The sequence below is a fragment of the Mytilus trossulus genome, chromosome 4, assembly GCF_036588685.1.
Source record: "Mytilus trossulus isolate FHL-02 chromosome 4, PNRI_Mtr1.1.1.hap1, whole genome shotgun sequence".
Lineage (NCBI taxonomy): Eukaryota > Metazoa > Mollusca > Bivalvia > Mytilida > Mytilidae > Mytilus > Mytilus trossulus.
In genome coordinates this window covers 47,454,666-47,522,539 of record NC_086376.1, presented here as the reverse complement: position 1 = coordinate 47,522,539, position 67,874 = coordinate 47,454,666, and the positions used below count along the sequence as shown (strand labels likewise).

Genomic DNA, 67,874 nt, shown 5'->3' with positions numbered 1-67,874 from the left:
CTCTATTTAAGTCAAACAATATCCCGCCTCTCATTGACAATGAATACAAAAAGAAATTGAACTGTGACCACTAAATAGTATACATATATTTGACAACATTGTAACAGTGATTAACCATCTCGTGTATACATGCATCCACAATTATCACTGTAATAAGCTCAAGCCACTGAGTCTAGCATCTTTTATTTTCTATTAATTACTGATGAGTTTTCTTCCTTTCTTTGTTTGTTTGAATCTTCAAGGGCCTACCACACAGAACATTTAAGAATAAAGGAATATGTTTTCGAAAGGAAGCTGAAAACATACATTTTGTTTACTTTTAAAAATGTAACTATTAAAAAAAAATTGAAATAAAACTTGTCCTTGATAAAGTTGAGAAAGGAAATGTGATATCTGTCAAAAAGACAACAACCTGGCCAAAGAACCGAATTTTAGGTTTATTATAGTTTTGTGTCATATTTGCCGAGTTAATTCCAACCTCTTTCCACTTAAGAGATGAGTAAACGGGGCCTCTATATGTGATTTAAGTAGGAGATTTCAGTAAACTTTAAAAGCGTGTAAAAACAAGAGCTACTGCTTACTGATGATACCCCCGTTGATTTTTTTTCGTTAAACAAGAAGTTGTTGAGTGATGAATCTAAAAACGCATCCCCGTGTATAACTAACTTATATAAACCCTGAAACCAAATTTCAGAAATTCTTGTAATTTAGTTCCTGAGAGATATGCGAACTAACTGACGGACTGACGGATGGATTGACTGACGGCAAGACAGAGGTAAAACAGTATACCCCCACTCTTTTTAAGTTGAGTGATATAATTATGAACTGATACTTGTTTCATACTTACAGTTTTGAACGCATCGCAAACTTTTTGATATAATTTCTGATAACATACTCGTAGAATGTTTTCATTTGAACAAATGGACTTCATTTTTTTCCCAGACATATAAACAAGGCATTTGGTGAACAATTTATTTTTGAATAGGCAGTTCATGGTGGAATGTAACTGGGAATCCTCAAGTGTACATCAATTACAACTCAAACAACAAAAACACCCATTCCTACATACACACAGTGTATTAAAATCAACATGAATCTAAATAAAGAGTATATTAAAATGTTTTTCTGGGCTGTCTTTTATCAAAGCACCGATTATTCATTTACTGTTGGACACTGTTTTTTTTAATGAATCATGTGATTGTAAATTTGGACATAATTTGTTTTAAAATGGAATTGAAAGAGAAATATGTAACGAGATCTGAATGATATAATTTTATTTCGTCCAAACGGGTACAAACTAACAGTGTTGACATCCCAAAATGCCAAGTCTTTGTTAACTTTCCCCTCATTCCTACGTTGCTGTCAAGTGTAAACTGTGCTTATACGTTTACAGTGTTGGCAAGTTATTTTTTTAAATTGTGTTCTGGGTATTTTCCATAAGAGAGGCAAATATCATTTATTTTTAGTAAACACGGTAACAAAGAGGTTTGACAATATTTTAGCATACTGTTAGAGATGTTATCCAACCCTACTGCTTTATTAACCTTTAAAGATGACAAAGCAGTCGATATTTCGGTTTCAGAGATCAAACTATCAATTTCATTAAAGCAAGTTTTTTCAAGAATGTTTAGCTGTCCCTCTAAAAATTGCAGTCGCTCTTAAAACTCATCTTTTGTTTCGGTCAAATTTTTAAAATGATTCAACCAATTAAATGGTGCAACCAATGCTGAATGCACTGACGTTACGCACAATATTGTGTCCCAATTGGTAACGTCAAAATTTGACGTTTTACGTCGGTAATCGAGTATACTTTGTTCGTTTTGATTGTAATCATTTTTGATCGATATGGATACTTCAAAGTCTTGAATATGTATGAAATATTTGCTACTGGTAGATACGCAAGCAAATGAACTTTTCGGACTTCTGATTTGGCTTGTGTTGTATTTTTCTTTATATTTATTGTAACTTTTATTTTTTTGCTCTTTTCTTTTTAGTTTCTTTATCTCTTTACAATATTTAATTCCCTCTGTCTCGGATATGAAATTCTTTTGTTCTGTAATTAATATTTTACCTATTTATTGACAAATTACCATATGTTTTTTATTTCATTTTAGATAATTATTCATTTTCTATTTGATTATAACTAATTTTATATATTGCAGTTCTTATCGTGGTTTCTATGATTCTATCTATTATCGAAATTTGTAATTTGGTTATTTTGTTTTGTCCTCTGATCTAAAAACATAAAATCGAACCGTATTTGTTATTTAAAAACAATGAAATATTGTTCATATATCATATGATAATACGAACTGCTTTCGAATTCGATGGCCTAGGGGGATGATTGGCCTAATGAGCTTATATAAAGTGATAAAAAGCATGGTAATTTTAAGATACGCTCGTGGCGAGATTTGTTCGACTCCGATCCTAATCGACAGTTATTGCAACTATTTTAACTTAGGTCGCCTGATATCCGGCTTCTCCTACCTTTGATGACAGGTCAATAAAATACAACAAATGTCGCTTATACATGATGTGGTGTTTAATACCAAAACAAAGAACAAACTTTTAGAAATAATTTGAAAACACATATATGTATAGCGTCCCGAATCGAAAACGTTCAAAACGTAGGAAAATTGCTCAGTGGACAAACTTGCAAGACATTTGATTTGTTAAAAAACGAAGTCATTTCGACTTAACAGCTTATCAAAAAGTATGTTATCGTATTGTGGGGTGAAAGCACAATTACGAAAAAGCACTGTTTTATATGCTACAAATTGAATACTTAATAAAATTACGTTGAAACTGACAGTGTTTTTGTAAAAAGCGGCGAAATTCGATATTGGACAATCTTGCAAGACATTTTCCCGAGGCCAATGCGTTTTTATTTGTGGTGCGAGTGCTGTAAATATCCGGATTTGAAATGGTCTATCTAAGCACATTTGTAGGAATAATTTATAAAACCAAAATTTTATATCATCTGATATTTTAAAAAGCGATAAAGTTTGATAATTTACCATTTTTAGAAACCTGACCATGGCGAGGAATATTCGTTTTTGAAAAAAATATTTTTTTATATTTTTGGCGTCATAAATTATATTAGACGTTTATCATTCATGCGAATTTTCGCGGATTTTAAACTTTTTATTAGACCACAAAAATTCCCGCAAAAGTTATTTTGCGAATAATTTGTTACGTCTGACACGCATATTTTTGACGTTTTGGTAATATTTTTATCATTATTTGAAACTATTATGAAAAGTTAAAGAATATTTTTGATATTTTTGGAAACAGTAATACCTGCCTAATCTATGGATATAAATTTCATAAAGCTGAACTAGTTAGTTTTCATAGAAGAGCTATTTATCAAATTGCTCTGTCGCATTTCACGGCATTGACGCAATAACGTGCTTAACGTCACTCTTATCATCCTTTTCCTTACCCTGCAGTTCGTCAATCAATTGCCAGCACTGCTTAGGATTTTCCTCATGCAGTGTTTCTATTTGCTTCAACAATGACTGCTTGTACTCCCTGTATTTGTTTTTCCGTGCCTTAGTATATACACGCTATAGTTTATAATAGTGACCTTTTATAACAGCAGGATCACTGGGAAATCGAGAATAAATTTTCCCATAACTAAATATGTTTTTTTCGCAAATATGTACAGTCAAACCACTTTTGGTGTTTAACCCCCTTACCCGTTTGGGCTTTACGCCTTTTAAGAGAATGATTAGCATCAGTTATAATAACATCTGTCAATTCTAGAGATGAGTTATCAATTGCATGTTGTGAATCTATGGGCTCTAGTTTAAGGAATTTGTCAAGTCGCAGCTGAATTTCTGCAGTAAAAGAGCATCTTGAAAAAGAGCTGGTGAATCATCTGATCATATGAAACCTGATAACATTTCATGTTTTAACACTATGACAATCAGTTTTTAAGCAATATTTAGCAGACAATGACCATTCCAACAAACAATGGCAGTCTGATAGTGTTGGTATAAAAAAATACTTATCCTTATGTACAGAATTTGAATCAGGATACTCTCCGACACTAAAACATAATCAACTGTACTAGCCCCATTAGGTGAATAACATGTTAGCCCACCAAAGGTATCACCAAGAACTCAACCATTTAGAATCCTTATTTGGCTACTAATACACAAGTTAAGCAGGTTTGAGTCAAGTTTATCGCCTTTGCTCCTTCTTTCAAGAATTTGTTTATCGCTGAAATTGGATATAACGGAGAAAGATTATTGATCATTATTACTGTCATCTATGATAAAATCTGTATCAGAAGCCACTCTGGCATTAAAGTCCCCACACAATAATATATTACCCTGTTTTTGGTAGGAAGCAATATCCTTTTCTAAAAATTTAAGAATATCATGGTCAAGTCCTTTAGAGTATGATTACCCTTCTGGTGGGTTATACACAACAAATATAAAAATATCTTTGTCAAATCCCACAATTATTTTCTAATTCCACCTACTGAAATTCTCAAATGTTGCTTTAGTGAGGGCTTGCGTAGTATTGCTGCCATGTCCTCCAACAAGCCTGTTGTTATATTTAGCTACATGTCTGCAAATAAGATGACAATGGAACGACCCTATATTATTTATATTAGAATCTTACCCCGAGTGGGTTTCAGCGAGGAACGCTAGATCTAGATTTTCTATATATAAGTACGTCTGAGTCAGTGACAACTCTACAACAGATTAATCCATCGGATCACCATCATTGATGGTGATACATGGCTGTGTACATTATGTATATATACAACTCGTCTTAACATCAATCCAACACTGTTAGATCTTTAAATTTGCTTTCGCAAATGTTTGTTCTTCCGGCATCGCCGGGATTCGAACCCATGCTACTGATATATCGTGACACCAAATCGCCTGAACTGCAGCCGTCCCGCTAGACCACACGACCACCTGCAAAAGCAAATTTACAGATCTAACATTGTTGGGTTGATGTTTAGACGAGTTGTATATATATATATGTTTCAAAAAAGGGAGTCTTGAATCTTGTTGTTTTGTCTTTTGTTTTAGACCATCCACGTTCCAGAAGCCCATTTTGATGGAAGATAAATCATCACAAGTCATTTTATAAAAAAAAGAATGTCTCTAATTCTTTCTTATAAATTTTTGAATAGTACATTGTTGAACAACTTTTTTTAATGATTTCAGATATCAATAAAAGAAATTGAATATATGAGATACTGGCTATCCTAACTAATATGATCATAATCTTTATACTACACAATTTTAGGGTTTTAGCTACATGTGATTGTGATATGAGAGTAATAATACTGTAAATATTTTCACAACTGATAGAACAATGAATGTTTCATCATAAACACAGATATTTATAAAATACAAGTTACATATTGAAAGCGAGACAACTCCAAAATATATTCAAAAGTCGAACACACCTAGGTGCGATCGATATTTTTACATTGGAATGTGATCTGTTGTTCTAAACTCCAATCAAATTGAAGTAACTGTCTAGACAAACAAAACTATGTTCTCATTTTGAATAAGATCAGATGGGGTATTTTTATTCCAAAATAAAATGCAAACATAGTATAATGTATACGCAAGTGACAAGAAACATAATACATGATAAATGTTTTTAAAATATAATCATGACATTTTTTAGATGTTAAACCACAGCCAGATCAGAGCTTTACAAGTTTACAACCATGTAACTGTGTAAATAGTTTTTTTTTTAAAACACGTTAAAACACTTTAAATTGGGTAAACAAACACATTTAAAATTATTCATTTAATCTTTTTCAGACAAGAAAACAGGAATTTAACCTGATATCAGCTGTTGGGATTTCTTTAGCAAAGAACGTCTGCCTAAGTACCTATCTAATAAAGTATTATTGTGTAAAACAAAATTGTGGAATGATTGTCTTTGTTGTATGTGAAGCCGTTTTGCTATTTATTCCAACTTCAAGATATCTTATAAACTTTATAAGATATCTTATATACATGTAGTTTACAAGTGTGGCCACAGATGAGTGTGGATAGCATGTTTGAATGTTTGACAGTGTCTTATGACAAAAGGAGTTATTTTTCCTATATGGTGTTATTAACTGTGTTGCACGACGACAACCAATCTGAGCATTAGGAGTGTTATTTATTTAACATTTTTTTTTATGAGCAAGACGGGCATGGAGAAGACAGTAATTGCGTTAGTTACCAAATGATTATGATAGAATATGTTCTACTTCTTCGATTTTTATAAATAAGGTCGTTAGTTTTCTCGTTTGAATTGAGAATTAGTGATGTGTAGGGATTTATTTTTCATAAATTATTCCTCTTAAGGCAATAAGCCGTCATATACAGTGTATTTATGTCAAAACAAGCATTTGAAAAGTTTTAATCGAATTTTATCAACAGCCGGAATTAAAATCATGCTACGTTTAAATTTTGAATCGTAAATACGGTACTAGTTTACAGCAGTAATGCACTATACATGCTATACGAATATACTTTTCAATTCGCAGGGGTTACGCTCTGTTTAGGAAAAAATATCTCAATTTCAACGTGCAATTTATCGGTTTGTTGTACGTAACATTTCTGTCCAAGTTTCATTACAATCAAGCGAGAAATGCTAATAGTATCCACTGAAACCAGTGGTATTATACTTACTTATGGGGTTTTTAACAGATATGGCTTTTAGTTTTGGATTGAAATATGTATCTTGTCTGTCCCTAATGCCGCAATTCAGTTTTCAGAGACCTTTATAAAAATATGATGAGGTATGATTGCCAATGATCGAGACAACTATCAACCAAAGTTCAAATAAGTGGATGTCAGCAATTATTGGCAACCGTACGGCCTTCACCAGTGAGAAACGTCCATACCGTAAATATAAAAAAGAAGATGTGGTATGCTTGCCAAAGTCGGTTATAAAATGCCCCGGAATGAGGATGATGTTAAGGAGGAGGAGGATGATTTACAAAGCAACAAGCCACGCTAAATCAGCCAGTCTTTGGCCTTACACCTTGTGATTTTCCGAGAAGCACCAATATGCCAAATTTATTTGGATTTGACCAGACCAAAATGTCCCTCTGGTATCTTTCGCCTCTCTTTTACATGCATTCGAGACGATCAAATCACATCAAATAAGAGTTCTGTTAATTTTGCAGGATAGTAACACTACAACATAAGCTCTAAGTGAGCTTTTGAACCAATATAACGATTTAGTTTTAGACACCTGTCTATTGTTGAACACTATATGTGGCTCTCTAGATATGCTTATGTGGTTCATAAGTGTTTCTCGTTTCTCGTTTTTTATATAAATTAGACCGTTGGTTTTCCCGTTTGAACGGTTTTACACTAGTAACATTTTTGGGTGCCCTTTATAGCTTGCTGTTCGGTGTGAGCCAAGGGGTTCCGTGTTGAAGACCGTATGATTAAAAATGTATGACTTGGATGAAGAGTTGTGTCATGGGCACTCATACCACATCTTCTTATATCTATTATGTGTTTTTGTCGTTTGATTGCTGTCTTATTGACGTATAACACACATCTTCTACAGTTTTAGTTCCGTTTCATGTACTTTTGAATCGTTAAATGAATTACGTCAGTCGCTACCTTGATATACCCTATCTTTTATTAAATTTGTCGGGTAACTTATGACAATAAGCATTTGACGTCTTGAGCCGAACAGTTTTCTCATTTTTACACAATTCAATCTACTGTGTGATGGTTCATATTCTGGACGCCAGTCTTTGCTCCTTTGTAATAAATCTACATACCAAAAAACAAATATTAAGCTTAGAAATGGAAAAATATTAAACACTAAACTCGTTCAAAGGGTATCTACACGTCTCAATCTTCAAAATCGCTTATCTAAAAATACTACCATCGCTAACGTTTTTAACAATAAAAATCGTGGTTACCCTTCTATCGATAAGTGTCATGCCAAAAAATGACTTACGTGTCCCCGTCTTTCCACCAACAATACAATAAGGTTCATATTTAATGGTCGCACATTTTCTCTAAATTTTGAAACTGATATTATTTGAAAAACAAACAGTATTATTTATTTACTCACATGAAACAAACCGGGATGCGATATTCAGTACGTAGGTGAAACTGGACGATATTTATCTAAACGCACGCAAGAACACCTGTATCGTTTTAAAAGACCCAATAAATTCAAAAGTATCATTTATCAACATCTTAAGAAGCACAGTCATCCTATTAAATATTTAACAGTTCAACCTTTAGAAGTAGTTAATAAGCAGCCTGGTGAATCTCATTCAAAGTTTGTACGATCACGAAAAATAATTGAATTAAATTGGATCAAAAAGTTACAGACAGTCTACCCTCTCGGTCTTAATGATAATATCATGGGAATTGGCAATATATCAAGAACCGATTCTGTTAACATTTTGGATATAGTTTCTAAAACTGTTCGTAAAAATCGTTCTCATGGACGCAGAAAAAATCGCAATCAAAGAAAATTTCGGACCAACCATACAAATATTTCGGACCTAATTTCTATTTAAAAAAAAACCAACGGCAGACATTGTCTGTTAACCAAGCTTTGTTCTTTACCTATAAATAAATTAAATAAAATTTTAGAGGATTGTAACACAATTTCATATTACATTCCTAAGTATGAAATTGTCCAAATTATAATGGCATATTGTTATTCTAGGCTGTTTCCAAAAATTGATCGCCCTGAAGATCATAAAAAACATTTTATTAAAATAAAGTATGTCAATTAAAGGTTTTGATTTTGTAAATATTGCCGGTATTTTTTCACGACCATTCTGTTAAAGACCAAATTCCTGGATATTTTGATAATACTTAACTCCCTCTCATTTGTTATATTTACAAGCAGAACCAAACACAATGAAAGTCCCAACTATGTACTGGCTTCCGAAGCTGCACAAAAAATCTTACAAATATAGATTTATTTCATCTTCTAGCCATTGTTCAACTACTAAATAGTCTGTTTTACTTACTAGTACAATTGGTACAATAAAAAAACTGATAATAAATTGTTCAAGTAAGGCCTTTGAAAATAGTGGAATTAATTACTTTTGGAGTGTCAAAAACTCGTTGGAAGTACTTGATAAATTGCATGCATATATTGGTGATTTTGAATCTGTTCAAAGTTTTGATTTTCTGCCCTATATACCACTTTGCCTCATATTTTTATTAAGAAAAAAATCACATCCCTAATTAACTTGGCATTCAAAAAGTCGGAATGCGAGTACATATGTTCAAACTCTTTTAGATCATTTTTTAGTAGCAATAAACAAAAGAACTATGTCAATTGGACATGCTTTGATACTATTTATGCGCTTGAATTTTTACTTGACAACATTTTTGTTCGCTTTGGAGATTCCGTATATCGTCAAGTTATTGGAATTCCAATGGGGACTAACTGTGCACCACTTATTGCGGACCTGTTTTTGTATTGTTATGAGTTGCAATTTATGACTAAAATTAGCAAAGACCCATCAAAACAACATTTGATACAAAAATTTAACAATACTTTTAGATATTTGGATGATATATTGGCTCTCAATAATGACGACTTCAGTATGTATACTAAAGAAATTTATCCTGTAGAACTTACTTTGAATAAAGCTAATGATAATAATGATCACTGCCCTTTCCTCGATCTTGATATCTATATCATAAACGGGAAGCTTAATACAAAAATTTATGATAAAAGAGATGATTTTATTCCCTATTGTTAATTATCCATTTTTAGATGGTGACGTTCCCTTGTCACCATCTTATGGTGTTTATATATCTCAACTTGTACGATTCGCTCGTGTATGTAACAACGTATTAGATTTTAGCGAGAGAACTTTATGTATTTCAGAAAAATTATTACACCAGGGTTTTCAAAATCACAAACTGGTCAAAACATTTACTAAATTTTATCACCGGTATAAGGAAATAATTCGTAAATACAACTCAACATGCAGACATCTTATACGTTCAGGTATTTCACATCCAATTTTTTATGGAAATATTCTTTATAATGCACAAAAATGTCAGTATTCTCCTCAGAAACTAACAAAACCTTTAAATAGACTGATTAGATGGGAATATAGTTACGATACTGTTGTCAGGTCATTAAAGATTGCATATTTTGGCTTTAATATTGATTCACTGATAGTGTCTTTGCATCGGAACTAAACACATTTATTTCTAAAAAACAGTTGTTGGCATGACACGGGTTATGTTCTTCTCATATATTTCATGATAGTATGATACTAAACCCCTAATGGGAGGGATTGTGCTCACCTTGGTCTATGGGTGTATCAAACAAAGGACACCCTCCAACATTGTAGACGAGAATAGACCATGACAAAAATCTCTATTTTGTCAATCTTGTATAACTGATTTTTAGAATAGATCTGGTCTAGCTGATAATTTTTGTGATTAAGAGTGATAACAGGAAAAGGTTTATCTATAAATATCATTGATTTCATGATTGAAAGGCAAAAAATTAAAAACAAAGTCGTAAAATTTGTCTTTTATGGACAATAACTCCTATAAGAATTTGTCTAACATTTCAATTTACGTATAGTTAGACAATTGGCAGAGCCCATTATTCTGAACATTTCTTTTCCTTTCAGATTTTCTCTATTTATAACAGTTCCAAAAATAATAATAGACAAAACTTGCTTTCCCCCCCCATTGTTCTATTTTTAGCAATGACAGCTATGTTGCTTAGAAGCAGGGTTATCTGACATGTGTTTTAACTAGATACCTTTATGATGATTGTGGCCAAAGTCACAGTACTTTCAGAGATTTTTGTAAAGGTTACAAACAAGAGTGCACAAACTGAAATGTCTCGCCTTCTTTACTTATCATTGATATTATGTTGATAGTCCTAAATATAAAGCTTAATTACGACTGTCACAGAAACTTAATATTAACCAAGAAAACTAAAAATTCTCGCTTCATTGAAGACCTGTTGGTGACCTTTTGATGTTTCCTGTTCTATGGTTGGATTGTTGTCTTTGACACATTCTCCATTGTCATTCTCAATTTTATTGACCCGCAATGAACCATGAAAATAAGGTCAAGGTCAGATGAAACATGCCAGGCAGGCATGCACAGCTAATAACTCTTCCTTAAAACACATATAGTTGACCTATTGCTTATGGTTAAAGAAAAACAAACAAAGCACAATAACTTAACACTCAGCAATGTACTGTGAAAATGAGGTCAAGGTCAAATAAAACATGTGCAACTTACATATAGATCATAAAATATTTCCAAACAAATTGCATAAAGTATAAGAGAAAAAGACCAAAACTCAAAAACTTAACTTTGACCACAGAACCTTGAAAATGAGGTCAAGGTCAGATGACAACTGCCAGCTAGACATGTTCAATTTACAATTATTCCATAGACTAAATACACAGTATAAGAAAATCAGACAATAACACAAAAACTTAACTACACTGATCCATAAAACGATTTTTTTCAATAAAAAAAAAGGTATTTTTTTGGTCAGTTATATTAATCAATGAGAGAAAGATTTCTCCTAGAAGAAATTTAAAGGTCCCAGTGAATAAACTACACAGAGAACAATAGCTATTGTATTTATTCAATTAGACAATAGGACTGCCAAAAGTTTAAATGGACAGGTAACTATCAGGTGAATCTTTGGAAAAGTATGATTGGGTTCGCAATAATTATAATCCAAATTCAGACCTGTATCAAGTGCTAATGTTGTGTCAATTTTTGCCCCAACTGTTCAGGGTTGGATCCCTGCAGTCATATCCAGCAGGGCTCCGCAATTATTGGTTATTATTTCCAATATTATATTAGAAAGAGAAAAAACTGTAAACAGCAAAGTTTAAAATATTATTTGAACCCCTTTTTTTGCCCCTCATTCTTAGTCAATTGGAACCATAACCCCAAAATCTATCCAAACTTTCCTTTTGATGTGTATAAATGTCATGCATTTCTATATAACTAAACTAAAGTTATTGTCTGGAAGCCAACTGTCTTCAGACAACGATGACAACCTGATACCAATAACCACATTTTTTTTCTCCAATTAAATGGCGTCCAGACTAAAATACACACTAAACAAAGCTACATATAATAGAGCCCATGTCATATAAATTGTTCATTTTAGACATTCTATAATTTGGATATAAATGTTTAACTTTGTTGTAAATCTAATATGAGAATGTTAATCAAATCGTTCAATATGAAATTGACAGCCATGTCCCTATAATACACTAAAACGGAGATCTTAAAACACATTTGACAGGAAAAGAAAGGTTTTGAAATAAACAGCATAAAAACTAGAGTTGTGTATTTTTTATTTGCTACAGTGTCAGTCTGGTATTGAACTAAGAACTTGCACCACCATATCACTTATATCTTCCTGCATGAACATCTTCATCTACAATAAAAAGTAGAATTAAATAAAAGGTCAAATTATATTATATTTTTTTTTTCTGAAACCTCATCAATATTAACATCAAAATTTATGAATTCTCTAAATTGCTTTTCATATGATTTAAATAAAATATTCCACTAGGAAGAAATGTATCGTGTTACTAAATCCATGCTTCTTTCACTTTCATTACTTTCACAACATGACATTTTTGAATAATGACACAAACTGATTTTTTATGGACTGCAGATGTTGGGTATTTCATTTCAGACAAATCAGTTTCTTTCCTGAAATGTCCAGATATATATAATCACACGTAACCATACCTGCAGTTTATTTCATGTGACAAAAATATAAGTTGAAGATAATTTTTGGCAAGACAGTTTTTACAAGTACAAGCACACTTTTCTCGGGATGAGAGTAATCACTGTAAAAATAAACAGTACACAAATTTAATTTTAAAACATTTACCTTTTTACTTTTGTGTTTAAAAGTTGATTTTTCTGCAACAGGTGGATTAAATACATCTATTTCTGTTGAAAACTCATCATATAAATCACGTGGAGGTCTGAAATTGAATAATTTAAATCAAATATATTAATGTAATGCTAGTTAGATAAATCCATTTTACTGTGAGAGAGCATGCTACATTTGACTTAAAATGTTGAAAGATGCAGTCTATTAAGATAAAATAACTAGTACCAGTATAACTAGCAAAGTTAATGGGGTCCAGTGACAGATCATTGGGAATGGTAATGAATGCAATGGAGTTCAAGCTCATAAATAGGATACAAGTACAACTAAATTGTATGCTGCTTGCGTCATAACCGTAAAAATGGTCCTGGTTCCTCCACTGAATCTAGCAACATATATGAATGTATACTATACTTAAACCAGATGCTCCACAGGGAACAGCTTTATTAAAGGGGCACTAGCTACGAGATATATAAAGGAATCAAAAGGATGATTTTTTTGTTCAATCATAAATGAAAGTGAAATAGTGAAATAATAATTTGTTTTTATCAGCTAAAATGGTTCAATTTTGTCAAATAAAGCTTATAAACTCTGATAATGAATTATTCACTTGCAAGTGAATAATTTGACCTCAATATAATTCCTTATTCATGTGAACTCCAATTTAACCTCATAGAAAGAGATAGAATAACGCATGCATTTTCAGTGTACAGGTATTTAATTAAAAAGAATGTCAACATTGAAGGTGAAACAAAGGTAAATAATTTGATTAACTGTTTCGATCCACACAAAATTATTCTTTTAAAAGTAAAAACGACCATAAACATAGATTTTTATTCTATATTACAAAATTTAACAAACCTATAAAAATCCAATTGCACGAGTTGCTTAATCTATTTAAATCTATAAAATTGAGAATGTAAATGAGGAATGTGTCAAAGAGACAGCAACCAGACCATAGAGCAGACAGCAGCAGAAGGTCACTTACAGGTCTTCAATGTTTATGTTTACATCGCTTTTATGTTCATAGAAGGTCAACTCTAGAGGTAATTAGATGGCGTCTTGGCTAAACTTCACATGAAACGATGTTACATCTTATTGAGACCATGTCCTGTAAATTGTTTAATTTAACTTTTGATAGTTTAGAAACATATTTTACATTGTTTTAAATAAAATATGAGAATTTGAGTCAAATTGGTGAACATGAATTTGGCAGCTAGTGTCCCTTTAACATAATTTACAAGCAGTGTAAGGGAGGTAATCAAGTAATCAAACATATATATAACAGTATTCTTTAAATTTTAATTGGAATTGGATTACCTCCCTTACACTTCTTTTAAATTGTCTAAATGGTCCTTTAACCAGAAAAAACTCTTTTTTTACCCTAACATTGCTTAATGATTTGATCCATTACCCCCTTTTTTGGCCCCTGACTTATTGAAACCTTCCTTGGAGCAAGAATCCCAAAACTCAATTTCAGCCTTTCCTTTATAGATAAAAAACCTTATTGTATAATTTCAGAGAGATCAATACACTTAAGGTGGTACCCAACACCTTGACTAAAATTAATTTGGCTCGTTTAATTTTCATAAAATTTTGACAAAATATTTACTTTAACCCTTTAACAAAAATATAAAAATTTCAAAAAAATTGAACCAACCAATTTATCAGAAAAATTACACTGGTTATATAGCAGTTTAACAAACACTAATTTTGATCATTGAGAAGCTTAATATTACCTTAACAACACAACGTAATTAAAACGTTTAGCTGAGTTATCTCCCTGTAGTGTTAGGTACCACCTTAAACACTAGTTATTGTCTGTAAACTAGAAAAATGCTTCTTGTTGACCCTTTTTTGGCCCCTTATTCCTAAATATTCAGGAATATTAACCCCAAACTGACAGCAAGCCTTCCCTTCATTATATGGAACCATGTGGTACAATGTCAGAGAGATCCATACAGTTAAACATAAGTTATTGTCCCGAAAATTCAGGGCAGATGGAAACTACTCCCTTGAGATTTAAAGCCCTTAGGAATGGAAATAATATGGAAAAAATAAACTATTTTGGCACTTTCTTCCCATTAATTCTCTTGAGGTTAAATGAAATTTATTTTAAAAGTTAACATTAGCCGTATAAAAGATGAGTTTGATTGCCTATAAAAAATAATCATTTCATAGAAACAAACTCTATGTTGTGTTGTTCTAATTTTAATAAGATGTCATAATTACTTTTTATATTGTAACGGTAACTGTCCTTCTCCAGACACAGGAGCCATTTTACCTAAATGTACTGCATATTTCTTTATGGCTGGATGATAATGACTCTATAAATAAAAAAAAACTCAATAACTTTATTCAAGCTAAATCTGTACTATTAAACGAGAAGACCTCATTTTGGGTGTCGCTTCTCTTCTTTTCACAATAAATTAATCATCATGCCTCTGTGTCCTATGGGTACAGTGCATAATCGCATTTGTCATCTATTCATATGGTTATTCAGAATGAGTTATTTTGGGTGAAAAACGAGAAAAAAGACGTTCGGATATGATTCCGTCATTGGGCAAAAATTTAAGTCAGATTAGACTTCCGGTTTACGTTTTTTTGTATACTATGAACATACATTGATACTACGAATACAGTGTATTTTCTGTCTTATATCCGTCATTGGACGAAATTTAAGTCAGATTAGATCTCCGTTTTGCGTTTTTATTTTTACTTTGAAACAAATACATATACTACGAATAAAGTGTATTTTCTGTCTGATATCATTTTCAAGTTTACTATCCATGGCAGTCACAGGGTTTATTTGATAGAGAGGGTCTGAATAATATATCAATGACCGCTGTGGATCAATTATGAAACTGAGGATTGACTGTAAAAAGAAAATACATTTCGGGACGTCTGGAACGGGTGTTTTTAAGATAGAAATTTCAGGATTGACCATTTTGGGATCCGGGATTTCTTTTTTTGAATTTCGGGATGTCGAGATATTTAATTTGTATAATAAATTCAGAACCTCGGGATTTCATGTTTTTAAGCCTGGGATATTGGGATCAGGGCCCCTCCGCAGTGGCGGATCCAGAGATTTTCATACGCAGGGGCCCGTTGACTGCCTAAGAGGGGCCCGCTCCCGTCATGCTTCAGTGATTCCCTATATAAGCAACCAATTATTTTCCAGAAAGGGGGGTGGCGGGCCCCCTAAATCCGCCTCTGCCCCGACCCCCCTTTAATGAATGTTCATAGTATACAGATAAGCGCTAAAATTATTCATGTGTCATTAAAATTAATAGAGAACAAACCAAAAAAAAAGGATTTTTTTGTGGAAAAAGGAGGAGCCGGGCTGGAAAAACAACTATCCTGTCCCAAATTCCCTATGACTTTTGATACCTTTTCTGAAATTCTCAAGTCATTAAATGTTTTACAAAAAAAGAAGATGTGGTATGAATGCCAATGAGACAGCTCTCCACAAGAGACCAAAATGACACCGAAATTAACATTTAAAGGTCACCTCACGACCTTCAACAATAAGCAAAAGCCGATACTGCATAGTCTGATATAAAAGGCCCCGAAATGACAATGTAAAACAATTCAAATGAGAAAACTAACGGCCTTATTTATGTAAAAAAAATAACGAAAAACAAATATCACTAAACCACTGAATTACAGGCTCCTGACTGGAATGTTCATAATACATGTACACTAAATGTATTTTCATAATGAAATAAATCGAAAACAAAAAATGGGAATTTTGGAAATAAAGGAGGAGGGTTAAAAAAACATTTTTCCTGTCCCCAAGTACCTATGACTTTTGATACTTTTCCTGAAATTCTCAAGTCATTAAATCTTTTACATAATTCTTCCTACAACACTTTACATCCTTTCAAATACGCTCTGAATGCCCTCAATTTTGCGGGTGTGTTCTAGTATATGTTGAAACTAAAACAGAATCTAAAAAACAAATTTGTCGTGTCTGACCAGTGATTTTTTTAATTTTTAAACTGTTTTCTTTGAATCAGTGGGAAAATTGAAAATAGCACTTTTAAATTTTAATGCTCCTGAAGACTTTTCTGAATTAACCTTCAATAGGATCACTCAAAGCAAAACATATGAAAGCCAAGTATTTATTAGTTCCAAAACATATGAATATAACCTAATGGGACATAAAAATAATAGCCAAATCCATATAATGTCATATTAAGACAGGAACTTGATCTATTTGATTTATCATACTCCTGTGTGGTTCTTAAATTGGGTTTTCAAATATCAGATTTCAGTAATTTAGAATGACTGAATGGTGCTAGTACCCAATATTTGTGCATTGTACTGTCAAAAACAGCCCATATCTATGTAGCAGAAGCATTCTACAGTCCAAAAAATAACTAATATAAATAATTTACATTTTAACAATATTGTAAAACTGCTATATTTTGGGGTCACCATTCAGCTTCCTCATCCCTGATCATCAAGTAATATGTTTTTTTTACCTCTCTTAAATTGAAGTGCACATTGAAAGTGGTCATAATACAAAGTTAATTAAAATTACCTTATTTAGAAGTCATATGTCCAATGTGATAAGCAAAGAATACAAGCTGGCTATTGAAATTCTATATGAACATTTACCTTTAAAGAAGAAAGTTCCCATAACATAGTATTATGAGCATGACAGTGTTCTGGTTCTGGTAATTCTGGTAAGTATATACCACTTCCTTGGCTGTCATTATCAAATAAAAAGTCCAAGTATTTGTATGTCTACAAGATTCACAAAAATATCAATTAATCTTTCTGTCTAATTGTATTCTTTCATTGGCCGAAAATTAACAAAATACATGTTACATTCCAATGAATGAAAAAGGATAGACACCAATAGAAAAAACGTATATTCTAATCCATTCTTAAATTAAACATAAGTAAAATAATGACATGAAAGAAAATTAACAAGCATTTTGAGATATTTGTCATATGTCATTAGGTTTAAATACTATATTACAACATGTATAGCGCTAAATTTCTAAAATTGATTTTAAAATGCTAAAAAAGAAAATGACATACTTTCTTAACAAAACCTAAGGCCATAGTTATTATATTTTTAGTTTTACGAAATTTTTTGACAAAACCAATGGGTAGGAGGACGAAAAAAAAAAAAAAAAAAAAAAACTGCTGCTGCTGATTTTTTTTTAATACCAACCGTCAATATCAAAATTTTTTTTTTTATTTCACCAGGAGATTTTCTACTAGTGTAACAAGTTAACAACTATTTTTTTTTTCTTGACATGGTTTTAATTGAAAATCAATGTGCAACAACTTACTAAATCACCAAGAGCATAAATTCAGATTCTTTCATGCAGTTATGAACTAAAATTTTTTTTTTTGCATGAAACACACTGGGTCGGAGGAGAAAAAAAAATAAAAATCAACATTTTTTTCCTATTTGGCAAAAATTAGGGTAGGAGGGTTCGTAAAACTAAAAATAAAAAAACTACGGCCTAACAGAAATAAAAATTCATGAAATCATCATTTTACAACAATTGGTCAACTAGAAGCAAGATGGTCACACTGGAATCAAAATTTATTAAATTTCTACAACCTTAACATAATAATATATTTAACAGAATAGGGCAATGAAATTTATTCACCAGCTTTAAATTAATATCTTTATAAATACAAACAAGAATGCCCCACTTGCACTATCATTTTCTATGTTTAGTGGAACATGAATTTTTGGGGAAAAACTTTAATTTGGCATTAGAATTAAAAAGATCATATCATAGGGAACATGTGTACTAAGTTTGACATTGATTGGACTTCAACTTCATCAAAAACTACATTGACAAAAAACTTTAACCTGAAGCGGCACAGACAGACGAACAGATGAACGAATGAACACATAGACGCACAGACCTGAAAACATCATGCCCCTCTACTATAATTGTAGGTGGGGCATAAAAAAAATGGGGAATGAATATGTTCATTGGACAAAAATGACATATGATGCCCCCTATTGCAAATAATGGTAAAAAGGGACATAACTCAAGAACTGTAAAAGTGATGCCACCTTAACTCGTTCTTGATCTGAGTTTTGTGGTTATAAGCATGCATTGTTTTTAAGATTCTTAAAATTAATTTGAGGCAAACTTAAATGAGAAAAGGGAAATGAAAAATTCAGCATCTTTTCCATTTGTAAAGAGGCATTACTCTATAATGGTAGAAGTGACGCCACCAAATTCAAACTAGAACCTGTTTTTTGTGGTAATAAGCATTCTTTATAAGTTTCATAACATTTGGTTGAGAAAAACGAAAATTAGAGAACTGAAACCAATTTTGAGATGTACTTATGTACAGAGGGACATAAAAATTTATGCCCCCTCCATTGTGGTAGAGGAATATACATTATACTTAAATCCATAAAATAAAAGAAAATACATTATACTTAAATCCATGTCTGCATGTGAATGCTATCTGAATAATTAACCTCTAGACTTGACAATAGTGTTTTTTATACAGATATCTTACCAACATAAAATTACGTATTAATCCAAGGAAAGCTATGGTTCCATTTGGCATCTGTTGCAATGAAAGAGTTGCTAATCTCTTTGTGTAAGACAGAATTCTTTGTTGTGAAATCTAAATAATGAAAGAAATGATAATAATGAAATATAATATAAATTGTTAATAATGTTTCAAATCATTTCATTTCTAATGGACTATACCAATTTCACAGCCAAAAAAAATATAATAGGGATGCCACTATAATTTTCTATGTTCAGTGGACCTTTGGTCAAAACTCTAATTTGTACTTAAGTCTTCATGAATAAACAGCTGTGTCATGAGCACATGATACACCTGTTGCTTTTTCAAAGTATAAAGTTCAATAACTACTCAATCAATGTCATCAGAAATTCACGAAGAAATAACTATTAATAGATTTCTTTCGGTCACCAAAGAGAAAGAAAAGACAATAACAGTCCACAAAATGAAAATAAAAATGTGCACCAAAAGTGGATGATCTCAGTTGCACTATAAGGTAAACAGATATTGCTCCTCATGTGGTACCAATCATGTTGGAACTTCTACGATGTCAGATTTGTGAGCAAATACTGTTGATTTATCATTAATCTTGAGATGCCAATTTTTGTCATTTCAGAAAATAAACTTAAAAATGTTCAATTAAATGAAACTTTCTATTTATGCTTTAATCCAGAATTTGGCAAATTATGAAATCAAATATCAATCCAAAAAAGGTATCAATAAAATAATACATGGATCCACAATAGATGTAAAAGTTAAGGTAGTGTAGCTGCTAATTGTTTGATATAATCATGATTTTTTTAGCTGCTACATGAACAATAATATACATTTAAATTCAAGCCTTAAAATATTACCAATCTTTTACGTCTGTTCATCATACAATCAATACAATCAATCACTAATGGCAAATCATCACTGGAACATCCTAAAACAAATCAAATACAAAAATGTTTTTCAAAATTGTAGATCAAATACAATTTCAAAATATCTAAAACAAGCATTCAGGTTGTATTACAGGTTGTATTGTACAGCAATACATAGTCCTGTTCCAGTTAAAGATTAATTGTACTGGAACAAAACTATAACTTGATCTTCAACTTATCATGGTGTAAGTTATAATATAACAAATATCAAATCAATATTTTGAAGCATGACAACAAAAGTGTTGAAAACTCATCATTTTAGTGAATTTTCTAAGTTCAAGGAACATAACTCTGCACAAAATCATCAGAAACAAAACAAAAATTCAAACTTGGTCTGAAACTTGTCGTGATAAAACAATGTGCTTATTATTAAATCAATATCTTCATACATGATGGGAAAAAATGTGGAAATCTTAATATTTGAGTGAATTTTTCAGGTCCTAGGACCATAACAAAATTATCAGATGGGAACTAAATCAGAACTTGATATGATAAATCAAGATACTAAATATGAAATCAATGTCTTAAAGCACAAAGAAAATAATTTGCTTTGCTGAGCGCAGCTGTATACGAACACATTTAACCATTGGGGCATAAATGGACACAATTGTGCTTGATAAAGGTCTTAATTTGAATTGTAATTAAATATTTGACACATAATAGGTTTCTGACACAGAATTACTGTAGTCAAAGAAATTGGAATTGGTTATATGATTTGAATTTATATATTTTTTTGCTTTTGTGCAATACACTATGCTGTTGCAAAACGACCCCTCCCCCCCTCAAACAGTTCACCCCTTTTTTTTCTTTTTTACAATACACTATGCGGTTGCCTATTGACCCCTCCCTCCTTTTTTGGGGGCAAATAGTCCAAAACCTGACAATTTCTTTATACATAATTTACAAGTAGTGTAAGGGAGGTAAATCCAAACATACACAAAATTGTATTCTAAATGTATTTGTATTACCTCCCTTAAACTACTTTTAAATTGTCTTAAGTGTCCATTTAAACCATATAAATCTAGTTTTCCCCCTTTTTGCCCATATTCCTAAATGGATTTAGTAATAACCCCCCTCTTTTCAAAAGTCAATCCTAACAATCCCTTTGTGATATAAAAAATTTTGGTATAATTTCAGAGAGATTCATACACTTAAACACAAGTTATTGTCTGGAAACTACAAAAATGCTTATTTGGGCCCCTTTTTTGGCCCCTTACTCCTAAACTGTTGGGACCATAACCCCAATATAAATACTTGCTAAATTATTACTACGGTAGGACACAATCAAACAATGTCTGATTTATATAAGAAAATTTCATTGAACTAAAAAAAATTGTAGAATTTATATATTCAACAGAAGAATAAAAATATTTAGACAATATACGTATAGTGTCTTGAAATATGAAATTTATTTGTATGAGGCTTAGAAACGGGAAAATGCGAGGTTCTACGGAGCATTTCTCGTTTCGTGCCGAATACAAATAAATTTCATATTTCACGACACTATACGTATAATGTCTTTATACTGAAATCTAAAAAAAAATTCAAAATGAAAAAAACATATAGAAAAAATTGTAAAAAAAAAGTGTTTGGAATTTCCCTTTTTGGGTACCATTTTGGGGTATTTCCTTATGAGCGTAGTCCAGGCGATAAGACATTGACATATTAAGGAATAAGAAGGGGAAAAGAACTTAATTAATAACATTTGATACTCATGGTATATAAATAATCAATTTGAAGACATAAAAGTTTAAATTCATAAAAGTTTGACCATTGTTACTTTACGTTGTCATGGTCGTGACGTGGTTGATGAAATACAATAAGGAGGCAAGGCTTATAGGTTAGTTGGGGTCATTGACGTATAAAGCTAACGTTTATACGTATAGCTTTATCTGTAAAGGAAAATAGCTGATTGCAGTATAAATACATGTATACTTCTGTAACTATATTCTAAATTGTTTATTTGAAGTTACGATTTCAGAAACCATTGTCTGGAAATTGTCCAGCAAAATAAACAATACATGCCACCTTTTCTTGACATCTTGATGTATAGCAGCTAATTAACAGTGTTTTATATGTAATTTTATCCTGTAAGTGACCTTTCTGCTATGTAAATACAGGTTGACAGTCAACATGATATGATAATTGTATTGTTTACATTTATAGTCTCCTGGTATCCTGCTTCTGTCATTGGCGCTTATTTATATTCAAATTACTGCTTAAACTGCTAAGTCATGTTGACAAATCTAATGTCAAAAAAGAGCTGCCATATGAAGGCATGATATTTCCCTCTCCCTTTTATCTCGTCTTTATACTTTAAATGAATTCTGATGATCACCTATATGATCCTATATAGCTAGAAATACTGCAAGCACTGCTCAAATAGACCCCTCCTCCTCCCCAATACAAGGGCATCGCACACAGTGGTACCCATTGTTCTAAAACATTAATATTGCGTATTATCGAGGGGCCAGTTTAACTAAGTTCATGGCCTCAATGTTTAAAAGAATAAAATTCCATAACTGTCTTAAGAGTGAAAAATGCTTTTTTCGACATTTTTTCAACAAATAAAGTTCCCAACCTCACAATGTCATAAAATGTCAGACAATGACATTACTTTAATTAATCAAACTGTGTATAAATGTGTGTATACCTGCATGTACATGTAAGAGTGTGTTGTACATATGTGTGTAGAACTTGAGTGGGTCAATGTTGAGAGCACTGCCTTGTCCACTGAGGATGGTAAAAGCTGTCAGTATCACATGTAAAGATTCTCTGTAGGTCAGATCCTAAAAAAATATCATCTTTGATCATTTCTTTTTCTCATTCAAATTCATTAGGAATGATCTGATAGTTAAAATATATTCATATATGCGAAAAAGTATATATAATATTTAGTTTAAATCATTTTTATTTAAAAAAAAAACACTGGCAATTCTTAATCCTGTCTTTAGCAGCTTTATACATGTATGTCAGGATTGCTTTTCCCCATTGTGCCTGTTAATCAACTTTTACGTTTTATATTTCAATTCAATTTAGACATGGTTACCTAGTCATATAATATGGAATGATGTTAAACAAGAGTGCAAACTCTGAAATGTCTTTCCTACTTTTATGATTTTATGAAAAGTCTTATAGATAAAGGTTTAACTAATATCATAACAGAAGCTTAACATGTTTAAAGATCTATACAATTGAGAATGGAAATGGTGAATGTGTCAAAAAGACAACAACCCGACCATAGAACAGAAAACAGCAGAAGGTCACCAATAGGTCAATGCAGCGAAAAATTACCGCACCCAGAGGTGTCCTTCAGCTGACCCCTAAACAAATATATATACTAGTACAGTGATAATAGACGCCATACTAAACTCCCAAATACAAGAAACAATATTGAAAATTATACAAGACTTACAAAGACTAGAGGCTCCTGAATTGAGACAGGCACAAAAATGCTGTGTGGTTAACCATGTTTATGAGATCTCAACCCTCCCTCTATATCTCTAACCAATGAAGAAAAGTAAACACACAACAATACACCCAGTAAAATTCAGTTTAAGAGAATTCCAAGTCCATTGTCAGAACAGGTAACAAAAGAAAGTAAACAAAATGACATTAATACGTATGACTATTAGGTTAAAGTTGTTTGATCAAACTAACTTGACAAATAAAACAAATTCATTGTTGACATCCTCATATAGATGGTGCAGGCAAACCTTAATATCAACCAATAAAGCCGTTTCATAAATGATAAATTTCCAAGAAAAGTTAGCTGATGACCGATTAAAGACAACTGAAGCAAAGCGAAGGCAAAATCTAACACTTCCCTAGCCATTTGGTAAATTGAGCTAAAACTGTGAAAATCAGATTTTTTTTTAATTTCAGGGTCAATTTCTCAATAACAAGATGTCATATTTGTTTAAAATTCTCAGGGTTAAATAATTTTATAATATAGGCCAATTTTACAATTTACATACTCCTTTACTTTTCAAAATAACAGACATAAACTGCAAAACATTGATATTTCAGGGGAAATACCTTTAAATAAACTTTAAACAATATCTATTTTTTCGAAAGTGCACTAAATGCAATAATACAATAAGAAATACTGGGATTATAGTTTGTGCATATGTTTAACTGATACACCAGTGTCCCAGGTTAGGGGAGGATTGTTGCCTTCTAAGATGTTTAGACAACCACATCCTTTAGGTGTATGTCCCAAATCAGCACACAGTAATCCAGTGGCTGTCTTTGGTTCATATCTGTCAATATTTTTTATCTTATATAAATAGTTTAATATAAATAAAGCTGTTAGTTTTCTCATTTGTATAGTATTTTTCATGTCAGGTCTTTTTAAAACCTACTAGCATTGTTTTTTCTCATTGTTGAAGGCCATTCCGTTTCCTATAGTTGTCAGCATCCACTTCATGTGAACTTATTGAGATAGTTGTGTTGTTGGCAATCACACCACGTTATTACAAATATAAGTAGTTAGTAGAACAGAGTTTCACAGACTTTAAAAAATTGTCATAGTCCTTGACATCTTACTCCCAAATATAAAATAATCCCATAAAAATTAATCTCAATAAATCTTCCATTTCATACTTTCTCTCAATAAATCTTCCATTTTACAAATTGTGAATTGGATGGAGAGTTGTTTCATTGACACTCATACCACATCTTCTTATATATCTATATACCAATACTACAGTTGCAATATGAAGACATGTCAACTATCCCAATTTATATTTGGGGGTGTTAAACCCCCATGAGAGGTATCAACCCAAATTTGGAAATTCTTTATTATATGAACTTAATACCTACAAAAAGGTATTAAAGTAAGTAAAGGATATTTAAGTTCATGTATATACTCATCCAAACAAAATAGTAAAAGGTAAAATAAAAACTTATGACAATATAAGAGTAGCAATAAGTCCTTTTACACATTAAATCCCCAAAGGAGATTTTGAAAAGTTGACATGTATGAATATGATGTTGGGTTTATTTTTATAAACTAATCATAATGTATCCAATAAACCAATGACTGTATTTTCTAATGTAGCTGTTAACATACAATATCACCTACCTCTGATTCTATCAATTCATTGAAAACTTTATACAGATCATCAAAGAAATCTATGTTTATTAAGTGTGAAAACCTGAAAAAGTACCGTATAAACCATCATTTAGAATCGTTATAGCAAGTGTATATGTACAGGTAAAGTGTCCCGGTCCATTACAAATATCAAATTTTGATACAATTTTTAAACCCATTCAAAAATACTTTCAGCTAAACAAATTCAATACTTTTATATAAAATCTACTCTATTTGCATCCAACTGTCTCAAAATGTAGTTACCTTTTCTTTTTTTTAAATTCCCTTTGATGATTTTTAATTTTGCATACATTTGTATATACAGGTTGAGATTAAATTAAATTAATTTCTTTTTTCTGCAATCAAATTTTGAATACAGTTTTCAACATGTTCAATAACACAAAGGATATGAAAACCCTCTATGAACAATCAGGATAAGGCACAGTTCTCACGAGGAATAAACTACTATACAGCATGGTTCAAATGCAGTGTAATTTCACAATTATAACATATTTGATCAATTAAAAACATGGTACACAGTTTTTTTTGGACATTTTTCATGTTATAATAAAATAAAGGCTGAGGAATATTGAAAAACGAACCATTTTAAAAAGTAGACTAAATCTGACCCATGCCTAGTGAAAGACAAGAGTGTACACGCTGAAATGTCTCACCCTCTTTCTAATTACTAATCATTGATATTATGTTGATATTCCTAAATATAAAGCTTTATTACAACTGTCACATAAACTTAACATTAATCAAGTAAACTAAATATTGACTAACGAACCATGAAAATGAGGTTACGGTCAGATCAACCATGCCAGGCAGACTAGTACAGCTAACAATTCTTCCATACAACATATATAGTTGACCTATTGCTTATTAATAACCGACCAAGACACAAAAAGAAAACACTGAGCAATGAACCATGAAAATTAGGTTGGGGTCAAATAATACCTGCCCAACAGACAAATAGATCATAAAATATTACAATACACCAAATATAGTTGACCTATTGCATATAGTATTTGAAAAAAAGACCAAGACTGAAAAACTTAACTTTAATCATTGAACCATGAAAATGAGGTCAAGGTCAGATGACACCTGCCAGCTACACATGTACACCTTACATAATACAATCATTCCATACACCAAATATAGTAGACCTGTTTGTGTAAAAGAAAAACAGACCAAAACACAAAATCTTAACTACTGAACCATGAAAATGAGATCAAAGTCAGATAAAACCTGCCAGTTTGACATGTACACCTTTCAGTCCTTCAATACACCGAATATACTAAACCTATTGCTTATAGTATCTGAGATATGGAATTGAGCACCAAAAAATTAACTGTGTACACTAATCCATGAAATAAGTTCGAGAGAGAAAAATGTTTGACAAACATGAGGACTTTGTGAGATACACACATACCGAATATAGTTATCCTATTACCGGTACTGTGAAAGTACTTTTATTCGTGGGGTACCAATTTTCGTGGTTTTCGTGGATGACTTTATCCACGAATTTAAGTGTCCAACGAAATGAAAAAAACATTGTCCAAATCAAGACACGGACAGATCCTCATCGGAATGTTTGTATACTGATATGATCTAGAGAATATATTGAATAACGCCAAATCTGGGAATATACTTTAATGGCAGTCACAGAACTACAACCGCATGCAAGATTATACTCATTTAATCTTTAATAACCTAAACTGCACAACTTTTGATCTTTAAATTCTCATAAAAAATATTTTGATCGATAAAACTCAGATTTCCGGTATTGATATGCTAGTATGATAAAGTGTTCATTTTATATCCTCATTGTTCTCGTACATATGGGAAATAATAATGTCATGCTGTGCTTGATTTTGATAAGAAATATATGACAATTCAATTTACGTTTATGGCATTTGTTTATGTTACTGTTTTCTTAAGGTGACATGTTTATGGCCTCATTAACACCTTTGATGGTCCTTAGTCTGTTCATGGAAGTATTACCGGTATATTGTCAATATAATACTTCCATGGTCTGTTGATAACTTTATCATGGGTTAATTAGTGTTATCACTACGATTTACACGGTCAATATTTACTTTGCAATTTCCTTCAATCCAGACTATTTGTAACTTTCTTTTTTATAATGTTTCTTTTTTTTCTTTCAAGAAAACTAAAATCCACGAATTTAAAAACCAACGAACATGTAAATATTGCTCAAACCACGAAAATTGATACCCACGAATTAAAGTACTTTCACAGTACATAGAATAAGAGAGAATTTAACATTACAAAAAATCTTAACTTTTTTTCAAGTAGTCACTGAACCATAAAAATGAGGCCAAGGACATTGGTCATGTAACTGACAGAAACACTTTATACAAATTATGAAGCATACAGGTTTTCAACCTTCTAAAATATTTTAAGCTTTTGAGAAGTTAGCTCATGCCACCGCCACAGCCACTGCCAGATCACTGTCCCATTGTCAAGCTTTCTGCATCAAAAGTGGTTGGCTCGATAAAAAAACATGTTTTTAAATGATTTTCATGCCTAATGAACAGTGCACCATGTCATGTTAAACATATTCCAAGTCAGCACATATGCATTAACAATGGGCTTGTAATAACATAATTGACTAAATGTCCACTAGCAGTATAATGGTTTGAATTTTTTTTAAAAGATACATGGGATGTGGCCTATCTTTTTTTTTAAATAATAAAGCAAGACATGCATTATGGCTATATAGGACTGAATAGTGGCGATTTTTTTGGAGACAGTTTTAGTTAAAGAGCCTTATTAAATCTAATGAAAACAGTAGGAGTTAGACATAATTCAAACCAAGTAGCCTTTATATATTTGATACAGACAGTTCATAGACCAGCTATCCCCTATGGCAGCATGGCAGCAAAGATAAAAATTAATCAACATATTTCATAATTAGGTGGAACCTTAAAGATTATAAAACAAAAGATAACATTATTGTATTTTTGATAATATATAATATATTTTTTTTAAGTCTTACATTTATCAACATATATACAAAATCAAGTGTATGTATCATCGTATTAAAGAGTCAAATTTATTCTGAGATAGAACTGTAATGAGTCAGACATACTTAGCTAAACCTTCAAGGACTGATGGAAGCAATGTAGACTTTCTGTATCCTTTCAAAACTTTAAAGTAAATCAGGAACACTGCTCCTATGATTTCTGTATGCTAAAAAAATTATTAAACACTTCAATAACAAAGAATTAGACAGTCATGAAACTCATGTGTATGTTGGTCTTAAATGTTACAAATCAAATATGTGCACTCTTTACTGTACACACTTGTAAATTATCACAAGAGACTAACAGTCACTATGTAATTCTTAACATATTACAAGTAAGTTTCATCATTAAATGGTTCTGCAGATCTTTACATTTTAATTGACATTCCTGTTTTTTTGTTTGTTTGTTAAATATCAATTTGTTAATTTGTTACACATATCAATGAGAGCAAAACAACTAATTTAAGAAAATTACTCCTGGATAATAACAATGTTAGTATCTCATCCTCATTATAATACATTATCACAAAAACAATTACAATTTGTATTTTAATTTAAATATTCAATACCTATAATCAGCTGGAAAAAGGTGATGTACATTTTTTATTCTTTCTGAAAAAACATTAACAAACTAATATACTTACAAGTTTCACCTTTTTCTTCTTATCTTCTGTTGCTTTTGTTTCTAAGAGTTCATGTTCTAAATTGGCCATCTTTTTTCTTTTCTGTAAGAATCCAAAAGTTTATTACACTAAATATAATTAAATATGTATATCTCAAATTCTAAGAAAATAATCTCCATGGTATCGATCACAATTTATAGCAGAATTCCATCACTCTGGTTGTGAAATGTTTTTCACCGTTTTAATTTTCTTATCAGCATACTTGACAAAGGGTGTTTATAAATAGATTATTCCAAAATATTTAGCTGCTTCATCAACATTTCAAATCGATTCAATGAGATGAAAAAGAAATATTTGTTAAATTTTCAATAAATTCTATTTGATTGAATTGTTTATATGATGTGTATTCTTTGGAGAATTGCTAAAAACATTTTTAATGTTTGAGTTGAGTTTTCTTTGAGCATTTTTAAAATCCCACACCTTCATAATATTCACAATACCCCATTACCATTTACATAAAACAAAATTTATTACCAATAAAATGTTCCAAAAGGATACATTGTACCAATTTTGTTTTTCTTACTGCTTTAATTTGTTGTGTTAAAAAAATGAAGAAGTGATAAATAACTTTCTCTATTTCTATGGTAATTTATCCCTTTCCGAACCCATTGTATAAAATAAAAATCCATGAGTGGTTGCCAGTGATCTCAAAAGATCATTGGATGATTTTAAGGGTCATAACCTTTCTAGCTAACTGAATGAATCACAATAGGTGTTAATGAAATTGACAACTTTGTGGATTGTGAAAGGCACTTGAAGGGGATTTTCATTTAAAAAAAAAAGTAAATTTAATTTTCAATCATTAGAGAAATATAGATTTCACAACTGCAACAAGTGTATTACAATATTTCTCCACTCGAGACAGTTGAATTTTAATATTTAAAGCGTGAGGCTTGCCAAGCTTTTTAAATATTAAAATATAACTGTTGGAGAGTGGAGAAATATCATGCTACACGAGTTACAGTGGTGGAATCTGTTTCTCTTATGATTTTTATCCTTTCGTTTCAAAGATTTGAGGAAAGTTGTGTTCTTTTGATGGGATGTCTCGGGCATCGTTGCTTTTTTTCACGATGTCATAATAAAAAAATTCAAAAGAAAACAAGAAAATTTAACGTCACAATTAAATTTCAACCAATCATTTGCCCAGAACAAATTTTTCACTAGTGAGGAGAAATATTTTTATCACAGTCAGGAATTGTGAAAATAGCACAAAAATTAGAGAAACAGATTCTTACATCCAATCTCAATAGTTAAATTATAAATTTTTAAGTCCTCGCCAAGGCTTGTACTTTAAAATTGATAATTTAACTATCTGAATTGGATAAATCCGATATTCTTATATAATGAGTCGGGTTTTTTTCATAATTTTTGTCAAATTTGGTAATTTCTTTGTTTGATATGTCAATGCATTTCAACTACATCAAATAAAACAAATAATTCTATCTATTATTCAAAAAAAAAGATTGTGTAAAATAGTCAATAGAAGATTTTGAACTGTTGTCTGGACAAAACAATCATATGAAAATCAAACCTCAAACTACTTAACCTTAAGGTTAACCTTTCCATAAATTGGGAAGATGTGGACACAGATGATGCTCCTGCTATCATATAACATTATAAAGGGGCACAACTTCAAAACAGTAAAAGTGACACTACACAATTTTGTACTTGATCTGAGTATTGTGAAAATAAACATGGCAAATTCCATAACATTTGGTTTAGGCTAACTAAAGTTAGATAATGGAAACCAATTTAAGGACATACAGATGGACAAGGCTAAGAATTCATGCTCCACTCGCTATGGTTGGGGCATAACAATACTTACTCTCTCAGTTGCACAGTATAAGTATAGTTCAGGTTATCTTTATTAAGCATATCACTTTAGTAGTTTAACCTTAAACATCAGGCAAAATTAAAAAAAAAAAAGAAACCTATAGCTGATATGTAATGTTCTCAATCATTGCTACCTTTCTCTCTCTTCTTGACATGAACTCTCTTTTCTTTTTCTTGTTCTCATCCAAATCTTCTGATGTATCTATCTCCTTAATCTTCAGAGCTAAGAATGTGTCCAGAACCTTTAGGAAAAATGTCAGTGTTAAACTTTGTTGTAATATAAGACAAATGGTACAATGTACTTTAAAATCCACAAACTTTCCTGGAAATCTAAATATTGGAGTAAAAGACCACAGACAATACAAACGCTGAATTTGATAAACAAATGATATAAGTACAAACATAGACTACAACACCACAAATGTTCAACCTATTGCTTATGAATTGTTGGCTTGTGCTTCTTATGAGTCAAGAAGACAGTATCTTATTTGAAATGTAAACCCACACTGAAATTGTGATCAGATTTCATGTTAAAATCAAGTTTTTACAACTATAATGTATAACTAAAATAATGTGATGTGGAATGTACTTTATCCTGCAATCAGCCATCTATTGTACAAATAACAGGTATACAAATAAATTTTTGCTTTATTTGTACATGTATAAATAAAGTATCCTGTTACCCTGATTCCATGCTGATCACGGGGTTATTGGGATTTTTTTTGGTGTCTTCTTCTCACGGTCCACGTTTAAACTGTTTATTTCTTTGAAAAATTAGACACAATGATTTACATTTGACAACGAAAGTTTCTGAGTGTTTGGTGTAAATTTCAGGATAAAAACAATAAATGTACATTGTCAGAAAATATAAAATTTATTTGTACTCGCTGCGAAACAGGAGAAACGCTCAGCAGAGTCTCGCTTTTCATCCTGTTTCTAAAGCTCATACAAATAAATTTCATATTTTCAGACAATGTACATATATTGAATATATATCCAACAGAGACTTATGTAGCATACTTAATCAACTTTAACAATGAGTAAAACCCATTTTAAATAGTCAACTACTTAAGACCTCAGCATGAAAAAAATGTGAAGCAATTGAAACAAAAATTTAACAGGCATTCTGTGAGTATTGCATGGCAATAAAGTCCCCTACCGGTTGTATTGGAACAAAATTCAAACTTGATCTATAACATGTTATGGTGTATACTATACAGCAAATATCAAGCATGATGAAAAAAAGTGTTGAAAACTGAATGCTTAAGTGAATTTTCCATGGATGATGGTTTGAAATTGTCCCTTTCGGTATCATTTGATAATTTACTTGACTTTGATTCCAAAAATGAATGATTCTACGCGTACACTTTCACATTAAATAAGTACAAAAAATACCTACTTCTAGTTCACACAAAGTCATTTCCACTTAGCATTTTCAAGGAAATATGGCTAGTAACCTAATTCAAAAGTCCTGTAGCTTTATCATGTATATATAATAAATTTATTATAAAACTTCAGAAACTAGAACATCAAAATAACATATGATCGTAACCTCAATTTCAAGGTCATAAACCTATGACCTCTAATCAAAAGACGCTAAGTTTTTACTATATATGGTTAATAATTATGTCGTCATTGTACAAAGTCAGGAGCCCGGTGCCTTTGTTAGTCTTGTATTATTTTTAATTTTACTTTCTTGTGTATAATTTTGAGTTTAGTATGACGTCCATTATCACTGAACCAGTATATATATATGTTTAGTGCCCAGTTGAAGGATGCCTCCGGTTGCTGGAGTTTCTCGCTGCAATTAAGACCTATTGGTGACCTTCTGCTGTTGTCTGTTCTATGGTTGGGTTGTTGTCTCTGATACATTCCCCAATTCCATTCTCAATTTCATTTATATTGTATAAACACAAAATCAATTGCAATTTTTTAATGTGTAACTGTTTTTTGTATCTAATAAATCAATCAATAACTGATAGATTTATCTTCAAAGAAATTTAAAAGTCCCAGTATAAACTACACAGAGAACAATAGCTATTGTATTTGTTCAATGGGACAAAAGAACTGCCATAAAGACTCCTGACAAACAGACACATACAGAAATACATCATTTGATTCTCTTGTAAAATGGTAGAAATACTTCATTGAGGAGATCAAACAAGCTCAATCAAACCATATCTTCTTATCCTTATATTGTAGAGTCATAATGAAATCTGGCACTTCTCTATAAAGCCTTATCACTTCTATCTGTTTAGATTCCTTAACATAAAACTCTAAGGTAATGTTATCACTGACCACCATCACAACCATGTAGTATAAATATAATCTATTAATAAAACATTGCCATGCATACTAGTATAAATATAATCTATTAATAAAACATTGCCATGAATACTAGTATAAATATAATCTATTAATAAAACATTGCCATAAATACAAACCTTCCTTTGAACTCTAAAGTCTCTTGCTTTCACCATTTTATTTATTAATCTGACAATCTGCAAAATGTTAATATAAATTAACTGAATTGACAGTTAGCAGATATCACCAATATAATACAATGTGTTATTGGCATAAAAGCTTCAGCAACTGATGACCAAAATATAGTTTTACCAAAAGGTGTATTCCATTCTATTATAACTTGATAAATGTGTTAAGTTTGGCATTTTATTTCAGTCATTTGTATTTTAAACCTTTTCTAGACCCTGGATTACAAGTAATTTTTTCAGAGACTTTTTGATAACCAAATTTTACCACAAAATATGTATAAGTAGGATAGTTTTCCTGAGTCACAGCTGAGAAGCTGAGAAGCTTATAATTATAGTCAGCTACTATTTTAGATGACTACATACCAACCCAAAGGTCCTGAAATATTCATATAGGCCAGAAATAATCAGCTGGTTGGTAGTGTGATTTTTATATTTTTTTTCGGAAAAAGGCAATAACTTTAAAGTTATGACAAAATGACCAAAATTAGGTGAAAACATTTTCGTATCCTTGTACTAACCTCTAGGGAAACTTCTCCTGATTTATCTTCTCTGAAAACTTTAGAGCTTGTCTGACATACCATGTCTGATACCTGTCAAAAAATAGAATATACTGAAATCAACCCTAATCAACATATTGATTTGATTCCTGTAGATAGCAATGACAGTTAAACATAATCAGTGATAACTCATTTTAAATAAACTGAGAAAACTTTTGTTGATAGTTGTCACATTGGCACTCATACCATATCTCCTTATTCTTATATAAGACATCAACAAATTAACCTTCGATACAAACATGTCATTTTGCTAAGTTTTTTCTGTAACCTATTCTAATATTGGACTTGAACATCTTTTAAACTGAGTTGTACTGTGTGTTGTTCAGTGTATATTGGGTTTTTTCACTTTGCCTAGAGATATAGAGGATTGTGATTTCACAAAACATGTTCAAGACTTCTAAATTTTTGGAGAGATCTGTTTGCGCCCAAAAATGTGTCCTTTTGCCCCACAACTTTTTTCTCCAATGCCACCTGTTTTAAAATTACATGGTATCATTTGCGCCAAAAATAAAACGTACGATTGCGCATATTAGATGAAAAATCACTTCCTTCCTCCTTTATTCGGACTTGGAACCAGTAGTTTACACGGCAAATGTTTCCTTTTCTGAAACATACTTTCTTCTTACCCCTTTACTACTTCCCAATTTAATGTATGTAGAAGCTTGTAACTTCCTTTTATTGTTCAAAAAGACAAACATTAAAGGATGAAATGCATAAAACAGTTCACAATAATTCCTGTGGAATACTTTTGTTCCATTACTGATAGATAGAGTTTCAGCCCAAATGGATGGTGGGAACACAGCACTGTGTCATCAACGTATGTGGCTAAAAAATAATCAGCAAAAGCTTCTATTTTCATCTCTTTTGACATATCTTGTATTAAATATTCAGCAAAGCAATAAGTATTATTCTCTCTCTGTACATGGACTGTCTAATGCACTTCCAAGTCATTTCTCTCCAGATGTTCATCTTCATGGTGAAATATATCTCTGAACATATGATTCTTTTTAAGCCAAACATACAATGTAAGAATAAATATTAATCATTAATATTTATGATAGATATGTGTACAGGTAAATTGGCGCAAATGAGTTCTAAATATTGGCACAATTGATACATTTGGAAAACAAAATTTGGCGCAAATGATACCCCTGAACAACAGTAATTGGGGCAAAGGGACTGCTGCGTAAATTTTTGGGCCTGTCCAAATTTTGTCAAAAAAGTATTTATTATTAGTTCGGGGCCAACTGTAGACCAACTCAAGATGCATGATTTTCTCTGTGAGTTGGAAACACATTGGGGCAATTTTTTCAAACTGCCCTTTTTTCTTCTAATGCCTTTTCTTGGTCTTAAAGAAGCTTCTGTCCAAGTCTCATAAAATTCCATGAAGGTTTAAAAAAGTTATTGGTGCCTATATTTTAATCCTTGAATGTTTAGGAATGTTAACAACTAAAAGGGCATATGTTAGGAAAATACTGCATGATTATTTAGAACAAAATAGCTTTAAAAGTTTGCTTCAGACATCCTCTTAAATGAAAAATTGCTGATTGATTGGTAATATATGAAAATTCCCAATGATGAAAGTAACTGAAAGCAGATAAGATACTTATTCACTTCACTTGCCTGCTGACATGAGCCTTGAAAATTGGATTTTATAGTATTCTGTTTTGGAAAAGAAAGGGGGTCCCAGTTTCTTGCTTCATCTAATATCTAATACATGTGGTTGCAATAACTTTTTCTTATTCTTAAGTAGGAGTATATATGTTTTTTTTTTTGAAGTGTGAGTATATATGGTCTAGTTTTTCTTAAGTGAGTATATATGGTCTAGTTTTTCTTAAATGTGAGTATTTATGGTCTAGTTTTTCTTAAATGTGAGTATTTATGGTCTATTTTTTTCGGCAGTAATTTTGACTTATACTTACCTCTGTGTTGTGTTTATTCATCAATGGCACTAAAACTGCTATGATATTATTACGATAATTGAAATGTGGATGATTTGACAACATTTCACACATACATCTAACAGCTAATTCAGCTATGACCTGAAAAAGCAACAATTGTATTAAGTTACATACAACAAGAATGTGTCCACAGTACACAGATGCCCCACTCACACTATCATTTTCTATGTTTAGTGGACCATGACATTGGGGTAAAAACTCAAATTTGACATTAAAATAATAACATAGAACATTTATTGAACCTCAAAGACAAATGAAATTAACTCAAATATAAAATGTATGGCTTGTTTTCTATCCAAGCCAATGTAATACCTATATAAGTATAGTTGTCTTGGACAATTCGAAAATTTTAGAATTTGACAAAATGCAAACAGTATTTTATCACCAAAAACCCCAGCAGCAAATACAAGAAGACCAAGTTACGCAAGTACATTGTATCTAACCAAATTAAACTCTGCCTGGAGATCTGATTTCAAATGGTGCAGCTCCTCTATCAAGGGTATCATGCTTACCACAGTTCATTCAAAGCTGATTATGGTGGCCCAAATGACTTGACCAAACTTATGGAGACAGTTTCCCACCAGCAAGCCTAAAACTCTATCAATTTTTAAAACACCTTCTGTTACAAGCATGTTCAGTAGTGGTACTTAAGTTGATAATGTAGCTTAATCAGAGGTAATTTTTGCCAACTATGTAATATGATGGCTGATCACTTAATCTTGAATTATACAAATCAAATAAATATTTGAAAACCCCTTATCTTCCATTTTTATCAAGTGAAAATGGATATGCAGGTGTTTAAAGGTATGGAATTGTTGTTCTTTTAACAAAAAGGAAGATATGCAGTTCAAACACACAACAAACCCATTGCGTATGTCGATAAAAAAGGTCAATAAAAAATCTCCAGTTATGAGGCCCAAACTCCAGCTGAAAATTTCCAAATCTCCAGTTGTGGCTTGACACATGTCTGCATGGAAGTCTTACATGTATGTGCACACATACCTCTTCAAAACAACTGTCAACATACCTTAATTTTACCAAATACAATATATTTACATGAGAAGCATCTTCTGGTATATGTATATGCTTAACACCATTTCTCCTCTGTCTATTACTTTGCTCATTAATCTTTCCTGCAATGAATGATTATGTATATAAAAAACTTTTATCATTTTCTTTCTTTCTCCTCGTAAGAATGAATGTCCTTCAAGTTCAATCTTTAATTACAAATGAAGTGGATCATCTTCCTTAAAATTCACTTGCATTTGATATAAAATACAATATGTGTTAAACCCCTGAGGGGTTCATGTTTCACTATTGGTGAGTTTTTGGTAGCTTCTATAGGCCATTCTGGGGTTGAAGTCACAAAACTTTGCTCAGTGCTCGGAGCACAAAAATCATGCTCCAAACATGAAATCTAACATTTTGGAGTATGAGTACAAAAAACTGACTCGAAAGTTTTATGACCGAAGGCCAGGTCTCCTCTGAAACAAGATTCTCAGAACACTGCCAGAATTTTTTGAAGTTCCGACAAACACAAGACACACTTTATGTTATGTCAACAAGTCTGCTGTGTGAAAGGAAAAACAAACATGTAAATATCGATAACCTAAAACTAACATGTAAATATAGATTACCTAAAACTAACATGTAAATATAGATTACCTAAGGTAGCACTCCACAGTTAGGTGTGTAGTTTCGCATTTTGGCCCCTGTGGATTTTGAAAATATGAGAGCTAGTGTGCAATAAAATTCATTTTTGGATAGCTGAGTCCTAAAATAGCCTTCATATTGGGTTTATATGAACATCAAGATTATGTAATGCATCAAATATAGGTTGTTTTCTGTATGACAGTCCGTATTTGCATGCCCATACCATACATTGGTCCGGCAATTATTGTAATGTTTTTTCCAACTTTTTTTTGAACGAACTTTATGATTAGATTTTACGAAAAAATGATGCGAAAGACACCCATTTTTTATTTGATCATTTGGAAGATCTATGCAAACAGTTTCTAAAAAGTTTCAACCAGATGCTCCGCAGGGCGTAGCTTTATACGACCGCAGAGGTTGAACCCTGAACGGTTGGGGCAAGTATGGACATAACATTCAAGCTGGATTCAGCTCTAAATTTGGATTGTGATTAAATAGTTGACACAGCATAGGTTTCTGACACAGAATGAATGTGTTCTAATGAAATTAAAATTTTTGTTTTCTCTTAGAGCAATTCACTATGCTGTTGAATATTATTCCTCACAAAAAAATGTTTAAAGAAATTTTCTTTTTATTTATGAAATTTCAAATGAGAAAATTGAACCCATTTTTTTTAATCCCCCTTTCCCTTATTCCAAAACTAATCTCAATTAAAATTTCTAATGGAGTTTGCAACAATTACTACTCATTTAAATACATCATAAAATATTAAGATGTAAAAAAACTGCTTGTTATCACTGAATGGTAAAGATTATTTTACTTTAACAGTTGGTAGTAAAAAGTGAATATACATTGTATATTGTATATATAACAAAGATTTAAGTTGATTCTGGACAAAGAAAGATAACTCCAAATAAAACAAATTCTTACAATTAGATATTTCTTGCTTACTATTCTGGACAAAGAAAGATAACTCTAATTAAAAACAAAATTGCTATTTCACAAAATTTTGCAATAAGATATTTCTTGCCATTGCGCAATACTGTGCAATTGAAAAGACTTGCTATTGCACAAAACTTAATATAATAATTTTAGATCCTGATTTGGACCAACTTGAAAACTGGGCCCATAATCAAAAATCTAAGTACATGTTTGGATTCAGCATATCAAAGAACCCCAAGATTTCAATTTTTGTTAAAATCAAACTAAGTTTAATTTTGGACCCTTTGGACTTTAATGTAGACCAATTTGAAAACAAGACCAAAAATGAGGAATCTACATACACAGTTAGATTTGGCATATCAAAGAACCCCATTTATTCATTTTTTTATGAAATCAAACAAAGTTTAATTTTGGACCCCGATTTGGACCAACTTGAAAACTGGGCCGATAATCAAGAATCTAAGTACATTTTTAGATTCAGCATATCAAAAAACCCAACCGATTAATTTTTTGTCAAAATCAAACAAAGTTTAATTTTGGACCCTTTGGACCTTAATGTAGACCAATTTGAAAACGGGACCAAAAGTTAAAAATCTACATACACAGTTAGATTCGGCATATCAAAGAACCCCAATTATTCAATTTTGATGAAATCAAACAAAGTTTAATTTTGGACCTTTTGGGCCCCTTATTCCTAAACCGTTGGGACCAAAACTCCCAAAATCATTACCAACCTTCCTTTTATGGTCATAAACCTTGTGTTTAAATTTCAGAGATTTCTATTTACTTATACTAAAGTTATGGTGCGAAAACCAAGAAAATGTTTATTTGGGTCCCTTTTTGGCCCCTAATTCCTAAACTGTTGGGACCTAAACTCCCAAAATCAATACCAACCTTCCTTTTGTGGTCATAAACATTGTGTTTAAATTTCATTATTTTCTATTTACTTAAACTAAAGTTATTGTGCGAAAACCAAGAATAATGCTTATTTGGGCCCTTTTTTGGCCCCTAATTCCTACACTGTTGAAACCAAAACTCCCAAAATCAATCCCAACCTTTCTTTTGTGGTCATAAACCTTGTTTCAAAATTTCATAGATTTCTATTAACTTAAACTAAAGTTATAGTGCGAAAACCAAGAAAATGCTTATTTGGGCCCTTTTTGGCCCCTAATTCCTAAAATGTTGGGACCAAAACTCCCAAAATCAATACCAACCTTCCTTTTGTGGTCATAAACCTTGTGATAAAATTTTATAGATTTATATTCACTTTTACTAAAGTTAGAGTGCGAAAACTAAAAGTATTCGGACGACGACGACGACGCCGACGCCAACGCCGACGCCAACGTGATAGCAATATACGACGAAAATTTTTTCAAAATTTGCAGTTGTATAAAAATGGTATCACTCAAAGGCATTGAAATTCTAGTTTGATCCAAATTTTGGGGGATATGTGATATGTTCACCCCCCCCCCCTTTTTGCAATATTTTGTGGTAAATAAATGCAGAATGTTGCCATGGATACACATACAACACAAACAGTAAGGTTAATATATTAGAAATCCAGGAATAGGAGATGATAAAACATTTTGTGGCTCATTTTTAATTTTATTTTCTAACTGTGGAGTGCTACCTAAAACTAACATGTAACTAAAGATTACCTGTACAATATTTTTCTAAAACTTCTAGATAACCTTTGTAATTCATTAGCAATCCTTGTTCAAAATCTTGTAGTGCTTTTGTCTCCTTTTTCATCTGTTGAAAAAGGCAAAAATGAGTTTTTATTTGCATTACATGTAATACATAAAAATACAGAAGACAACTACATTTCTTGTTATACATGTAAACTATAAAAAAAGAAAGCTATCTATATATTTTCATATGTTGATTTAGTTTAGTTTAGTTTAGTTTAAACATATTTATTTATAGTGATTTGGGAAACAAGTTTTTCAACTTATATTAATCCCTTTCCACTTTGCGGGTGCGAGTGCTGCCTTGTAGCGGCATTAGCCTACTCTTTTTCAAAATCTACAAGGGTGTCTTTAACGTGCAAGATATATGACTCTCTCTTAACACGGGTCAGCCATTTATCATCCCCTTCCAACGGACTATCATCGTTTCCTCAAGACCATACTCGCAAATGGTGTCAAGGGAGAGCCGAAAATTGAGTTCCTGAAATTTTCATCCCGAACGGGATCACATGTTGTTCTTATATGCATAAATTTTTCAAAACTGTATACTCTTTAGACTGTGGTAGGCTATACTAGCATATCATTTTTAATACACTGTACAAATAAATATAAACTGTAAATAATGTAATTCTTCAAAATTTGAATTATGAGACTTTAATACCAGTAATTTTAATTTTGAAATTCGAGCATATGGAACAAGTACTTGCTGAACTATGAAACAATTATAATCCAAGCTTCTCGAGATAATGAAAGTAGAACCGTAACTTATAATGATTTCATGGTTCAACTAGCAAGCAAGCTTACCAAAGATATAACTCAAGACATTGCGCTGTAACCACATGTACATGTACTAACAATAATAGTTACTAAGCTTAGTAAAATTGCCCTTAATAAAGAAGTTTAGTACCTTCTGTTCTTTTTCTTTTTCTGTCAGAAGACGTATTCTATATCCAGGTATGATATCTTTGAATATCTCCATCAGTGATAGCATCACAAGTTTTTTTACTGTTATATAGGCATCTGATTCACATTCTTCTAACATCAATCTTAACTCTCGTAATTTCTTCATCTGAAAATTACAATTACATTTTGAAAAACAATTCTTTCTAATTTTTATAAAAAAAGAAGATGGTGTATGATTGCCAATGAGACAACACTCCACAAGAGACCAAAATGACACAGAAATTAACAACTATAGGTTACCATACCGCCTTCAACAGTGGACAAAGCCCATAACACATAGTCAGCTATAAAAGGCCTCGAAATGACAATGTAAAACAATTCAAACGAGAAAAAATTATTGCCTCATTTAAGTATAAAAAAAATGAACAAAAAACAAATATGCAACACATTAACAAACAACTACTTAACATTATTGCAGTAGTTTGTCAACAAAGGTTTTCTTTAAGCACCATTTTTTTTTAATCAATCTTTTATTTGCACCAAGAATAAACAAAAAAACCCAGGGCCATTTTGCAGGTAGCATAAAATGGAAAAGTTTAAACACTAAAATGATGTCCTTCAAACACTTGGAGTACACACCTGCACCTATGAATATATTGCTAAGGCTGGTCCGATTGTACTCCCACATGTCCCACGTCATATGCTTTTAATGAATAAGCTACACAACATCATAGATGTATGACATCAGAATATAAGCATTTTACGGGAAAATAAACTCTTGTGAATAGGAAATCATCATAACAAGGAAATGTACACAAATGATACTGAAATGTGTTATATAGGCCAATTTTTAAATTATATAAGACATATCAAGATGGACATGGTCAATTCTGATACAAACAGGTCATTCATAATTGAACTGTTTCATATTTTCAGGCATACATTATTTAAAGCTGACTAGACAGAGTCGGTTTTTGAATGTCGTATGGTTGGCTTTGATGGCTTACATGCATCTCATTTGAACTTAAGTAGATAGTTGTATCATTAGCAATCATACCACATCTCCTCATTTATATATAGAGGAAATTAGCAATTAAATTTCAGAAATGAAATCATGCGTAAATGACAGATATATTGTTGTTAGTTATTAAAGTACCAGAGAATGTATGAATGTGAGCAAATTGTTTCAGTTTATCTGATTTAATTTTATGATTTAATTTTAAATCATACATGTACCTGCAATAAAGATGAATAAAACAAAGAGGATTTCTGACTTATTCTTTTTATCACAGTTATCACATTTCTTTTCTTTATTTTTTACTTCAGTCTTTAAATCTGCAACAATGATTTACGTTTTTAAGATAGTAGCCAGATAATAGGTAAACATCACTAGCATGAAAAAACTAGGACTAATGATAAAATAGCAATAGTTTATATAATATTCAAACAAACACTTTCCTTCTATAAAACCCAATTACTATTTTGAAGTAATACAAATAAAATTGAAAAAGGCTGGCTTTTCCTCATAAATAACTATTAGTCTCATCAGTAGGTTTGCAACAAACTATTGGATACTAAATGATCAAAGAAAGAAATCTCAACATATCTCACATTTTCCTCAGGGTTTTCTATCACATCACTTGCAAGTAAAGCAATCTTCTTTTTCCTTTCTTTTAGGTTATGTTTTCTTTGTATAAGCAGCTGAATATTAGATAATTGTGGCAAGGGTTTTGGTTCTTGGTTGATAATGGTATCTCTTTCTATAATGTCTGAACTTGTTTCACCATTTGGTTCTGGAAATTTAAAAACATATAATCAACGATCATGTTTAGTTTTTAAAATAATAGTTTTGTCAAAATAACTTGAGACTGAAAATTATGACATTCATCTGCATGAAAATTGCATTATCATATAGAATTTGGATGAGTTCCAGTCATTGCCAAATTGTTTTTCTTTTTTAATATTTAACCTTTTTTGTTTAAAATTTTAAAGTAATATCTTAACATTTATTCATAATTTGATAATAAATCAAAGATTATCCATTTTTGATAAAAAAAAAATAAAAAAAATAAAAAGAATAAATTTGCAAGAGTTCCTCAGAACCCAGTCATCCAGTGTATCGCTTCTCTATGAATCTAATAAAATTGATTATTTTAAAAACTTTAACTGCAGACTGTTTGTAATGTTAACTGGAAGAAAAATTAAGTCCGGACAGGACACTTTAAGAAAGTTATCAAAATTTCAAGAGTGAATATTTGTGGCCACAACAGCCTCCAAGGATGGAATGTAGTATCGTTTGTCATGCTCTTGAGACAAAATGTACAGGCTCTACAATAAGTGAGAAAAAAAACGTACAATGATTTTATTGATTTAAACACAATCTTCAATAGTTTTTGTTCTCCCACAGAAAAATCACTGGGACCAAAGAAATAATCATAATGAGTTACTCCATTGATATTGATGTCTGGGATCCTTGTAATATGACATTTTTTTCACTTTCCTAAGAATGGGGCAACATACATGTAAGTAAAATTTTAAGGCTTGTTTAGATTAATAACTGGTAGCATGACTAAGTTAGCAGTATATGCAATGGAAGCATAGCTAGTTAAACAGTTATACAATGGTAACTTAGTTGGCTCATTATTCATTGCTCAATATTTTTTTAACACATACAAAATTTCATTAAAAAAAAATGATGGTGCATAGCTGCCTTTTTAATATGAATTGTACCTTCGATCATCTGAGGAATAATTCCTTTCTTTGTCTTAATTGGTAGCAAATCTTTCATATTCTTCCGACTTTCTCCAGCAAATAATTTTCTTGGCTCTTGCTCATAAATCTCTCCAGATTCTGAATATGTTCTTTTTCTTTTAGAAGCAATTTTCTCTCCATTTGAAAATCTAAAAGAAAACAAGAATGTGTCCATAGTACACAGATGCCCCACTCGCACTATCATTTTACATGTTCACTGTCCCATGACATTGGGGTCAATACTTTAATTTGGCATTAAAATTAGAAAGATCATATCATAGTTGACTTGAGTACTAAGTTTCAAATTGATTGGACTTCAACTTCATCAAAAACTACCTCGACCAAAAACTTTAACCTGAGCTTCACACTATCTTCTTTTTTGTTCAGTGGACCATGAAATTGGGGTCAATACTTGAATTTGACATTAAAATTAGAAAGATCATATCATAGGGAACATGTGTACTAAGTTTCAAATTGGTTGGACTTCAACTTCATCAAAAACTACCTCTACCAAAAACTTTAACCTGAGCTTCACACTATCTTCTTTTTTGTTCAGTGGACCATGAAATTGGGGTCAATACTTTAATTTGACATTAAAATTAGAAAGATCATATCATAGGTCACATGTGTACTAAGTTTCAAATTGATTGGACTTCAACTTCATCAAAAACTACCTCGACCAAAAACTTTAACTTGAAGCGGGACAAACGAACGGACGAACGACCGAACGGACAAACGAAGGCACAGACCAGAAAACATACTGCCCCTCTACTATCGTACATGTAGGTGGGGCATTATTAGGCAGGTAGATATTTGTTCATTCTTAAAAATCATATCACATACATGTATATATATATATCCTTATTCTAAATGTTCTACGTTTATTAATATTATATAGGCAAACACAATCTAAATTAAGTGAGGAACTGCTGGAGCATAAACAAACAAGAATGTGTCCATAGTACAGGGATGCCCCACTAACACTATCATTTTCTGTGTTCAGTGGACCGTGAAAATTGGGGTCAGAACTTTAATTTGGAATTAAAATTAGAAATATCATGTCATAGGGAACATGTGTACTAAGTTTCAAGTTGATGTAACTTTAACTTCATCAAAAACTACCTTGACCAAAAACTTTAACCTGAACTTCGCACTATCATTTTCTATGTTCAGTGGACCATGTAATTGGGGTCAAAACTATAATTTGGCATTATATTAAAATTAGAAAGATCATATCATGGGAACATGTGTACTAAGTTTCAAATTGATTGGACTTCAACTTCATCAAAAATTACCTCAACCAAAAAAGGGTGGCGAAAAAAATAATTGACCCAGGAGAAACCCTGTTCAAAATGCAAGTCAAAAGTGAGTACCTTTTCTGTGCAGCACTGACAAAACTGGTTTGTCCTGGAGTGCCATAAAATTCTACATCCTCTGGATTTAACTGGTCCTCTTCTTCACTACCATTTTCTACTTGACTTTGTAATTTTCCTGAATCTTTATGCTGTAATTTTTCTTCATTCTGGTTTTGTTGATCTTTATCCTTCTTTTTTCTTTTCTTCAATTTTCCTTGTTTTGCTAATCGATTATGTTTTTTATTGGCTAATTTTGACTGACTTGTCTTTGAGGTTTTTGACCTAGATAGTTTCTAAAAAAAGATTTTTCAATGTCAAAATACAGTTCACGAAGGCAAAAATAAGATGTGTGTTTCCTACATGTATCTCACACTAGCAATTTTTAACAAAAAACTTGCATTATACATCAATTGGTCATTGTTGGTCTATACCAATATACCTCAATTGGTGGATTATACGTCAGTTGAGGTATAGGCCACCAATTGGTGAACCTGTTAAAATATATTAGAATTAAAAAAATGAAATTGATATGGACTTTGTCCCCTTTCACATGTAATGCAGCCTCATATCATTTATCTGTAACTACATGTATAGTTTGCTAACTATTTTAAGGTTATTTCTTTTACTTATTTTATTTCATTTCTAGATTTCTTCAGGTCAATGATATATAAAAGTATTAACACTTGTATGCAAATTTGTCTGCCATTACGTAAAATCACACAGGTTCCCGTAAATTTTGACATCATAATTTAAAATATTTGACATCACAATTTGAAAGTGATTGTTGCTTGATGTCAAAAGGTGTTTCGGAGTCGATCTAAGGTCATTCAGAGGCAAGATACAGCTAATTACCAAAAGTGTAAATAAAAAAAGGTACCTTCTCATAAATATACATTGATAGTGGGTCTTCCTATGGATAGAAACAAGTGCCTGTGATGAAGACATACAGTTTTCTAAATTTAAATTGTGTTTGACATCATTTGTACCAAACGTTGCCAAACAATGTACAGGATTAATTTTTGAATGAGTTTAAAGTGTGTACAAAAATAGGGAGGGCTCAAAAGGAAAGGATCCTTCCATAACATGTTCCCCACAACGATCTTTATCATCTTACAAGTTCATGAGTTACAGGCCACTTGTTGACGGAAAATTATATAGATAGATGGAAAGCGATGGACTTAGTTAGACCAAACAACAGTGTTTTTCGGGGCTAATGAAAAGCCTTGAGTTTAGGAGCGGATGACGGACGCCAAATGACCTGCTGGTCAATTTTGTGAATTAACACGTGAAACTTACTCCGAGTTTTTTCATTTCGAAATTTTCAATGTAGATTTTGATTTTTTACGAAAACCTTGTTTTACGTTTATTATAATCGTTTCTCAGATACAGATTTTAATAAACATTAACATACAGACCGTTCTCGGTTTGATAATATTCATTTCCGTGTCTTGTTCACTGGCAAACTGAAATCTCGTAACGGTTTAACAAACTCACTACACTAACTTCGGGCAACCATTGGGACATTGGGGAATCATTAAATTAAATTCAAGGTGGATAATGCTTTTTTTTTTATCCCTAATTTGATGAAAAAAAATTAAAAAAAACTACAGTTTTTATTTCCGCAACAAAGACTCAGAAATAAAATTTCTATACGTGACGCCCTGACCTGAGTGGAAACAATAGTTTTTAGTCATGATCTTTTGCTAGTAACAAACTGACTCATAGACTGAGGAGGACATCACATCAATAGAAAACATATAACTTACATGCAATGAGGCTATAACGATCTTTAACGAACTATAACAAATCAATAAGATGTAAACAACAAAATGCATGATTTTTACTCAAATATAGGAAGAATCAACTTATCGGGGCCTTTTATAGCTGACTATGCGGTATAAGCTTTGCTCATTGTTGAAGGCCATACGGTGACCTATAGTTGTTATTGTTTGTGTCATTTTGGTCTTTTGTGGATAGTTGTCTCATTGGCAATCATACCAAATTTTCTTTTTTTATATTAGTCCCATTTTCCCATTAAAATGTACATGGCCGGCATACATGTTCCTTTATCTGAACAAACAAAATGCTTTTAACTGTATTATTTATACCCAACACTGACGAAATCATGTTTTGTTACATCTATTTCAACTTTGCCAACAAAATATTCAGGATATTTTAGTGACTTTTTGTCTCTTTTACCATACTACATCTGTAAGAAATGACTTCGGATTTTTAGCGCAATTCAAGTTTGCGATTGCGCTGGTACACTAAAAAAATATATTTTTAACTAGTGTACATGTTATACCTATTAATTTGATACTATTCTCCAAAATCTCAATGCATTATTCTCCTAAAAAGCACAGTTTTCTACGCCCTTCTTTTTGAAAATAATCTTCAAAATTCCAAGAAAAATAAATGGTTTTAACAGAAAAAAAACAAACATGTCATTAGAGTCGACTTGACTCTAAACCGATAATGATAGAAGTTTGATGCACAGTAAATCACATTGCTGGTTATCTGAGGATTAATTTGAGCCCTTAACCACATCTGTACGTCAGCAAATGGCGATGAAACAAGTCTCTGAAATGCCCCCAAAAATATCTTAAAATTTGCTTCATTTGTTATTTTCTGAAGAACTGTGTACTATAGTTCAGTGATTATGGATGTCTCCGAAAGAAAAGTTACAATTATTATAGGAGATGATTTTTGCAACCCCGGCAGCGAGATTCGAACTCGCAACCTTTTTGCCTTCGGATGGTTCAGCATACCCCTGTACCACTGGCACCGACTCGAAACTTTCAAAATTTAAGTACTTTACTCTACAACTCAAAATCGAAAAAAAAAAAATAATTAGGAAGATCCCACCCAAGTTTGATTTCTTTAAGAAATTATGTGTTCAGATGAGATATTTGTGTTGCTAAATGCATGATTTTTACGCAAATATAGGAAGAATCAACTTAGTCTGTCATTTTCCAATTCAGTGAAATATACATGGTCACACATGTTTCTTTATCTGAATAAACAAAGTATTTTCAACAGTATTAATTATTTATACCCCAACACTGACGAAATCATGTTTTGTTACATCTATTTCAACGTATCCAAACAAATATTCAGGATATTTTAGTGACTTTATATCTCTTTTACCATACTACATCTTTAAGAAATGACTTCGGATTTTTAGCGCATTTCAAGTTTGCGATTGCGCTGGTACACTTAAAAATCATATTTTTAACTAGTGTACAAGTTATACCTATTAATTTGACACTATTCTTCAAAATCTCAATGCACAATTATTGAAAAAAGTCATTATTCCCCTAAAAAGCACATTTTTCTATGCCCTTCTTTTTGAAAATAATCTTCAAAATTCCAAGAAAAATAAATGGTTTCAACAGAAAAATACATGTCATTAGAGTCTACTTGACTCTAAACCGATAATGATAGAAGTTTGATGCACAGTAAAAAATCACATTGCTGGTTATCTGAGGATTGATTTGAGCCCTTAACCACATCTGTACGTCAGCAAATGGCGATGAAACAAGTCTCTGAAATGCCCCCAAAAATATCTTAAAATTTGCTTCATTGGTTATTTTCTGAAGCACTGTGTACTATAGTTCAGTGATAATGGATGTCTCCGAAAGAAAAGTTACATTTAATATAGGAGATGATTTTTGAAAACCCGGCAGCGAGATTCGAACACGCAACTTTTTTTCCTTCGGATGGTTCAGCTTTTTTTTATCATTAATAAAATTTTTATTACATATTTACATACTGTCACCATGAGACATCCCTCGTTGGTGAGATTTTTTCTATATACAAAGTTATAAGAAGTTATCCTCCTACATTAGTAAAGATTAAAATACATCTAGATGATACATGTTTAAAAGTTAAAAGAAATATATACAGCATATATGTCCCTAATTTTTTTTAATGGCGATTCATTTAAAAAAAAAAGTCTAAATGAATAGACGGTGGACAAATTCTATATTGAAAGCGAGACAACTCCAAAATATTTTCAAAAGTCAAACACACCTAAGTGCGATCGATAATTTTACATTGGAATGTGACCTATTGTTCTAACAACCAATCAAATAGAAGTGACTGTCTAGACAAACAAAACTATGCTGTCGTTTTGAATATCTAATAAAGTGTTTTTGTGTAAAAAATATTTGTAGAATAATTGTCTTTGTTGTGTCATTTTATAATACGTGCATGCGTATTCAATGTATTTTCTTATTGTGTATTTGAAAAGACGTTAGTGCATCTATTTCTTTGTAATGAAAAACTTTTAAATTATCGGATGGTTCAGCAATACCCCTGTACCACTGGCAACGACTCAAAAATTTCAAAATTTAAGTACTTAAGTCTACAACTCAAAATCGAAAAAAAAATAATTAAGAAGATCCCACCCCAGTTTGATTTCTTTAAGAAATTATGTGTTCAAATGAGATATTTTTGTTGCTTAATGCATGATTTTTACGCAAATATAGGAAGAATCAACTTAGTCTGTCATTTTCCAATTCAGTGAAATATACATGGTCACACATGTTCCTTTATCTGAACAAACAAAGTGTTTTCAACAGTATTATTTATACCCCAACACTGACGAAATCATGTTTTGTTGCATCTATTTCAACTTTGCCAACAAAATATTCAGGATATTTCAGTGACTTTTTGTCTCTTTTACCATACTACATCTTAAAGAAATGACTTCGGATTTTTAGCGCATTTCAAGTTTGCGATTGCGCTGGTACACTAAAAAATTATATTTTTAACTAGTGTACATGTTATACCTATTAATTTGATACTATTCTTCAAAATCTCAATGCACAATTATTGAAAAAAGTCATTATTCCCCTAAAAAGCATAGTTTTCTACGCCCTTCTTTTTGAAAATAATCTTCAAAATTCCAAGAAAAATAAATGGTTTTAACAGAAAAAATACATGTCATTAGAGTCGACTTGACTCTAAACCGATAATGATAGAAGTTTGATGAATAGTAAATCACATTGCTGGTCATCTGAGGATTAATTTGAGCTCTTAACCACATCTGTACGTCAGCAAATGGCGATGAAACAAGTCTCTGAAATGCCCCCAAAAATATCTTAAAATTTGCTCCATTGGTTATTTTCTGAAGAACTGTGTACTATTATAGTTCAGTGATTATGGATGTCTCCGAAAGAAAAGTTACATTTATTATAGGAGATGATTTTGCAACCCCGGCAGCGAGATTCGAACACGCAACCTTCTAGCCTTCGGATGGTTCAGCATACCCCTGTACCACTGGCACCGACTCGAAAATATCAAAATTTAAATACTTAAGTCTACAACTCAAAATCGAAAAAAAAAATAATTAAGAAGATCCCACCCCAGTTTGATTTCTTTAAGAAATTATGTGTTCAGATGATATATTTTTGTTGCTTAATGCATGATTTTTACGCAAATATAGGAAGAATCAACTTAGTCTGTCATTTTCCAATTCAGTGAAATATACATGGTCACACATGTTCCTTTATCTGAACAAACAAAGTGTTTTCAACAGTATAATTTATACCCCAACACTGACGAAATCATGTTTTGTTACATCTATTTCAACTTTGCCAACAAAATATTCAGGATATTTCAGTGACTTTTTGTCTCTTTTACCATACTACATCTTAAAGAAATGACTTCGGATTTTTAGCGCATTTCAAGTTTGCGATTGCGCTGGTACACTAAAAAATTATATTTTTAACTAGTGTACATGTTATACCTATTAATTTGATACTATTCTTCAAAATCTCAATGCACAATTATTGAAAAAAGTCATTATTCCCCTAAAAAGCACAGTTTTCTACGCCCTTCTTTTTGAAAAAAATCTTCAAAATTCCAAGAAAAATAAATGGTTTTAACAGAAAAAATACATGTCATTAGAGTCGACTTGACTCTAAACCGATAATGATAGAAGTTTGATGAATAGTAAATCACATTGCTGGTCATCTGAGGATTAATTTGAGCCCTTAACCACATCTGTACGTCAGCAAATGGCGATGAAACAAGTCTCTGAAATGCCCCCAAAAATATCTTAAAATTTGCTTCATTGGTTATTTTCTGAAGAACTGTGTACTATTATAGTTCAGTGATTATGGATGTCTCCGAAAGAAAAGTTACATTTATTATAGGAGATGATTTTTGCAACCCCGGTAGCGAGATTCGAACACGCAACCTTCTAGCCTTCGGATGGTTCAGCATACCCCTGTACCACTGGCACCGACTCGAAAATATCAAAATTTAAATACTTAAGTCTACAACTCAAAATCGAAAAAAAATAAAATTAAGAGGATCCCACCCCAGTTTGATTTCTTTAAGAAATTATGTGTTCAGATGATATATTTTTGTTGCTTAATGCATGATTTTTACGCAAATATAGGAAGAATCAACTTAGTCTGTCATTTTCCAATTCAGTGAAATATACATGGTCACACATGTTCCTTTATCTGAACAAACAAAGTGTTTTCAACAGTATTATTTATACCCCAACACTGACGAAATCATGTTTTGTTACATCTATTTCAACTTTACCAACAAAATATTCAGAATATTTCAGTGTCTTTTTGTCTCTTTTACCATACTACATCTTAAAGAAATGACTTCGGATTTTTAGCGCATTTCAAGTTTGCGATTGCGCTGGTACACTAAAAAATTATATTTTTAACTAGTGTACATATTATACCTATTAATTTGACACTATTCTTCAAAATCTCAATGCACAATTATTGAAAAAAGTCATTATTCCCCTAAAAAGCACATTCTTTTTGAAAATAATCTTCAAAATTCCAAGAAAAATAAATGGTTTTAACAGAAAAAATACATGTCATTAGAGTCGACTTGACTCTAAACCGATAATGATAGAAGTTTGATGCACAGTAAATCACATTGCTGGTTATCTGAGGATTAATTTGAGCCCTTAACCACATCTGTACGTCAGCAAATGGCGATGAAAAAAGTCTCTGAAATGCCCCCAAAAATATCTTAAAATTTGCTTCATTGGTTATTTTCTGAAGAACTGTGTACTATAGTTCAGTGATAATGGATGTCTCCGAAAGAAAAGTTACATGTATTATAGGAGATGATTTTTGCAACCCCGGCAGCGAGATTCGAACACGCAACCTTCTAGCCTTCGGATGGTTCAGCATACCCCTGTACCACTGGCACCGACTCGAAACTTTCAAAATTTAAGTACTTAAGTCTACAACTCAAAATCGAAAAAAAAAAAATTAAGAAGATCCCACCCCAGTTTGATTTCTTTAAGAAATTATGTGTTCAGATGATATATTTTTGTTGCTTAATGCATGATTTTTACGCAAATATAGGAAGAATCAACTTAGTCTGTCATTTTCCAATTCAGTGAAATATACATGGTCACACATGTTCCTTTATCTGAACAAACAAAGTGTTTTCAACAGTATTATTTATACCCCAACACTGACGAAATCATGTTTTGTTACATCTATTTCAACTTTGCCAACAAAATATTCAGGATATTTCAGTGACTTTTTGTCTCTTTTACCATACTACATCTTAAAGAAATGACTTCGGATTTTTAGCGCATTTCAAGTTTGCGATTGCGCTGGTACACTAAAAAAATATATTTTTAACTAGTGTACATGTTATACCTATTAATTTGATACTATTCTTCAAAATCTCAATGCACAATTATTGAAAAAAGTCATTATTCCCCTAAAAAGCACAGTTTTCTACGTCCTTCTTTTTGAAAATAATCTTCCAAATTCCAAGAAAAATAAATGGTTTTAACAGAAAAAATACATGTCATTAGAGTCGACATGACTCTAAACCGATAATGATAGAAGTTTGATGCACAGTAAATCACATTGCTGGTTATCTGAGGATTAATTTGAGCCCTTAACCACATCTGTACGTCAGCAAATGGCGATGAAACAAGTCTCTGAAATGCCCCCAAAAATATCTTAAAATTTGCTTCATTGGTTATTTTCTGAAGAACTGTGTACTATAGTTCAGTGATAATGGATGTCTCCGAAAGAAAAGTTACATTTATTATAGGAGATGATTTTTGCAACCCCGGCAGCGAGATTCGAACACGCAACCTTCTAGCCTTCGGATGGTTCAGCATACCCTTGTACCACTGGCACCGACTCGAAACTTTCAAAATTTAAGTACTTAAGTCTACAACTCAAAATCGAAAAAAAAACATTTAAGAAGATCCCACCCCAGTTTGATTTCTTTAAGAAATGATGTGTTCAGATGATATATTTTTGTTGCTTAATGCATGATTTTTACGCAAATATAGGAAGAATCAACTTAGTCTGTCATTTTCCAATTCAGTGAAATATACATGGTCACACATGTTCCTTTATCTGAACAAACAAAGTGTTTTCAACAGTATTATTTATACCCCAACACTGACGAAATCATGTTTTGTTACATCTATTTCAACTTTGCCAACAAAATATTCAGGATATTTCAGTGACTTTTTGTCTCTTTTACCATACTACATCTTAAAGAAATGACTTCGGATTTTTAGCGCATTTCAAGTTTGCGATTGCGCTGGTACACTAAAAAAATATATTTTTAACTAGTGTACATGTTATACCTATTAATTTGATACTATTCTTCAAAATCTCAATGCACAATTATTGAAAAAAGTCATTATTCCCCTAAAAAGCACAGTTTTCTACGTCCTTCTTTTTGAAAATAATCTTCCAAATTCCAAGAAAAATAAATGGTTTTAACAGAAAAAATACATGTCATTAGAGTCGACATGACTCTAAACCGATAATGATAGAAGTTTGATGCACAGTAAATCACATTGCTGGTTATCTGAGGATTAATTTGAGCCCTTAACCACATCTGTACGTCAGCAAATGGCGATGAAACAAGTCTCTGAAATGCCCCCAAAAATATCTTAAAATTTGCTTCATTGGTTATTTTCTGAAGAACTGTGTACTATAGTTCAGTGATAATGGATGTCTCCGAAAGAAAAGTTACATTTATTATAGGAGATGATTTTTGCAACCCCGGCAGCGAGATTCGAACACGCAACCTTCTAGCCTTCGGATGGTTCAGCATACCCTTGTACCACTGGCACCGACTCGAAACTTTCAAAATTTAAGTACTTAAGTCTACAACTCAAAATCGAAAAAAAAACATTTAAGAAGATCCCACCCCAGTTTGATTTCTTTAAGAAATGATGTGTTCAGATGATATATTTTTGTTGCTTAATGCATGATTTTTACGCAAATATAGGAAGAATCAACTTAGTCTGTCATTTTCCAATTCAGTGAAATATACATGGTCACACATGTTCCTTTATCTGAACAAACAAAGTGTTTTCAACAGTATTATTTATACCCCAACACTGACGAAATCATGTTTTGTTACATCTATTTCAACTTTGCCAACAAAATATTCAGGATATTTCAGTGACTTTTTGTCTCTTTTACCATACTACATCTTAAAGAAATGACTTCGGATTTTTAGCGCATTTCAAGTTTGCGATTGCGCTGGTACACTAAAAAAATATATTTTTAACTAGTGTACATATTATACCTATTAATTTGACACTATTCTTCAAAATCTCAATGCACAATTATTGAAAAAAGTCATTATTCCCCTAAAAAGCACATTCTTTTTGAAAATAATCTTCAAAATTCCAAGAAAAATAAATGGTTTTAACAGAAAAAATACATGTCATTAGAGTCGACTTGACTCTAAACCGATAATGATAGAAGTTTGATGCACAGTAAATCACATTGCTGGTTATCTGAGGATTAATTTGAGCCCTTAACCACATCTGTACGTCAGCAAATGGCGATGAAACAAGTCTCTGAAATGCCCCCAAAAATATCTTAAAATTTGCTTCATTGGTTATTTTCTGAAGAACTGTGTACTATAGTTCAGTGATAATGGATGTCTCCGAAAGAAAAGTTACATTTATTATAGGAGATGATTTTTGCAACCCCGGACGCGAGATTCGAACACGCAACCTTCTAGCCTTCGGATGGTTCAGCATACCCCTGTACCACTGGCACCGACTCGAAACTTTCAAAATTTAAGTACTTAAGTCTACAACTCAAAATCGAAAAAAAAATAATTAAGAAGATCCCACCCCAGTTTGATTTCTTTAAGAAATGATGTGTTCAGATGATATATTTTTGTTGCTTAATGCATGATTTTTACGCAAATATAGGAAGAATCAACTTAGTCTGTCATTTTCCAATTCAGTGAAATATACATGGTCACACATGTTCCTTTATCTGAACAAACAAAGTGTTTTCAACAGTATTATTTATACCCCAACACTGACGAAATCATGTTTTGTTACATCTATTTCAACTTTGCCAACAAAATATTCAGGATATTTCAGTGACTTTTTGTCTCTTTTACCATACTACATCTTAAAGAAATGACTTCGGATTTTTAGCGCATTTCAAGTTTGCGATTGCGCTGGTACACTAAAAAAATATATTTTTAACTTGTGTACATGTTATACCTATTAATTTGATACTATTCTTCAAAATCTCAATGCACAATTATTGAAAAAAGTCATTATTCCCCTAAAAAGCACAGTTTTCTACGTCCTTCTTTTTGAAAATAATCTTCCAAATTCCAAGAAAAATAAATGGTTTTAACAGAAAAAATACATGTCATTAGAGTCGACATGACTCTAAACCGATAATGATAGAAGTTTGATGCACAGTAAATCACATTGCTGGTTATCTGAGGATTAATTTGAGCCCTTAACCACATCTGTACGTCAGCAAATGGCGATGAAACAAGTCTCTGAAATGCCCCCAAAAATATCTTAAAATTTGCTTCATTGGTTATTTTCTGAAGAACTGTGTACTATAGTTCAGTGATAATGGATGTCTCCGAAAGAAAAGTTACATTTATTATAGGAGATGATTTTTGCAACCCCGGCAGCGAGATTCGAACACGCAACCTTCTAGCCTTCGGATGGTTCAGCATACCCTTGTACCACTGGCACCGACTCGAAACTTTCAAAATTTAAGTACTTAAGTCTACAACTCAAAATCGAAAAAAAAACATTTAAGAAGATCCCACCCCAGTTTGATTTCTTTAAGAAATGATGTGTTCAGATGATATATTTTTGTTGCTTAATGCATGATTTTTACGCAAATATAGGAAGAATCAACTTAGTCTGTCATTTTCCAATTCAGTGAAATATACATGGTCACACATGTTCCTTTATCTGAACAAACAAAGTGTTTTCAACAGTATTATTTATACCCCAACACTGACGAAATCATGTTTTGTTACATCTATTTCAACTTTGCCAACAAAATATTCAGGATATTTCAGTGACTTTTTGTCTCTTTTACCATACTACATCTTAAAGAAATGACTTCGGATTTTTAGCGCATTTCAAGTTTGCGATAGCGCTGGTACACTAAAAAAATATATTTTTAACTAGTGTACATGTTATACCTATTAATTTGATACTATTCTTCAAAATCTCAATGCACAATTATTGAAAAAAGTCATTATTCCCCTAAAAAGCACAGTTTTCTACGTCCTTCTTTTTGAAAATAATCTTCCAAATTCCAAGAAAAATAAATGGTTTTAACAGAAAAAATACATGTCATTAGAGTCGACATGACTCTAAACCGATAATGATAGAAGTTTGATGCACAGTAAATCACATTGCTGGTTATCTGAGGATTAATTTGAGCCCTTAACCACATCTGTACGTCAGCAAATGGCGATGAAACAAGTCTCTGAAATGCCCCCAAAAATATCTTGAAATTTGCTTCATTGGTTATTTTCTGAAGAACTGTGTACTATAGTTCAGTGATAATGGATGTCTCCGAAAGAAAAGTTACATTTATTATAGGAGATGATTTTTGCAACCCCGGCAGCGAGATTCGAACACGCAATCTTCTAGCCTTCGGATGGTTCAGCATACCCTTGTACCACTGGCACCGACTCGAAACTTTCAAAATTTAAGTACTTAAGTCTACAACTCAAAATCGAAAAAAAAACATTTAAGAAGATCCCACCCCAGTTTGATTTCTTTAAGAAATGATGTGTTCAGATGATATATTTTTGTTGCTTAATGCATGATTTTTACGCAAATATAGGAAGAATCAACTTAGTCTGTCATTTTCCAATTCAGTGAAATATACATGGTCACACATGTTCCTTTATCTGAACAAACAAAGTGTTTTCAACAGTATTATTTATACCCCAACACTGACGAAATCATGTTTTGTTACATCTATTTCAACTTTGCCAACAAAATATTCAGGATATTTCAGTGACTTTTTGTCTCTTTTACCATACTACATCTTAAAGAAATGACTTCGGATTTTTAGCGCATTTCAAGTTTGCGATTGCGCTGGTACACTAAAAAAATATATTTTTAACTAGTGTACATGTTATACCTATTAATTTGATACTATTCTTCAAAATCTCAATGCACAATTATTGAAAAAAGTCATTATTCCCCTAAAAAGCACAGTTTTCTACGTCCTTCTTTTTGAAAATAATCTTCCAAATTCCAAGAAAAATAAATGGTTTTAACAGAAAAAATACATGTCATTAGAGTCGACATGACTCTAAACCGATAATGATAGAAGTTTGATGCACAGTAAATCACATTGCTGGTTATCTGAGGATTAATTTGAGCCCTTAACCACATCTGTACGTCAGCAAATGGCGATGAAACAAGTCTCTGAAATGCCCCCAAAAATATCTTAAAATTTGCTTCATTGGTTATTTTCTGAAGAACTGTGTACTATAGTTCAGTGATAATGGATGTCTCCGAAAGAAAAGTTACATTTATTATAGGAGATGATTTTTGCAACCCCGGCAGCGAGATTCGAACACGCAACCTTCTAGCCTTCGGATGGTTCAGCATACCCCTGTACCACTGGCACCGACTCGAAACTTTCAAAATTTAAGTACTTAAGTCTACAACTCAAAATCGAAAAAAAAAATTTAAGAAGATCACACCCCAGTTTGATTTCTTTAAGAAATGATGTGTTCAGATGATATATTTTTGTTGCTTAATGCATGATTTTTACGCAAATATAGGAAGAATCAACTTAGTCTGTCATTTTCCAATTCAGTGAAATATACATGGTCACACATGTTCCTTTATCTGAACAAACAAAGTGTTTTCAACAGTATTATTTATACCCCAACACTGACGAAATCATGTTTTGTTACATCTATTTCAACTTTGCCAACAAAATATTCAGGATATTTCAGTGACTTTTTGTCTCTTTTACCATACTACATCTTAAAGAAATGACTTCGGATTTTTAGCGCATTTCAAGTTTGCGATTGCGCTGGTACACTAAAAAAATATATTTTTAACTTGTGTACATGTTATACCTATTAATTTGATACTATTCTTCAAAATCTCAATGCACAATTATTGAAAAAAGTCATTATTCCCCTAAAAAGCACAGTTTTCTACGTCCTTCTTTTTGAAAATAATCTTCCAAATTCCAAGAAAAATAAATGGTTTTAACAGAAAAAATACATGTCATTAGAGTCGACATGACTCTAAACCGATAATGATAGAAGTTTGATGCACAGTAAATCACATTGCTGGTTATCTGAGGATTAATTTGAGCCCTTAACCACATCTGTACGTCAGCAAATGGCGATGAAACAAGTCTCTGAAATGCCCCCAAAAATATCTTAAAATTTGCTTCATTGGTTATTTTCTGAAGAACTGTGTACTATAGTTCAGTGATAATGGATGTCTCCGAAAGAAAAGTTACATTTATTATAGGAGATGATTTTTGCAACCCCGGCAGCGAGATTCGAACACGCAACCTTCTAGCCTTCGGATGGTTCAGCATACCCCTGTACCACTGGCACCGACTCGAAACTTTCAAAATTTAAGTACTTAAGTCTACAACTCAAAATCGAAAAAAAAAATTTAAGAAGATCACACCCCAGTTTGATTTCTTTAAGAAATGATGTGTTCAGATGATATATTTTTGTTGCTTAATGCATGATTTTTACGCAAATATAGGAAGAATCAACTTAGTCTGTCATTTTCCAATTCAGTGAAATATACATGGTCACACATGTTCCTTTATCTGAACAAACAAAGTGTTTTCAACAGTATTATTTATACCCCAACACTGACGAAATCATGTTTTGTTACATCTATTTCAACTTTGCCAACAAAATATTCAGGATATTTCAGTGACTTTTTGTCTCTTTTACCATACTACATCTTAAAGAAATGACTTCGGATTTTTAGCGCATTTCAAGTTTGCGATTGCGCTGGTACACTAAAAAAATATATTTTTAACTAGTGTACATGTTATACCTATTAATTTGATACTATTCTTCAAAATCTCAATGCACAATTATTGAAAAAAGTCATTATTCCCCTAAAAAGCACAGTTTTCTACGTCCTTCTTTTTGAAAATAATCTTCAAAATTCCAAGAAAAATAAATGGTTTTAACAGAAAAAATACATGTCATTAGAGTCGACATGACTCTAAACCGATAATGATAGAAGTTTGATGCACAGTAAATCACATTGCTGGTTATCTGAGGATTAATTTGAGCCCTTAACCACATCTGTACGTCAGCAAATGGCGATGAAACAAGTCTCTGAAATGCCCCCAAAAATATCTTAAAATTTGCTTCATTGGTTATTTTCTGAAGAACTGTGTACTATAGTTCAGTGATAATGGATGTCTCCGAAAGAAAAGTTACATTTATTATAGGAGATGATTTTTGCAACCCCGGCAGCGAGATTCGAACACGCAACCTTCTAGCCTTCGGATGGTTCAGCATACCCCTGTACCACTGGCACCGACTCGAAACTTTCAAAATTTAAGTACTTAAGTCTACAACTCAAAATCGAAAAAAAAAATTTAAGAAGATCACACCCCAGTTTGATTTCTTTAAGAAATGATGTGTTCAGATGATATATTTTTGTTGCTTAATGCATGATTTTTACGCAAATATAGGAAGAATCAACTTAGTCTGTCATTTTCCAATTCAGTGAAATATACATGGTCACACATGTTCCTTTATCTGAACAAACAAAGTGTTTTCAACAGTATTATTTATACCCCAACACTGACGAAATCATGTTTTGTTACATCTATTTCAACTTTGCCAACAAAATATTCAGGATATTTCAGTGACTTTTTGTCTCTTTTACCATACTACATCTTAAAGAAATGACTTCGGATTTTTAGCGCATTTCAAGTTTGCGATTGCGCTGGTACACTAAAAAAATATATTTTTAACTTGTGTACATGTTATACCTATTAATTTGATACTATTCTTCAAAATCTCAATGCACAATTATTGAAAAAAGTCATTATTCCCCTAAAAAGCACAGTTTTCTACGTCCTTCTTTTTGAAAATAATCTTCCAAATTCCAAGAAAAATAAATGGTTTTAACAGAAAAAATACATGTCATTAGAGTCGACATGACTCTAAACCGATAATGATAGAAGTTTGATGCACAGTAAATCACATTGCTGGTTATCTGAGGATTAATTTGAGCCCTTAACCACATCTGTACGTCAGCAAATGGCGATGAAACAAGTCTCTGAAATGCCCCCAAAAATATCTTAAAATTTGCTTCATTGGTTATTTTCTGAAGAACTGTGTACTATAGTTCAGTGATAATGGATGTCTCCGAAAGAAAAGTTACATTTATTATAGGAGATGATTTTTGCAACCCCGGCAGCGAGATTCGAACACGCAACCTTCTAGCCTTCGGATGGTTCAGCATACCCCTGTACCACTGGCACCGACTCGAAACTTTCAAAATTTAAGTACTTAAGTCTACAACTCAAAATCGAAAAAAAAAAAATTAAGAAGATCACACCCCAGTTTGATTTCTTTAAGAAATGATGTGTTCAGATGATATATTTTTGTTGCTTAATGCATGATTTTTACGCAAATATAGGAAGAATCAACTTAGTCTGTCATTTTCCAATTCAGTGAAATATACATGGTCACACATGTTCCTTTATCTGAACAAACAAAGTGTTTTCAACAGTATTATTTATACCCCAACACTGACGAAATCATGTTTTGTTACATCTATTTCAACTTTGCCAACAAAATATTCAGGATATTTCAGTGACTTTTTGTCTCTTTTACCATACTACATCTTAAAGAAATGACTTCGGATTTTTAGCGCATTTCAAGTTTGCGATTGCGCTGGTACACTAAAAAAATATATTTTTAACTAGTGTACATGTTATACCTATTAATTTGATACTATTCTTCAAAATCTCAATGCACAATTATTGAAAAAAGTCATTATTCCCCTAAAAAGCACAGTTTTCTACGTCCTTCTTTTTGAAAATAATCTTCCAAATTCCAAGAAAAATAAATGGTTTTAACAGAAAAAATACATGTCATTAGAGTCGACATGACTCTAAACCGATAATGATAGAAGTTTGATGCACAGTAAATCACATTGCTGGTTATCTGAGGATTAATTTGAGCCCTTAACCACATCTGTACGTCAGCAAATGGCGATGAAACAAGTCTCTGAAATGCCCCCAAAAATATCTTAAAATTTGCTTCATTGGTTATTTTCTGAAGAACTGTGTACTATAGTTCAGTGATAATGGATGTCTCCGAAAGAAAAGTTACATTTATTATAGGAGATGATTTTTGCAACCCCGGCAGCGAGATTCGAACACGCAACCTTCTAGCCTTCGGATGGTTCAGCATACCCCTGTACCACTGGCACCGACTCGAAACTTTCAAAATTTAAGTACTTAAGTCTACAACTCAAAATCGAAAAAAAAATTTTAAGAAGATCACACCCCAGTTTGATTTCTTTAAGAAATGATGTGTTCAGATGATATATTTTTGTTGCTTAATGCATGATTTTTACGCAAATATAGGAAGAATCAACTTAGTCTGTCATTTTCCAATTCAGTGAAATATACATGGTCACACATGTTCCTTTATCTGAACAAACAAAGTGTTTTCAACAGTATTATTTATACCCCAACACTGACGAAATCATGTTTTGTTACATCTATTTCAACTTTGCCAACAAAATATTCAGGATATTTCAGTGACTTTTTGTCTCTTTTACCATACTACATCTTAAAGAAATGACTTCGGATTTTTAGCGCATTTCAAGTTTGCGATTGCGCTGGTACACTAAACGAAAATATATTTTTAACTAGTGTACATGTTATACCTATTAATTTGATACTATTCTTCAAAATCTCAATGCACAATTATTGAAAAAAGTCATTATTCCCCTAAAAAGCACAGTTTTCTACGTCCTTCTTTTTGAAAATAATCTTCAAAATTCCAAGAAAAATAAATGGTTTTAACAGAAAAAATACATGTCATTAGAGTCGACATGACTCTAAACCGATAATGATAGAAGTTTGATGCACAGTAAATCACATTGCTGGTTATCTGAGGATTAATTTGAGCCCTTAACCACATCTGTACGTCAGCAAATGGCGATGAAACAAGTCTCTGAAATGCCCCCAAAAATATCTTAAAATTTGCTTCATTGGTTATTTTCTGAAGAACTGTGTACTATAGTTCAGTGATAATGGATGTCTCCGAAAGAAAAGTTACATTTATTATAGGAGATGATTTTTGCAACCCCGGCAGCGAGATTCGAACACGCAACCTTCTAGCCTTCGGATGGTTCAGCATACCCCTGTACCACTGGCACCGACTCGAAACTTTCAAAATTTAAGTACTTAAGTCTACAACTCAAAATCGAAAAAAAAAATTTAAGAAGATCACACCCCAGTTTGATTTCTTTAAGAAATGATGTGTTCAGATGATATATTTTTGTTGCTTAATGCATGATTTTTACGCAAATATAGGAAGAATCAACTTAGTCTGTCATTTTCCAATTCAGTGAAATATACATGGTCACACATGTTCCTTTATCTGAACACACAAAGTGTTTTCAACAGTATTATTTATACCCCAACACTGACGAAATCATGTTTTGTTACATCTATTTCAACTTTGCCAACAAAATATTCAGGATATTTCAGTGACTTTTTGTCTCTTTTACCATACTACATCTTAAAGAAATGACTTCGGATTTTTAGCGCATTTCAAGTTTGCGATTGCGCTGGTACACTAAAAAAATATATTTTTAACTAGTGTACATGTTATACCTATTAATTTGATACTATTCTTCAAAATCTCAATGCACAATTATTGAAAAAAGTCATTATTCCCCTAAAAAGCACAGTTTTCTACGTCCTTCTTTTTGAAAATAATCTTCCAAATTCCAAGAAAAATAAATGGTTTTAACAGAAAAAATACATGTCATTAGAGTCGACATGACTCTAAACCGATAATGATAGAAGTTTGATGCACAGTAAATCACATTGCTGGTTATCTGAGGATTAATTTGAGCCCTTAACCACATCTGTACGTCAGCAAATGGCGATGAAACAAGTCTCTGAAATGCCCCCAAAAATATCTTAAAATTTGCTTCATTGGTTATTTTCTGAAGAACTGTGTACTATAGTTCAGTGATAATGGATGTCTCCGAAAGAAAAGTTACATTTATTATAGGAGATGATTTTTGCAACCCCGGCAGCGAGATTCGAACACGCAACCTTCTAGCCTTCGGATGGTTCAGCATACCCCTGTACCACTGGCACCGACTCGAAACTTTCAAAATTTAAGTACTTAAGTCTACAACTCAAAATCGAAAAAAAAAATTTAAGAAGATCACACCCCAGTTTGATTTCTTTAAGAAATGATGTGTTCAGATGATATATTTTTGTTGCTTAATGCATGATTTTTACGCAAATATAGGAAGAATCAACTTAGTCTGTCATTTTCCAATTCAGTGAAATATACATGGTCACACATGTTCCTTTATCTGAACACACAAAGTGTTTTCAACAGTATTATTTATACCCCAACACTGACGAAATCATGTTTTGTTACATCTATTTCAACTTTGCCAACAAAATATTCAGGATATTTCAGTGACTTTTTGTCTCTTTTACCATACTACATCTTAAAGAAATGACTTCGGATTTTTAGCGCATTTCAAGTTTGCGATTGCGCTGGTACACTAAAAAAATATATTTTTAACTAGTGTACATGTTATACCTATTAATTTGATACTATTCTTCAAAATCTCAATGCACAATTATTGAAAAAAGTCATTATTCCCCTAAAAAGCACAGTTTTCTACATCCTTCTTTTTGAAAATAATCTTCAAAATTCCAAGAAAAATAAATGGTTTTAACAGAAAAAATACATGTCATTAGAGTCGACATGACTCTAAACCGATAATGATAGAAGTTTGATGCACAGTAAATCACATTGCTGGTTATCTGAGGATTAATTTGAGCCCTTAACCACATCTGTACGTCAGCAAATGGCGATGAAACAAGTCTCTGAAATGCCCCCAAAAATATCTTAAAATTTGCTTCATTGGTTATTTTCTGAAGAACTGTGTACTATAGTTCAGTGATAATGGATGTCTCCGAAAGAAAAGTTACATTTATTATAGGAGATGATTTTTGCAACCCCGGCAGCGAGATTCGAACACGCAACCTTCTAGCCTTCGGATGGTTCAGCATACCCCTGTACCACTGGCACCGACTCGAAACTTTCAAAATTTAAGTACTTAAGTCTACAACTCAAAATCGAAAAAAAAATTTTAAGAAGATCACACCCCAGTTTGATTTCTTTAAGAAATGATGTGTTCAGATGATATATTTTTGTTGCTTAATGCATGATTTTTACGCAAATATAGGAAGAATCAACTTAGTCTGTCATTTTCCAATTCAGTGAAATATACATGGTCACACATGTTCCTTTATCTGAACAAACAAAGTGTTTTCAACAGTATTATTTATACCCCAACACTGACGAAATCATGTTTTGTTACATCTATTTCAACTTTGCCAACAAAATATTCAGGATATTTCAGTGACTTTTTGTCTCTTTTACCATACTACATCTTAAAGAAATGACTTCGGATTTTTAGCGCATTTCAAGTTTGCGATTGCGCTGGTACACTAAAAAAATATATTTTTAACTAGTGTACATGTTATACCTATTAATTTGATACTATTCTTCAAAATCTCAATGCACAATTATTGAAAAAAGTCATTATTCCCCTAAAAAGCACAGTTTTCTACGTCCTTCTTTTTGAAAATAATCTTCCAAATTCCAAGAAAAATAAATGGTTTTAACAGAAAAAATACATGTCATTAGAGTCGACATGACTCTAAACCGATAATGATAGAAGTTTGATGCACAGTAAATCACATTGCTGGTTATCTGAGGATTAATTTGAGCCCTTAACCACATCTGTACGTCAGCAAATGGCGATGAAACAAGTCTCTGAAATGCCCCCAAAAATATCTTAAAATTTGCTTCATTGGTTATTTTCTGAAGAACTGTGTACTATAGTTCAGTGATAATGGATGTCTCCGAAAGAAAAGTTACATTTATTATAGGAGATGATTTTTGCAACCCCGGCAGCGAGATTCGAACACGCAACCTTCTAGCCTTCGGATGGTTCAGCATACCCCTGTACCACTGGCACCGACTCGAAACTTTCAAAATTTAAGTACTTAAGTCTACAACTCAAAATCGAAAAAAAAAATTTAAGAAGATCACACCCCAGTTTGATTTCTTTAAGAAATTATGTGTTCAGATGATATATTTTTGTTGCTTAATGCATGATTTTTACGCAAATATAGGAAGAATCAACTTAGTCTGTCATTTTCCAATTCAGTGAAATATACATGGTCACACATGTTCCTTTATCTGAACACACAAAGTGTTTTCAACAGTATTATTTATACCCCAACACTGACGAAATCATGTTTTGTTACATCTATTTCAACTTTGCCAACAAAATATTCAGGATATTTCAGTGACTTTTTGTCTCTTTTACCATACTACATCTTAAAGAAATGACTTCGGATTTTTAGCGCATTTCAAGTTTGCGATTGCGCTGGTACACTAAAAAAATATATTTTTAACTAGTGTACATGTTATACCTATTAATTTGATACTATTCTTCAAAATCTCAATGCACAATTATTGAAAAAAGTCATTATTCCCCTAAAAAGCACAGTTTTCTACGTCCTTCTTTTTGAAAATAATCTTCCAAATTCCAAGAAAAATAAATGGTTTTAACAGAAAAAATACATGTCATTAGAGTCGACATGACTCTAAACCGATAATGATAGAAGTTTGATGCACAGTAAATCACATTGCTGGTTATCTGAGGATTAATTTGAGCCCTTAACCACATCTGTACGTCAGCAAATGGCGATGAAACAAGTCTCTGAAATGCCCCCAAAAATATCTTAAAATTTGCTTCATTGGTTATTTTCTGAAGAACTGTGTACTATAGTTCAGTGATAATGCATGTCTCCGAAAGAAAAGTTACATTTATTATAGGAGATGATTTTTGCAACCCCGGCAGCGAGATTCGAACACGCAACCTTCTAGCCTTCGGATGGTTCAGCATACCCCTGTACCACTGGCACCGACTCGAAACTTTCAAAATTTAAGTACTTAAGTCTACAACTCAAAATCGAAAAAAAAAATTTAAGAAGATCACACCCCAGTTTGATTTCTTTAAGAAATGATGTGTTCAGATGATATATTTTTGTTGCTTAATGCATGATTTTTACGCAAATATAGGAAGAATCAACTTAGTCTGTCATTTTCCAATTCAGTGAAATATACATGGTCACACATGTTCCTTTATCTGAACACACAAAGTGTTTTCAACAGTATTATTTATACCCCAACACTGACGAAATCATGTTTTGTTACATCTATTTCAACTTTGCCAACAAAATATTCAGGATATTTCAGTGACTTTTTGTCTCTTTTACCATACTACATCTTAAAGAAATGACTTCGGATTTTTAGCGCATTTCAAGTTTGCGATTGCGCTGGTACACTAAAAAAATATATTTTTAACTAGTGTACATGTTATACCTATTAATTTGATACTATTCTTCAAAATCTCAATGCACAATTATTGAAAAAAGTCATTATTCCCCTAAAAAGCACAGTTTTCTACGTCCTTCTTTTTGAAAATAATCTTCCAAATTCCAAGAAAAATAAATGGTTTTAACAGAAAAAATACATGTCATTAGAGTCGACATGACTCTAAACCGATAATGATAGAAGTTTGATGCACAGTAAATCACATTGCTGGTTATCTGAGGATTAATTTGAGCCCTTAACCACATCTGTACGTCAGCAAATGGCGATGAAACAAGTCTCTGAAATGCCCCCAAAAATATCTTAAAATTTGCTTCATTGGTTATTTTCTGAAGAACTGTGTACTATAGTTCAGTGATAATGGATGTCTCCGAAAGAAAAGTTACATTTATTATAGGAGATGATTTTTGCAACCCCGGCAGCGAGATTCGAACACGCAACCTTCTAGCCTTCGGATGGTTCAGCATACCCCTGTACCACTGGCACCGACTCGAAACTTTCAAAATTTAAGTACTTAAGTCTACAACTCAAAATCGAAAAAAAAATAATTAAGAAGATCCCACCCCAGTTTGATTTCTTTAAGAAATTA

At 31.9% G+C, this 67,874-nt stretch overlaps 1 protein-coding gene across 1 annotated transcript; it reads right to left on the bottom strand.

The window, feature by feature from the left end:
• Window positions 1-12,317: 12,317 nt before the first annotated feature.
• LOC134715410 (nucleolar complex protein 3 homolog) lies at window positions 12,318-46,683 on the bottom strand. The gene is made up of 21 exons (XM_063577570.1): window positions 46,598-46,683; window positions 45,320-45,594; window positions 43,926-44,095; window positions 42,807-42,988; window positions 41,200-41,361; window positions 40,263-40,356; window positions 37,066-37,142; window positions 35,971-36,090; window positions 34,010-34,081; window positions 33,444-33,500; window positions 31,134-31,241; window positions 29,128-29,208; window positions 28,550-28,650; window positions 25,423-25,495; window positions 22,990-23,125; window positions 20,268-20,338; window positions 19,399-19,509; window positions 17,509-17,637; window positions 15,118-15,212; window positions 12,883-12,979; window positions 12,318-12,417 (listed from the first exon to the last, which is right to left on the bottom strand). Exons 1-21 carry the CDS (start codon window positions 46,610-46,612, stop codon window positions 12,349-12,351), a joined length of 2,295 nt encoding a protein of 764 aa, XP_063433640.1. The 5' UTR covers window positions 46,613-46,683; the 3' UTR covers window positions 12,318-12,348.
• Window positions 46,684-67,874: the final 21,191 nt, after the last annotated feature.

What these genes read in the sequence shown, in the direction of transcription:
- LOC134715410 (XM_063577570.1), bottom strand. An exon ending in ATGAATTGATAGAATCAGAG is followed by an intron (nt 23,126 to 25,422) that starts GTAGGTGATATT and finishes ATATTTTTTTAG; the next exon opens with GATCTGACCTACAGAGAATC. An exon ending in ACTCTTACATGTACATGCAG is followed by an intron (nt 20,339 to 22,989) that starts GTATACACACAT and finishes GATTTGTTTTAG; the next exon opens with GATGTTCCAGTGATGATTTG.